Consider the following 72,089-nt stretch of genomic DNA (forward strand, 5'->3'; position numbering starts at 1 on the left):
GTTTCTACTATAGTGTTGTATTTTGTTGTTATCCCATGTGACGGCAAGAGGCAGGTAGTAATGCGTTACATGTACTGTAACATTTACTTGAGTAACTTTTTGAGAAAAATGTACTTCTAGTAGCTTTACTAAGCCATACTTTTTGCTTTTACTTGAGTAGATTTGTGAAGAAAAAAACGCACTCTTACTCCACAACTATTTACCCGACCGTAAATAATCACACATAAGTCGCTCCAGAGTACTGTATAAGACACACCCTCTGCCAAACTATGAAAAAAAATTGCAACTTACAGTCCGAAAAAGACGGTAGTTGCAACTTTAGAATAATGTCCCATTAACATGAATAAACCAACAGCTTATGCTTAATAAGTACAGTGCCTTGCAAAAGTATTCGGCCCCCTTGAACCTTGCAACCTTTCGCCACATTTCAGGCTTCAAACATAAAGATATAAAATTTTAATTTTTTGTCAAGAATCAACAACAAGTGGGACACAATCGTGAAGTGGAACAACATTTATTGGATAATTTAAACTTTTTTAACAAATAAAAAACTGAAAAGTGGGGCGTGCAATATTATTCGGCCCCCTTGCGTTAATACTTTGTAGCGCCACCTTTTGCTCCAATTACAGCTGCAAGTCGCTTGGGGTATGTTTCTATCAGTTTTGCACATCGAGAGACTGACATTCTTGCCCATTCTTCCTTGTAAAACAGCTCGAGCTCAGTGAGATTGGATGGAGAGTGTTTGTGAACAGCAGTCTTCAGCTCTTTCCGCAGATTCTCGATTGGATTCAGGTCTGGACTTTGACTTGGCCATTCTAACACCTGGATACGTTTATTTTTTAACCATTCCATTGTAGATTTGGCTTTGTTTTGGATCATTGTCCTGTTGGAAGATAAATCTCCGTCCCAGTCTCAGGTCTTGTGCAGATACCAACAGGTTTTCTTCCAAAATGTTCCTGTATTTGGCTGCATCCATCTTCCCGTCAATTTTAACCATCTTCCCTGTCCCTGCTGAAGAAAAGCAGGCCCAAACCATGATGCTGCCACCACCATGTTAGACAGTGGGGATGGTGTGTTCAGGGTGATGAGCTGTGTTGCTTTTACGCCAAACATATCGTTTTGCATTGTGGCCAAAAAGTTCAATTTTGGTTTCATTTGACCAGAGCACCTTCTTCCACATGTTTGGTGTGTCTCCCAGGTGGCTTGTGGCAAACTTTAAACGAGACTTTTTATGGGTATCTTTGAGAAATGGCTTTCTTCTTGCCACTCTTCCATAAAGGCCAGATTTGTGCAGTGTTCGACTGATTGTTGTCCTATGGACAGACTCTCCCACCTCAGCTGTAGATCTCTGCAGTTCATCCAGAGTGATCATGGGCCTCTTGGCTGCATCTCTGATCAGTTTTCTCCTTGTTTGAGAAGAAAGTTTGGAAGGACTGCCGGGTCTTGGTAGATTTGCAGTGGTCTGATGCTCCTTCCATTTCAATATGATGGCTTGCACAGTGCTCCTTGAGATGTTTAAAGCTTGGGAAATCTTTTTGTATCCAAATCCGGCTTTAAACTTCTCCACAACAGTATCTCGGACCTGCCTGGTGTGTTCCTTGGTTTTCATAATGCTCTCTGCACTTTAAACAGAACCCTGAGACTATCACAGAGCAGGTGCATTTATACGGAGACTTGATTACACACAGGTGGATTCTATTTATCATCATCGGTCATTTAGGACAACATTGGATCATTCAGAGATCCTCACTGAACTTCTGGAGTGAGTTTGCTGCACTGAAAGTAAAGGGGCCGAATAATATTGCACGCCCCACTTTTCAGTTTTTTATTTGTTAAAAAAGTTTAAATTATCCAATAAATGTTGTTCCACTTCACGATTGTGTCCCACTTGTTGTTGATTCTTGACAAAAAAATTTAATTTCATATCTTTATGTTTGAAGCCTGAAATGTGACGAAAGGTTGCAACATTCAAGGGGGCCGAATACTTTTGCAAGGCACTGTACTTAGTTAGTAAGTTACTTATACCTTGTTAGTTTTATATTATTCATTTATAAGGTGTAGATATAAATATTGACATGCAGTTTACAGGTCATTTCTCATTGACCATCTATAAAGCATCATGATAAATGCTTAACAATTGTTAACAAAACACATAAAAAATCAACAATAAATGATTTATTAAAAGTTTACTGATGAGGTATTAACTAGTTATAATAGATAATTATTATAAAGTGTTACCAGACTGTTTTCTATCTGTCAAACTGCTCTGTGTTGTGAAATGAGTAGAGTTAGATGCCAGCGTGCAATGCTCACATTTGAGATTTCTGCCCACAAGTGAAGCAAAATGTGGGCCAAATATGTTTCATACTCGACAAAAAAAATTGCCCGTTGAGTCACTTGTATCTCAAGGCACCACAGTACAATAAAAGTGACCCAATGTCATAAAATGGACTTTCCACTTTATAGGCTCCACTATAAATTAAACAACAGCCCTAAGTTCTGTCACAAAAGAGGCACTTTATCTACTAATGTGCTAACGCTTGCACAGAGATGGCATTAAAAAAAAAACAGCCGTTTCTGTACAATAATGTGACATATACATTAATCTGCTGTGGATTAACCACATTGACAAGTGCACTATAGCTGTGTGTGGGCTGGGCATTAAGTGCCTTTATTTTGAAGATTTCAATGACACTTGCATGAGCTCATAGCAGCACGCAAAGATATATCATTTTCATTACTACACATGCAGTACACGAATGTTGAAAAGATTGAAGGAAATGGGTATAGTTTTACAGTCACTTCAAAATGTGTGGCCAAGTAAAGTGTCAGCTATGCGTGGGTCGTGCATCAGCTAAGATACAAAGCTTCTTCTTTTTTCCATTTTTTTTTTTTTTTTTTTTGTCCGGAAAGAAAAGCTGACAACAGCAAGCCTGTTAGGACTCATTGCTTTACTCAGGGGATAGCTGACAATAACATCACTGAACGTGTGGGTGGGCAATATGAGTGTGTAGGGGGAGTAACACTGTGTCATTTGTTATAGCTGTGTGTGAATGCCACTGTGGCACAAATGCAGTTTAAGCCTTCATTGGCTCTTGTAAAAAGACACTCAACATGTAAACTCAATTTTAAATGTATTTTTCCTTTATTAAACAATCTATTTTTGGAGGTATAGAGTCATCAGTTGCATATTTTAGGAATCCAGATGAAAGCATTCCATTCATAGTTGAGTTCTTGAAAAAAAAATCAATAAAATAGAATAAAATAACACATTTGATCATAAAAAGTTTGTTTTCCATCTGCTGTTTATGGAACATCTCCAAAATGTCTCTCTACAGTTGGCATCCACAAAATTGTAACTCTGGCTCCGCGGATTGCCAATGCTGAGAGATATTTGCTTTTGTAAACATTGGATAAATGCTCAATGTCAAGTAGAAACTTATAGCATTAAGAACATTTCCTTCTTTTTTTCCTTTTTTAATTAAGCAGCTCCAGATGTTGTTCTTCTTTTTGGGGGAGCGAGCATTTTTTTAGCTGGTATTCCAGTGCATACACATCATTAGATGTATGTTGCCTGATCCACTAATATAATGGCGGACCTATGTAGAGGTATCAAAATTTTCAAAATTAAATTTTAAAAAAACTGACAGGATGGTTTCAGGTTTCAGCACTCACCATTAAATATTCTACAATTTCTGTAGTCTAAGTAGACTTATGTTTTATGTTTAATCAAAATCAGAGATTTGCAAACATCTACTTTCATAGAAAAAGAATGATCTACATTCTCCCATTTTCTGACGTTACAATACAGACCAGTTATTGGATCATGAGCAATTTATTGGATAAATAGAGACACCTGAATCTTTTATGAGTATAATAATAACTCACATCCGCAGTATAAGGAATTTGTAATTGACATGTGGTTGAACATGAATAAGCCTCAGAAGTGTACAGTGTGTCAAATTTGTAGACCTTTGCATTGATTAATAAGTTTAAAATAGGTTGATAAGTACAACCCTCTCGTGTGATTTGGCTTTTATTTAATCATTAACCCAACCCATACCAAACAATAATTCAGGCATGAAAATGGGTCAAGGGTTAAGCACGTGAGGGTGTGGAGGAGATATGTTCCGGTCCACTGTACAACTAGGGCTGACCCAAATGAGATTTTTTTTGTCATTTTTTTGTCATTTTTTTGAATACAATTAGTCGACTAATCTAATAATTCCACCCCCCCCCCCTTTTTTTTTTTTTTTTTTTTTTTTTACTACTTTAGCAATGAAAATTTTGATGACACTCATTAATTCACAAAAACATTTTGGAACACTTAAATTCTTTTATTAAAGTACACATAAACATTTAAATAACAACCATAAATCACAAATAAACAATGAGATCAAATGCTGATAGCATTAACTAATAGAAAAGAATGGAACGTAAACAGATTCAGAACACTGACTTCGCCTTTCCAACATGATTCAAAACAATTCCTAAAAAAATATCTAGCATTAATATTATAGTATACTACTATATATAATAGTAGTATAATTATTATTCATTGCCAATCAGATTTTTCATAAAAGGTGTCATTTTAATGCTATTCTTAGTGCAGAATCTGAATTCTCAAGTATGTGGGATTAACTCCAGAAATAGTTATTCATATGACGAACATGACTTGAACATGCTTTTATTTTGATAGGTTCACCGGAAGTACGTTCGCTAAGCCGCTAACCGTAAGCTTTACACTCCACAAAATAAGGCTCTTTTTGTCATTGCATGTAGTGTCAGTAATCTTTTTTTTTTTTTTTTTTTCGTTTGCAAATGCTGTTAACCAGCAATTTTTCATGTTTGAAGTGTCACCTTTTAACTGCAAATTTGCGTTTTACAGAAGACTGCCAATGTTTTATAGCAGGCTAAAGTAGGTTGTCTTTTTTCCCCATTAGCCTTAATGTAGCAATGCTAACTTTTACAGTGTTTAATATAGATGTGTTTCCTCATTTTATATGTCTGAACTTTAATTCTACGGCGTGTTGACGACCAATAAACATCTGTTAAAGAAACGGGAGTCTGATGTGCCATTAGCACGCAAGCACAAATGTAGCTATGCACGCACGCGTGTGCGGCGATAAAACTCAGCCGTGAAAATTACAGCCCTCATTTTTATTTACCTTGCGATAAATGGACTCATTGCATATCGCGACAGGCTTAGCAACGTCAATAAAACATGTCGTTAGTTAGTTAGATGGACTTACGATCTGCCAGCTTGTAATTGTCTCCTTTCGTCTTCCAAAATTACAACTGGGTGACGGTGCTTTAGGTGTTCATTCACGGCCGACGTGCAGCCAAGCTTGGCATTGAAGAGACAGGAACAACAGTGTACCCTCCTTTATTTCGTTGAAATAAGTAAATGTTTTGGCCACTCTGGTGCGCTTTTTTGGCTTTATGCGGCCTTACCGCTTGCATACCAAGCGTCCAACATTAAAAAAATCTCCCAAACACCCACCCTTAAAAAAATTCTCCTCAGATCTCCACAATTCACGTAGGTTGCTCTTTTTTAATTCAAAACGGCGAATTTCGCCGAAAGGTGAAAGATTTTAATGCCTGATAATTATCAGTTGATGACCGGTCTTCAGAAAAATAACAATAAACTTTAATGCAAAATTATATTTGTATCTGGTTATTCAATTAATCAAACGATGGCATCATACTAGTAATAACAGATATGATGTTCTCCTTATTAAACCCAAGTGCACCTTCAACTTTAATCCAGCTAAACTATTAATCCAAGTTGTACTATACAAGTTATATAGATAGGATACTGCTTTTGCTGTTGCAGACAAACAAATACTAGGTTGTGGCCATATTCACTTGAGTTACATATCTCATCGTTTAGATATAAAGAGCATACACAAGCATGCATGCACGACAAGGTGCAATATAACACACAAAAGTACTCACTAATGTTCACACTGCAAAGTAATCGATGATGCTTCAGTCACAGCTCAGTCCTCCGCTTTAGTTCCTCACAGTAGGCTTTTCCATTACTCTCTTTCAGCATCCATTTTCCACCTGTCCCTTCTCTCTAAAATACCTACTTTTCTCTTCTTTTATGACCTCTTGTCTCATTATCTCTGACCAAACTCCCCCATCAGCGCATCAACTCTAATTCTGTATGTTCAACTCGCCTCCTCCACACCAAAATGTTTTATTCCTTCTTTGTCACCTCCACCTGTCCCTGGACTTCTTTGCTCTGCCTGTCCTTTATTCCCTGTCCTCATCACAGCACAGCACTGCACCACATTTGCATTTAAAACATGGACATGGGGGCACGGTAACATTTACCTTCCTCCTGATCTAGTCTGAGAACAACAGCAAACAACAGGAATGGCCTATGAGGCCACAATTTTAGGTACACCTGCACATTTCAATACGACTCAATACAACTTAATTAAAAGGTTTTCTATATGTTCTCGCTCCTCTTATATTTATATTCACATATCAATGTAGTCATTGTCATTTCAACTGAAAATCCAGTTTAAATTGGTGTTTATGATGGTAGTGGCTATGTACACGTCAAAATATTAGAAACACTTCCCTTACAATGACGTTCCAAACTTTCACCGAATTTCGTTCTACCAATTAATCCAGCCAACTCGGATTATAGGTTTTTAGAATCATTTTGCAATGATCTAACAGTCATTGAATGCTCCGGATGCTGTTTATTGTGAGCCAAACAATTTCCAAAACAGGGTCACGATTCAGGCGGCACGGTGGCTGAGTGGTTAGCACGTCTGCCTCACAGTTCTGAGATCAAGGGTTCAATCCTGGGCTTCGGCCTTCCTGTGTGGAGTTTGCATGTTCTCCCCGTGCCTGCGTGGGGTTCCCACATCCCAAAAACATGCATGGTAGGCTGATTGAACACTCTAAATTGTCCGTAGGTGTGAGTGTGTGCGTGAATGGTTGTGTGTCTCCTTGTGCCCTGCGATTGGCTGGCAACCATTTCAGGGTGTCCCATGCCTACTGCCCGAAGTTAGCTGGGATAGGCTCCAGCACCTCCGCGACCCTCGTGAGGAATAAGCGGCATGGAAAATGAATGAATGAGGTTCACGATTCCCAAGCATGATGTAAGATTGAAGTATGTGACATGATTTCTTATGTTATTAGTTGGGCAAAGGGGTTGGGAAAAGTGTATGATGATGTAACTCTTACAGTGGGGCAAATAAGTTTTTAGTCAACCACTAATTGTGCAAGTTCTCCCACTTGAAAATATTAGAGTGGCCTGTAATTGTCAACATGGGTGAACCTCAACCATGAGGGACAGAATGTGGAAAAAGAAAATCCCATTGTTTGATTTTTAAAGAATTTATTTGCTAATCATGGTGGAAAATAAGTATTTGGTCGATATCAAAAGTTCATCTCAATACTTTGTTATGTACCCTTTGTTCGCAATAACGGAGGCCAAAAGTCTTCTGTAACTCTTCACAAGCTTTTCACACACTGTTGCTGGTATTTTGGCCCATTCCTCCATGCAGATCTCCTCTAGAGCAGTGATGTTTTGGGGCTGTCGTTGGGCATTACGGACTTTCAACTCCCTCCACAGATTTTCTATGGGGTTGAGATCTGGAGACTGGCTAGGCCAGTCCAGGACCTTGAAATGCTTCTTACGAAGCCACTCCTTTGTTGCCCTGGCTGTGTGTTTGGGATCATTGTCATGCTGAAAGACCCAACCATGTCTCCTCTTCAATGCTCTTGCTGATGGAAGGAGATTTTCACTCAAAATTTCTCGATATATGGCCCCATTCATTCTTTCCTTTACACAGATCAGTCGGCTTGGGCCTTTGCAGAAAAACACCCTCAAAGTATGATGTTTCCACCCCCATGCGTCACAGTGGGTATGGTGTTCTTCGGATGCAATTCAGTATTCTTTCTCCTCCAAACACGAGAACCTGTGTTCCTACCAAAAGTTCTATTTTGGTTTCATCTGACCATGACACATTCTCCCAGTCCTCTTCTGGATCATCCAAATGCTCTCTAGCGAACCACAGATGGGCCTGGACGTGTACTTTCTTCAGCAGGGGGACACGTCTGGCAGTGCAGGATTTGCGTCCCTGGCGGCACATGTGTTACTGATTGTAGCCTTTGGTACTGTGGTCCCAGCTCTCTGTAGGTCATTCACTAGGTCCCCCCGTGTGGTTCTGGGATTTTTGCTCACCAATCTTGTTATCATTTTGACGCCACAGGGTGAGATCTTGCATGGAGCCCCAGATCGAGGGAGATTATCAGTGGTCTTGTATGTCTTCCATTTTCTAATAATTGCTCCCACAGTTGATTTCTTTAGACCAAGCGTTTTACCTATTGCTGATTCAGTCTTCCCAGCCTGGTGCAGGTCTACAATTTTGACTCTGGTGTCCTTTGACAGCTCTTTGGTCTTGGTCATTGTGGAGTTTGGCGTGTGACTGACTGAGGTTGTGGACAGGTGTCTTTTATACCGATAATGAGTTTAAACAGGTGCTATTAATACAGGTAACGAGTGGAGCCTCATTAAACCTCGATAGACCTCGTTAGAAGTTACACCTCTTTGACAGCCAAAAATCTTGCTTGTTTGTAGGTGACCAAATACTTATTTTCCATTCTAATTTGGAAATAAATTCTTTAAAAATCAAACAATGTGATTTTCTGTTTTTTTCACACACATTCTGTCTCCCGTGGTTGAGGTTTACCCTTGTTGACAATTACAGGCCTCTCTAATCTTTTCAAGGAGGTGAACTTGCATAATTGGTGGTTGACTAAATACTTATTTGCCCCACTGTAGGTGTGTGAAATGACTCCTTATGTTATTAGTCGGCCAAAGTGGTGCCTCAACTGTATGACTACCACCAATCCTCAGGGAGCAAAAACATTTGCCTTAAACACTTAACATCCATTTAAACACACCTGCTGTGTTAGTCAATCAGTGCATCCAATGAGCCTACCACACCACTGATAGTACAAAATGGGCATAATCATTCCAAATGTTCCAACTAGCCAAAATATATATAATAGGTTAACAATAATAAGGTATTAAATTTCACTTAACTATAAACACATGATTGTCAAACCTAAAACATCTCAAATCAAGCAAAGATATCATTACAAAATGCAACCACAACAATAAACGTATGAAATTGAAGTTACATTCATAAGCGTTGTTTTTCAATGTTTTTTTTTTTGTTTGTTTTGTTATGTAATTTGGCGTTTTGTTTTTTAATCTGTATTTTTGTTGTGTTATTTGCCATTATGTTTTTTAATTTTTTTTTTTTTTTTTTATGTCATTTGGCGTTTTGTTTTTTTAAATTTTTTTTTAATTTGCCGTTGTGTTTTTTAATTTGCTGTTGTGTTTTGCACTTCAGGGCCAACGTAGTTTTGTGTGAATAAACATGTCAATTGTTCTTCCAAATTTCGCCGCATCAACCTTTACAATGTTTTCTCTGCTCTCTGCACCTCTAATTCATTTCCGTCTCAGTCATCCGGGGACGGGGTGAACGAAGCACTGAGATATTTCATTGGACTAAAAAAAAATGGACCAACAAATGGGCCGCGTGCCACGGCTGAGTAACGTTATTTATTTATTTTTTATTTTTTTCAAATTTAAATAGCATCACCAGCACAAAAATGTGTGTTGGCCCAACGCGAAGTGCCCGGTACACCCGATGGCCATTCCACTTCTGTTTAGCGCATCCTCCACTCAGTTCTGTGATCAAGGGTACAATCAAGGGTTCAGACCTTCCTGTGTGGAGTTTGCATGTTTTCGTGGGTTTTCTCTGGGTGGTCCGGTTTCCTCCTACGTCTCAAAAACATGCGTTGTAGGCTCCACTCCAAATTGTCCCTAGGTATGAGTGTGTGAGTAAATTGTTGTTTGTCTCCTTGTGCCCTGCAATTGGCTGGCAACCAATTCAGGATGTACCCCACCTAGTGCCTCTAGTTAGTTGGAATAGGCTCCAGCACGCCCGTGGCTCTCGTGCAGATAATCGAAATAGAAAATGAATGAATGAATGCTTCCGCTGTGTTACTGTTAGCGATGGGAATTGATACGATTTTTACGATTCCGATTCCATAATCGATATTGCTTAACGATTCGATTCTTTATCTATTCTCTTATCGATTCTAATTTGGAGAAAAAGAAGTACAAACGTTTTAATTGGCATCGAGTTTGTTTAATCAGAAGTCACAACCTTACAAACTCACAATGAGGTCAAAAGAGGCCCAAAGGCCCAAAGCCTCAATGTTAACTGTGGCAATAAGTGGCAAATACACAAAAATGTGTAACATTTTACTGAAACGTTTTTCTAATATAAATAACAAATATGGGTATATATTGGCATATAGGTCGTTGTTCTGCCTTTGGCAATATGTGTTAAAGTGTAATATTCACCATTATATTGAAACGCATACCTTTTAGTTTTTATGGTGCTTTCACGCTCAAGTGGGGGCGCCCTTGCGCTTCCTCACGCGAAGAAGAACACGCTCACGTGAAGAAGAGCGCGCCTGCACGCGAAGAAGAAGTGCAGCTGCAAAGCATCCAAGCGAGTGAGCGAGTTAGTGAGAGAGGGAAACACTGCTACGAGCCTACGTTCTTTGTTAATGTTTGTAAAATATCTACAGAGGCAACGTCTGTATGAATAATCTTTTGTGTTGTTGTTATGTGTTTCCACTCGCGATCAGACACTTAAATCCAGTTGTGTAGTGGTTTGAACTTTGTGCTAATGCTAGCAAATTATACCAACGTCTTCTGCATCGTCATTTGGGAGTTTAGCTAGCTGTAGAGCCAGGACTGAGCCTTAGCATCTCGGTGAGGACAGTACAGTCGTGTTCCCTCCCGATGCAGTTATCTCCACCTTGCAATGACTGCAAGTCGCTTTGTTGTAATTTTTCCTCGTGAAGTGAAGACACACTTTCGAGCGTTATGTTATGTTTACGGCTGCAATGCTCGTGCTAAACCATTGTAACCTTTCATTTTCACCCTCTTTCCTGGTGAAGTGTAGCCAAACTTTGGAGCGTGCGGTTCTTGGCACCATGCTAGTTTAATGCGTCTGGACAACAAGACACGTCACGTCACGTGATGACGCAATACGCGTCGTTCGGACTCGTTAAAGGGATCGTTAAGGCTTTTTCATTGTGATGTCGAGGCCTCGAAACACTAGGAACCGGTTCGGAATTGGAATCGGATTTCGATTCCCATCCCTAGTGTTTCGCCCTAGTGTGCCATATTTCGTATTTAAACTAGAAATCAGCAGGAATGTGTGTTTATCTATTGAGGTAAGTTGTTAATTGGGAGGCAGCTACTGTATGTTTGCAAATGTACAGCATGTTTTTAATGTGAAATGAATACCTGTGGCAGAAAAATAGTAATATATTTTGATGTTCTTCATAATTTTTTAAACTATGCCAACTTTGAGAACTAGCAATGTGAAAATGCTTCTCCTCTATGTCACCTCTACCTGTCTCTGTTCGATCCAGCCCTGCCAGTCCCCTATTCCCATTCGCCATCCCAGCACTGTGGTGTATTTGCATTTTAACACCGTCCATGCATTGGGCAACACTAACATTGCTTTTCCCCTGATCTAGTCTGAGAACAACAGCAAACAACCATCATCAAGTGACACCAGAGACGCACTGTGCACAGAGCTTATGCACCCGCTCACAAACACAAAGGGCCAGAAACACAGCTTGGCTCAGATTAAATGTGCAAACACCGATTCAAAAGTGAAACAAGGAAAGCATAGTGGCGATGTCGTCCAAATGTCCTAAAAGCATATGCTTGCAGAAGTCCAGAATATTTGTTGAAAACTGGCCTTATACTCAAAGCGGTTGACAAACAGTCAAGCGCGTCCAAAAAGGATAAGGCGTCGGGGAGGTGTCAACGCAACACGGTCAACGCATCAATCAAACCAACAATGGCCCTGAGCAGTTTCACTGAGCGCATGAGTGGGTGTATAAGGGTGTGTATGTACATGAGTTGTCCCCTTAGGAGGGGACGTCAGTCATGGTCTTAACAAGTCCTCCAACAAAACATAATATAGGTCATATAAAAGTCCACGGAACTCGAGCTTTTCTTGTGCCTTGTGAAAATAAAGATGTGAGGTAGGGCATTAAGTATAACAAAATAATAAATTGCTTTTTATATTTCGGGGATTTGAGCAACAATCTTAAATGGTAGTTATCAATACCTATATCACGGATTTCCTACTTTTGCTCTAGCAATGCAGTGCTTTTAACGTGTGAGGCACAGTTGGCTACTTAAGGAATAACGGAAAGAGAAAAAACAAAAGATGTTTAAACCCACAAACAAACTCGCAGCTGTGTTTAAATGCATTAATTTGCGCTCAATGTTATATTTGAAATTATTAATAGACAAGTTTTCGAGGTACTTGCGCTTTACGTCCGCATTTCTGCTCGCGACTTCCGTTTTACACTTTCTCTAACCAAAACAACAGTTGAACTGGTGTGGCATCATTAATCAAAATCCCTCAAAAAAGACAATTTGGAAATACCGCATCCATCTGCCACCATCACGACATGGGAGAACAAAATGTTCATGAAGGCAGATGTGGAACCAAGCCAGTGCCACCAGTGCTCAAAAAATACTAAAGCTAAAAACGACATATTGTCTTTGATATTATGCCTATGATGATGAGTGTGATTATGATGTTTATTATTATTTACCACAAGTACTGTACTGCTGTGGCTACAACACATGCTATCTGCTGCTAGCATGTTGCTAATCAATTAGTGTAGGATGGCACATTATCTAAACGCATAAATGCAAGTGTTACAAGTTTTTTGTTTGGTTGTTTAAATGTGGAAAACACTGTTAGGTAAGGGAAGACAACTTGATATGCCTCACAACAACACTTAATGTACGTTGATGGACAAATATCGATACATTCAACTTTGATGATGGAAGGCTAGACTTATTTTATAAATTGGTATTTATTGACCTGTTTTGCACATGCAGCAGTCATTTTAAATAAAAGAAGAAATTGAATCATGTTGTCCAAATGTTTTATTGCGATCAATATCTGCAATTATAAAGAATGACATTCTATTTGTGTTTATATGAACATACCTTGTAATATTTCCAACAAAACACAAAAATCCGCGTCAGCCTTTCTGCATTCGGCAACTGTGATATTATTTGTAATTTCGCCTCATTTTGGTCACTTAAGTGGCTGGCGGTATCAATCTACACCACACGTTAACACAGGCTTCACAGGTTGTTATAATTTTGTCCACGAATGATCAACAAACATACAATCTTTTAGGTGGATCCTTAGGTTTAAAGCATATCCTTATTATTATCCTTATCCTTATTGTCTAATGCTGGTTTCGATTTAAGGCGTATGGCGAGGTAGATCTACACTGGTGCATTGTAGCTACCGGTCGCTGATTAAAACTTTCCACTTCCAACTATACAGTATTACAGTGTATCACAAAAGTGAATACACCCCTCGCATTTCTGCAGATATTTAAGTACCTCTTTTCATGGGACGATACTGACAAAATAACACTTTGACACAATGAAAAGTAGTCTGTGTGCAGCTTAAAAAATAGAGTTAATTTATTCCCCCCTCAAAATAACTCAAAATATATCCACTAAACCCCTGGCAACAAAAGTGAGCACACCCCTTAGAAACTACGTACATCCCTAAATGTCCAAATTGAGTACTGCTCTTCATTTTCCCTCCAAAATGTCATGAGACTCGTTAGGCTGGTGCAATATCGCAAATATACGCGCCATTTTATCCTCTAGTGCAGGGGTCGGCAACCTATGACACGCGTGTCAGCACTGGCACACGAAGGGTTAACCAGTGACACGCGAGGGCATGGCAAAAAAAAAAAATTGCGTGTTATGTTTATTGTCGGTTGTATCTTTCTCAGTTGCTGAAGCGCCCCATCTTGTGGCCGTTTTATTTATTGGTTCTAAAACAGTAGAAGAAAAATGCAAATAGGAAGTTCTTCAAATGGGATTCAATGTGTTACATGGCAGCTCCACTCTCACAACTTCAGTGGCATTTGTGTTCTTTAGAGCAACGTCTGTGAGTATTTTGTTGTCAAATCGAGAATTACACTCTTTATATTGTCTTTAGGTTGCATGTTTGAGGGGAAATGTGTTTGATATTTCTAATGAAGAACTACTGAATACAGGCTAATTGTGTTTGCATATATGGATGGCATTTTTGTTATTTGCAGCATTGTTGCTGATTGCATGCATTTTTTCATTGTTTTAGTTTCATAAAAAAGAAATGAGACACATAAAGGATTACAGAAAACATCCGGAGTGTGAACCTTTTCATGTTTAGCTGTTTGGATAGCGGAAGCGAGTCATTTACAATGCGCCTTTTTACCGGAAATTAAGTTTTTTTCAGTTGCGCGCCCTGTTATTTAGGGGCTTTACGGGACCGCCCCTCTCACCCACTCTGCCTGTGGCGTTATATGCGAGCAATAATGGATTTTGAGCACACCTCCACCTCTTCTCCAATTTCTCGACTCCTGCTCTTGTCGGATTTTTGTCTCTGCGCGTTTAATTCAGCCCACGCTACTAATATGTCACGAAGCCGACCAATCAGAGAGCTGGCGGAAGTACACTCTGTTACCAATTGCACTTTTTGGTAATTGCAACTCTGCACCGTAGTGTATAGTGGACAGGCGATTAACGTGGCTTGTTGTCGTCGATTCGCCCGGTGCTTACTTCAGAGAGGTGGTTATGTGTATAAAAACACAGTGACACGTTGGATGGTATTTTGCTGGAGACTTTTATTAACAAAACTAAAACCAGCATGGGACACAGCCACTTTTCATGGCGCTCTTCGCACAACTCTCTCTCAACACCTTGCTCCCTGCCTCTCTTTTTCTTACGCTTAACTAGTAAGCTGGTCATACTGTAGGGGACAGCGGCCCCTTGGGGGTGCCGGTAACAACTGATTGGCTGGTTACTTCCGCTTGCTCTGTGCATTATGCCCCGAAAGCGTTGTGTGTGTGTCGCACAACAAGTGTCAAACGCCACTACGAGACAAAACATGAAATTCATGGAAAACAGGGCCAGGGATCACATTAAGGTAGGCATCTTTTGTATTTGTCATATAAAATCTAAAATTGTGCATAGAATTCACTGTTAGTGAAAAAGACAAAGTAGTCGTCTGTTCTGACTTTGAAGGTTAAAACAGCCCGCTCTGTACTGTGAGAGACCTGGACTGAGAATCACGCTTGTTCCCCTTTTCTTGCTGGGTTGTGTGTGTGTGATATGTTTACATAAGATGATGCTCAAGTTTTGATATTTTCTACGATATACTTTTATTTTTTAGTTATTTGATAAAGAAGAATGGTAGTTGTTAGATTTCAACGTATGTTCATGTTGTTTTCTTTGGAGTAAAATTACAGCTCTGTTGGATACAAAAATTCGGATGTGCGTCATTAATCTTGGTGTGACACACTGATTGACAAGAAAATTTGAAAGTGGCACGCCACACCAAAAAGGTTGCTGACCCCTGCTCTAGTGACACAGAGACCACATATAACACTGTATGGGTCACGTTGTTGTACTATAGGTGGCACGATTTAACTTGATCAAAGTTGCCCTCCCAGCATCCAATATAACAGGTGTGTCCAAGCAGATCCTCATGGCCCGCTGTGGGTCCTGGTTTTTATTCCAACTGATCCAACACAGACAGTTGAACCAATGAGGTTTCTGCTAAAACATGCAGCATATGACTGTTATCAACTGATTGCACTTGTAAAATACCAAATTGATGAAAAGGTTTCATTTTGTTTGGTTGGAATGAAATCCTGCATCCACAGTGGGCCTTTGTGCAGTAGGTTGGACAACCCTGCACTATCACATGATCATTTTGAAAGGGGGACCCCCCCCCATCTGTTTTCAGTTTTCAATGTTTACAGTGTATCACAAAAGTGAGTACACCCCTCACATTTCTGCAGATATTTAAGTATATCTTTTCATGGGACAACACTGACAAAATGACACTTTGACACAATGAAAAGTAGTCTGTGTGCAGTTTATATAATAGAGTTAATTTATTTTCCCCTCAAAATAACTCAAAATATAGTTATTAATATATAAACCCCTGGCAACAAAAGTGAGTACACCCTTTAGAAACTACGTACATGTCCAATTGAGTACTGCCTGTCATTTTCCCTCGAAAATGTCATGTGACTCGTTACAGGAGTGTGGTCAGCATTGCTGCAGAGATTGAAGAGTTGGGTGGGGGTCAGCCTGTTAGTGCTCATACCATACACCACACTCTACATCAATTTGGTGTGCATGGCTGTCACCCCAGGAGGAAGCCTCTTCTGAAGATGGTACACAAGAAAGCCCGCCCGTCTCATCAGACCATATGACATGGTTCCAGTAATCCATGTGTTTTGTTGACATGTCTTCCGCACACTGTTTGCGGGCTTTCTTATGACATTTGACAGCGGCCAAATATTATTTTTTAGGGTTTTCGACACATTTCATTGGTGTTCAGGATGAAAGTTACTCATATTTCTGCCTGCATGGGAATTAACCATGTTGAAATGTTAAAAAGTTAATTGAGTTACAGTAATGCATTTAAATCTATTATGTCAAATTCCTTTTTCAACACTTATGTTATTCTAAATGTCCATTCACTTCACCCATTAACTCTTTCATGCACAATTTATGATTTTTTATTTATTCATTGAACTCATTGGCTGCCATTGATGGCGATGAATGCCCAATCCATTTTGACTGGGAGGGGCAAATGAACATTTGTTAATGGCGTACCGCAAGCAACACGTCACTTCTGTTCATTAATATTCATGACGTTAGCTACTGTTGCTAAGGTGGGATACGCGACCGTTTGTCCCCGATAGGAAATGAATGGATATTGTGTACGAAGGAGATGTTTACAGAGCTAAACCTACCAATTCTCTCCGAAAATGATGTCCCCTGGTGCGGAATTCACTGGGAAAGATGTGGAAGAACGTAAAAATGTTCAGTTAAAGAGATGGCTTGAGTGTCGAGGGCTGAAAAAGACGAGAAAAAAAAACGAGCCGACCGAAGCATAGCCTTAGCTTTTTTGTAGACACCTTTTTCTTTCGCAACTGACAATGACATTCTCCTGTTTCAACAAGATATCCTTTACCACCAGCCCTGTCTGTCTTATATATTATATCCTCTGGTTGTCCTACGTCATTGACCGTTCTTGGGGGTAATTTATATTGTTTGTTTTGTGTAGTGATCGCAAATGCTACTCAGTGACAGCCAATGAACACTTTTAATTTTTTCATTGATAACAAATCTTAATTATATAATTTATGTACACTTCCCCCTTACTAAAGTTGTTTTTTGGGGTTTTTTTACATAAGAAAATGTAACAGTGGCAGTCAGATACCATTTTGAATTCTTTTCAGGTCATTCATTGTCAGACAGAAGCAGCACGGCACAGCGTCACGCTAAAAATTGAGCTAAAAATATCAAAATAGCTTACCTCTTTGTCCTCTGAAAGACAATGCCAACCCCCAAAAAATGTTTACTGCATAAATGTTTACTGCTGAGCTGGCGTTAAAAGTCCTCGCAAGTTGATTCAGTCTCCACATTTATTCGTCCGAGTTTTTGGTTTCGGGAAACATATGAAGAAAACAGCCATCATATGTTGTAATGTCTAGAGTCGTTTCTACAAGTTCCAAAAAAGCCATGTGTGATCGGCATGTTCGTATTTGAAAGACTACCAGAGAAATGTAGCACAATTGACATGGTTTCTATGCGAGGGCGGGTCTATAATGTCCCACTCCTGCTTTACTTCCGCTTTACGATGCAACGTCACGGTCTAAAAATAGCATGCATGCGGTACGTCATTCGCCAAAAGGATTGGACATCTAGTACCATCAATGACACTGAAACATGAACATTCATGGCCAATCCCCCCAGTTTCAAAGAATTGGATGCCTATCACTGACGGTGCCATGCAATTAGTTAATGCTATAGGGAAAAACATCTACTTTGGAGTATTACATGGCGCCATGACCAGACTGTCTGTCTATTTTTACTCATTTTAATTTAATTAATTTAAACCATTTAAAAAAAATAATCTTAAGTGTCAACTTTTGAATAGCGGTCCCTGAAGAGTTAAACCCAAAATATGATGGGTTGAAAATTCATATGTCATGATGGTACGATTTTCCCTTACTCAGATTAAATAATTTGCAATTCACTTATCTCATATGCTGAGGTTTTTCACCAGGGACATCTTCATTTTTCATGATAAATCCCTGAGTGTTTAATACTTGTGTTGTAACAGTGCTGCTTTGTAATAGTAAACTGCAATTTCACATTGGCCGGCTTCTTTGGTGCTTTTGCGTCTACTATTCATTTGAACATAAGGCAGCACTCATGTATAAGGCACGCTTGTCATCTTTGAATCTGATCTGGACAATGTAAAACAGAATACTTTGTCATTGAACAACAACAGTAATATGAAGAAGATCTAGAAAATAACCCTCTGAGTATTTGTAAACACATTTAAAAAGAGCATTTGCGCAATCATGCAAGTAATGGACTAGTTTACACACCAAGTAGCTGTTTCAATATAAAAAAAGGCCTCTACACTCACTTCCCTCATAATTCTTAACAGGTTAAAATCAGCATGTGTCACTTTGTATGCATGAGAGTATGAACATCACTGGTGCAACACTCGAGTAGCTCATGACTGCTAAAGCTTTTTGTGATTGTTTGCATATGTTGCATGCAATTCACCTCTGCTTTGTATTCACATCCTTTGCTGATTGTGCTCCTGAATGGCACCTCATCCTGCTGGGGAGAGCGAGGGTAACAGCACGGATGAAAGCAGGGAGCAGAGGGAGGATTAGGAGTTTGGAAACGTGCATGTGTGGGGATTTTACCCCCTCCCCGGTGATCAGGTGCAATGCGGAGAAAGTGTAAAGATCTGCTGAATTTGCGTAGCCATAAGCCATAGTGGGTTGCCACAAATAAGTCACTGCACAAAGCGGAAAGGGGGCTCAATTACAAATGATGTTGGATGAAGGAATAATGCTGCATTGAAAAAATAAAAGCCGAGAAGTTAGGATTTCAGATCTTTGAATTGGAAAAGTAAAATGCAAAGCCATACAAGTTCTCACACACGGGCAAGCTAAGTCTAATGATGTGACTCACATACTGTAGAAATGGATGATCAAAATTAGACGATAGAACACTTTTATGGTAAATACAGTGGTAGCTCGACATACGATCGGTTCGAAACACGATCTTTTCAACATCTGACGTAAAATTTGACTCGCTATTTGTTTTTACATCAGACGACATGCTCAAAATTCGACGATTTATGACAGTGCTGGAGTTTCTTTCTTTTCCCGCAAAATGGACACACGGCGGATTTTCTTGTGAGCGAAGTCAAAATGGGTTCCTGGAAAGTTAGTGCAGGTGGTGAAAAAAAGGAAAAAAGTGACTCTTATCATTGAAATGAGAATAGAAATGATAGAAAATTATGAGCGTGGTGTGCGCGTCCGTGAACTGGTTCGAGAATACGGCCGTAGAATTTCTACGATCTCGATGGTCCTCTTTCGACCTCCGTTCGCCAATATTTATACGTTAAGTTGACAATTATGATTGTGGTAACATCGCCAAAAAAAAATGGCCATCTTCGTCAGGTTTTTAATCATACAGTATATTTAAGCACTTGTGTAACATGCCTACTGTCCGCCGCAATTGACGCCAACAACAAGAGAACATTAAAAGGGAAAGTAAAATCTCTACCACACCTCTCTTACTCTCACGCCTTAGTGAGCTTACTCTGTCACATCAGCCATGCGGTGCGTTCAGGTACAGCACGCAAAACTCAGCCGCCACTGTAGAACCCGATTCGTTACATTATTACAGGGATTATTACCATTATTATTATACTGTATTATTTTTCTGATTTTAATTTATGATATAGTCGTTTTACTATGTGTTATTGCCATTTGTAATAGTACCTGCAGTACTTATTAAGGAATTAGTGTAGCTTTTCGGGCTGTGGAACGAATTAATGGAATTATAATGTCTTCTTTTGGGAAAATCCTGCTCGACATACGACCATTTCGATTTACAAACAAGATCCTGGAACGAATTAACTTCGTATGTAGAGGTACCACTGTAATATCATTGAATAAACATATCACGGCTATTAAAAAGATTAACCCAGGGGTTTTCAACCCAGTCCTCAAGGCACACTGTGGGTCCTGGTTTTTGTTCCAGCCGATCCAGCAGAGACAGTTGAACCAATGAGGCTTCTGCTAAAACAAGCCACACCTGACTGCAATCAACTGATTGCACTTGTAAAACACCAGATTGGGGAAAAAGTGTTGTCATCTTGTTTGGTAAGAATGAAATCCTGCACCCACAGTGTGCCTTAGTGGAATAGGTTGGGGACCCCTGGATTAACCTACATACAACATTCAAATTGTCTTGAGAATACTTTCATCATGGCTGCCCTTTTTTCTCGAGTTCACTATAGGATAGTGGAAAAGTATTTCTGACTTCCGACTAGTCTATAACTGAGCATGAAATACCATTTTCCAAAATATGGTAATCAGATGACAACCTTTGAGGTGTTCGGAGCAATAGCACATAAAAAGCTCATCAAGCTCATGATTTTACCAATTACACACATGAAATCACTAGCAGTCATTGCAAATGTTCCCTGCAAGCACAATTCTTTTTTTGAACTTCAAAACAGAGGAGTTAACAATTATAGTCAAGTGAGAAATTACAAGAAAAGCCTGACTAAATGATTTGAGTAAAAGCATGAACAAGGCCTTATCCTCAATGTGCAAGATTTCACTTAAGAATTGGATATTATATCAAATGTCATGTACTTGATATCCAAAATCAGTAACTTCCAAAGTCGATCACTCTCTTTGGATAAAAATATCCCTCCAAAGCCACACTTTCTCATGGAGTTCAAACAAGAGACATTTATATGTTTAACAGGATTTTTGTGAATACAGGTAGTTCCCGGGTTACAACGTACCCGACTTACATGATTTTGACTGGATGACGCCTGTCTCATTGTTTTTATTTTAATTTAATTTTTATTTTTTGTTTTGTCATGCAGGCTTTTATTTTGGCACAAGAACCATAGAGCATTTAAACAGCGCCCAGCCCACACACCTAGTGTCACGGACATATGAGGAAGTGCGCAGGTGAGTGAAGAGGTGACAGCCTGCGCGCACATTTGTTGCTTGTGAAGCATCTAGAGGCAACGTCTGTATGTAACCCCTTTTGTACTGTTTGTTGTGCGTTTTCAATTGTGGTCGAATGCTTCGGGCGAGGTTATTTGATTGTTTTTTATGATGTGTGAATGCTAACTGATACATGCTAATCGTTTATTATTGCTGTATCAGCAGCTATTAAACGAAAATTTGAATTGCTGTTATTGAAGATTAGACTAATTTAATTTCATTTTATATCAATTAAATTCAGCAAGTGTTGATGTCATGAGCAGATTAATAAAGTCAGCAAACCACATGGACGTCTGATATTGTCATTTCGGGGGCTTAGCTCGCTGCCTAGCAAGGACTTAGCTCCAGCGTCTTGGCGAAGACAGTACAATGACGTGTGATACATGTTTTTGGATAGTTTTATATATATGTATATATATATATATATATATATATATATATATATATATATATATATATATATATATATATATATATGAGGGCTGTCAAAATTATCGCGTTAACGGGCGTTAATTAATTTTTTAAATTAATCACGTTAAAATATTTGACGCAATTAACGCAGACGTCCCGCTCAGAAAGATTTAAAGGACAGTACACTGAAAGGCTCACTTGTTGTTATGGAGTTTTGCCGCCCTCTGCTGGCGCTTGAGTGAATGACCATCTCGCATATTGCCTCAAAAAGGCTGTTTATGGACATTAAGAGTGAAGAGAATGCCACCGGACGCTTGGGGGCAGCGCCGTTCCATACTCATGTTATTTCTTCTAAACGTGGGAGAATTAGTAGTTTTGAGACGTTTATGCTGTATTCACAATGCAATGCAAATTGCTATTTGTGCTCCACACATATTTCGGTACGTTTTCTCTCTTTTAGTGGCAATTATGTGTCTCTTGTTGTATTTTAGGTAAGATATGTACAGATATATGTTATACAGTAGAGGCGAGTGGACACAAGCGTTCTTTGGACCGCGCCGTTTATTGGCAACCCCTTCACAAGAAACTTACAGTGGGGACCCATTGGCAGTGTATCAAATACTTGTTCTCCCCACTGTAAGTATCGTTTAGTGAAAGCACAACAAAAATAATATTCCTATCTCTCCCCAAAAAAGATAATGTTCACAAAAAGAAAAGCACTTCAGTCTATAGTAATGAGGCCCTATTCTGACACACAGTTAAACAACAATGCAAAATGAACTGGCATTCCATATCAAAATAGCTATGCAAAATACACGTAAAACTTAGACTTTGGTCACTCTATTTTTATTATTGTTATTTTTATTCTTATTATTATTATATTAACTCTACTTTTGATTGAAAATTTTACAAATGTTTTTAAAACAAAAACAGGAAGAGGGGTTTTAATATAAAATTACTATAATTTGTAACTATAACATTTATCGTTCAAGAACTACAAGTCTTTCTATCCATGGATCACTTTAACAGAAAGAATGTTAATGCCATTTGTGGATTTATTGTTACAATAAACAAATACAGTACTTATGTACAGTATGTTGTATGTATATATCCGTCGTTTGTCTTATCTTTTCATTCCAACAGTAATTTACAGAAAAATATGGCATATTTTAGAGATGCTTTGAATTGCGATTAATTGCGATTAATTACGATTAATTAATTTTTAAGCTGTAATTAACTCGATTAAAAAAATGTAATCGTTTAACACCCCTAACATATATATATATATATATATATATATATATATATATATATATATATATATATATATATATATATATATATATATATAGTGCCCTCCATAATTATTGGCAACCCTGGTTAAGATGTGTTTTTTTTAGCTTCTAATATTTTTTTTTAATTCAAATAATATGGGACCTTAATGGAAAAAAAGAGAAAAATCCAACCTTCAATACAAGTGCATTTATTCAGTGGGGAAAAAAATCCCACATAAAGAAATAATTATTTGACATCAAATAATGTGTGTCACAATTATTAGCACCCCTGGTGTTAATACTTTGTACAACCCCCTCTTGCCAACAAAACAAGGTCTGGGGACTGAAATGGCCATGGGAGGAGCTTGATTTTGTGTCTGGTGAACCATTTCTGTGTAGATTTGGCCATATGTTTAGGGTCATTGTCTTGCTGAAAGACCCAGTGACGACCCATCTTCAGCTTTTGGGCAGAGCGCAACAGATTTTGATTCAAAATGTCCTGGTATTTCAAAGCATTCATGATGCCATGCACCCTAACAAGGTTCCCAGGGCCTTTGGGAGCGAAACAGCCCCACAGCATCACTGACCCACCCCCATACTTCACAGTGGGTATGAGGTGCTTTTCAGCATGCGCATCTTTCGTGGCATGCCAGACCCACTTAGAGTGTTTGGTTCCAAAAAGCTCAATCTTGGTCTCATCTGACCAAAGCACACGGTTCCAGTTGAAGCCCGCGCAGAGACCCCCAATTTAGCCAACTTTCAAAATTGTCCGATATGCACGTCTGATACATCATTGGAAAGCTTAAAATCTCAGTTTTCTGGGGGAAGAAAAATTTTGAACAGGAGGGCATTTATTTACTTTTATTTTTTTAAACAGAAAAACCCTATTTGGAGGTGAGAGCACGCGAGAGCAGAATTACAGACGCCATGACTTTAACGAGATATTATCACGTATTTACCTTGTTTCGATCCAAAAACTCCATGTAGCATGCATCACTGAGTGTCAAGACACAGCTGTGAATGGCCACAGGGGGGATTTTATGGGTGAAACATGATCATATAACAAGGGTCATGATGCAGAAATCGCAGACATCAAGGAATGGTTGAGATTCTCTTTTTCATATATTTACCTTTTTAAACGCTATTTTCTTTGTTTGGATCGATTATTTATCATGTAACATATCGTAAAAATTTGACAGAAACAAAAAAATACAATTAAGCTATAGTTATGAGGTAAATATCCGTGACTTTTCTACAGACACCATTTTTTTCATTGTGATGTAATTTGTTTAAAAATTTAAATAGGTGAGAAGAATTTTTTAAAGTTTTTTTTTTTAAACGAAATATTAGACATCAATTAATGATTCTAAGCTAAAAATGTTATACATTTTGAAAAATAAGTATAATTAATTACCTTCGTTTAATGGCTGGCTTGAAACAAAAGCGGTTGCGTGACATCTGTAAACCAAATTAATAATAGTTCGGGGGCTTAATGCGCCATGAATCTGCTATGGCAGCATATAGACATATTGTTGTGTCAAACACAACAGTTGTTTTGGCTTAAAATACAGCAGATTCTTTTATAGAGGAGTGCAAGTGCAGAAACTGCTTTTTCAGTCTTGTCTGTGTTTTCTGCCATATATTTATATATAAATATATATATATGCATGTATGTATATTATTATTATTATTATTTAAAGGATGTTTAGAAGAATTTTAAGGGCTAATTCCGATTTACACGGAAATCCGGGTTACATCATCAGCGCAGGAACAGAACCCGATTTCTGTCCCCTATCTCCCTAGGAATCAATTTTTCATAAACTGCTTTTGGAACCCTGGCTTCTGTGCCCAGGCATCAAGAGTTTCATAATTAGTATGTACTGTATGATTACCACCACAGCAAAAAAATATGACTTTCCCAGAACCAGTATTTTAATTTTGCTTATGCATGGAAGCAGCCACAAAGGGAGGTAGGATACATTTATTCAAACGGGAAATTAAATGATGATGAACTAGCCAAACAAAATTGATATATCAGTGGGGGAAACCGCTAGGTGAGCGGTTAAACAACTGATGACAATTAGTGAGATGAAGAAAAGAAATTTGACCGAAACTGCGGAAAGAAATGGCAACACATTTTAATGCAAATGAAACAGCATAATTCAAGCAGGGTGTCAAACACGAAAGTACAAGAAGTGAGAAATAACAACTGCTTGTTGATGTGATAAGGGCCAAGGACAATCTGTTTCCGCTGATGGAATATTACAGAAAAAAAAGTGTGGAGAGGTGGGGTGGATATTTAAAATTGTGTCGAGTAGAGTGCTAACAAAGAATATCAAAGTACCACATTTAAAGCTGATGTTTAAAACCTGAGGTGATATTGCCAGAAAAAAGATTGCCAAGATATCAATGCTAACCCACACCTTCTCTTAAGGACTTGGTTGCTGCTAGAACTAAGGGTTGGGGAAGAAAAAAAAATCGGGGTCTTTCTCTCAAGGAGGCATGAACAATTCATGCACACTAAAACTAGCAAGCAGCAATAAACTGTTAAAACAGATGACTTATAGTAGTACAGTGTAAGTCCGCTCGTCTCATCAGACATGGTCATGGTTCCAGTAATCCATGTGCTTTGTTGACATGTCTTCAGCAAACTGTTTGCGGGCTTTCTTGTGTAACTTCTTCAGAAGAGGCTTCCTCCTATGGTGACAGCCATGCGCACCAATTGATGTAGAGTACGGCGTATGGTCTGAGCACTAACAGGCTGAGCGCCCAACCCCTTCAATCTCTGCAGAAATGCTGACAGCACTCCTGTAACGAGTCACATGACATTTTGGAGGGAAAATAACAAGCAGTACTCAATTTGGACATTTAGGCATGTACGTAACAGGCCCGGATCTAGGTTTAACCACCAGAGTGGGATCTAAGAAATCTTGAGGGGGCACCCTCAATGCAGGCATTTTTTTTACCCTCTGCATTTCTCCGGGCTTGGGACCGGCGCAAGTAGGACACTTTCCCGTTGAGGCTGCATTAATTTTTGGGGGGTTTATTAGGTTTTGTTTTTTTGTTTTTTTTCATTCATCTAACTACTTATTCTCGCAGTCAGCGTGATGTCATGATGACGTCATCTCGCATAGCAACGTGTCGCCGTTTTGAGATGGGGGCACACACAGGTAAACATCCATAGACAAATGTCTGAAATTCATATATTTCAGCTGTGTTTTGCGTCTTTTTTGCATAAAAACGTCTTAAACATGACTTATTATTATCACGAGTCACTGCCGACAGACGCGAGGAGGCGATACAACTTAAAATTAGCGTGTATTGGCCTGCAAATCTGCCCATACAAAGTCACAGCTGATAGCTGGATAAACAATCCAAAGGAATTGCCTGCAGTGGAGTTCAGAAACATCTACAACTACCTCATAAAGTCACCCAGTAAGTTGACCTTTATCATATACGTGGAATATGTACTGTGTGGAACTAAGAAAACTATTAGTATATACCGAGCGATTATTTCTGCCATAACCGGTAATTCGCCTCCAAGCGTTATTTAGCCGTGAGCACGTCACGACAAAATAACCAATTCCCACCAGGCCAATAATATACCGATTGACCGATCAGAGCAGTTCATGGCAAAAGAAAAATAACGCTTTGCGAGTTGTCGGTTACGGTAATAATAACCACAGCCTAGTCTATTGAATCCTAGCAGCTAACTGAGGCAAAAAAAAAAAAAATCGATTAAAGTTTACTCACCAGTAATTAAATGTCGGCTGCAAACGTAAATGTGCCTGGATTTAGGTTCCCACTGGCAAGAACCGTCTTCTTTTACTGTTCCTCGATTGATTGCTTTCAGCCATTTGCTTGTCCTTTTTTCTCACGAGAAAGAATCAAGAACCTCAAATTCGGCTCCGAACTCTTCCTTGTGTTACAACCCACAACACAGCAACTTTTAGTCATTCCAACGGGAAAAAAGACCGCAAATAAGACAAAAGTTTAACGCGTTTGTACTACAATGCACGACAGAGCAACTGCTTGTGACTCGTCTTTTGCCCCCCCTTTCAATATGGCGACGCTTTGTTGTGGCTGGTGACGTTATTAATGCCCGGATGTCCGACTGCGAGAATGTGTCCAGAGGAGAGAGAGGAAGCGCGCGGATAACAAACGAGGTTGGAAAAACAGCTTGTTTTGTTGATTGCTTGTTCAGCGTGGTTGCGGCCAACAGTAATCGTTAATCCTGCAATAAAAAAGTAGGTGAGACCAACTCTCCGTGCGTTCTCTATATCCAGTGCGACGCTAATATAGATATTCCCGACATTTTGATTGGGTGGGCACGACTCACGTCTGGGTGGGCCCACCCCAGCCCCCCCCATACATCCGGCCCCGGTACGTAGTTTCTAAGGGGTGTACTCACTTTTGTTCCCAGGGGTTTAGCCATTAATGGCTATATTTTGAGAGGAAAATAAATTAACTGTATTATATAAGCTGCACACAGACTACTTTTCATTGTGTCAAGGTATCATTTTGTCAGTGTTGTCCCATGAAAAGATATACGTAAATATCTGCAGAAATGCGAGGGGTGTACTCACTTTTATGATACACTATATATCCTCATGAATGTATATACACAATAGCTGTTGATCAGAAATTCAGACTATTATTACTCATTACACACCCTTTTCACTGCTAGATGCTGAGACTCATGCACACAGTGACCTCTTTTGTCCTGAAGTCTCTCTGTAGGAAAGAAATGAAGAAAATATGCATGCAGTCTAGACATGGCAATATATGCCAGGCAAGTTAGAATTGCCAGCCGGGTTCAGTGCTCTTGCCACTTGCCCACAGGCACACCCACTGTGAAATCCCACACTAGGTCTGTATACTGTAACATAAAAAACACTTGCCACCAACAATGCAGCGGCCAATCGAAGTGAAAATTTTAAATTTAAATACTACTCAATAAATTTGATCTAGTCAGCCACAAACTGAATTAATGAGAATCCGACATATGCAGGCATGAAGCACCAGTTAAATAGATTGAAAAAAATACATTCTTAACATTTTCAAGTCAAATGTTCCTGTAAACTAGGAAAAAAGATAACAAAGTTTACAAAAATGTTACGAAAATAATCATAAATGGTCAAATTTAAATGAGCTTAATGTAAAAGTCCAATATTAAGTTCAGAGAATGTATTTGTTGACAAAGAACCTTCATTTCTGTAAATCCTGAGCTAATTAGGTTTTCTTGCAGGCTGAGATTTGTACGTGGGCAAAGTCAATCCTGCTGCTTCTTTATACTTGCCGACTATGAGTGAAATACAACTTTAATAACTGACAAAGGTGCAAAAGGTTAATAACCAACTTTAATAATTTGGGATTAAATACACTGTAATGAATTCAAGGAGCTTTGCTCAATCGTGTGCCACAAAATAATACTTCAATATAGATGATAAAGATTTATATCTTAACTTTCATTTAATATATTAATTAATTTTGGGAGGAATTTAAGCTAATTAGAATTGTGCCCCAACAGAATCTGTTAATAAAGTTACCTAATTTGTGTTTAATAAACTTTAGCTCACTAGAACTAAAGGGTAAAAAAAAAAAACAGGCAGGCATAGGGAAATGTAAAAACTCCACACCGGAAAGCCCAGTTACCTTCTCTCCTGCCTGAAATTTGATTTGTCTCATTAGAAAGGCAAAGCACAAAAAGGTATAGTTTAATTTAGACATACCAACCCTGCTAGATATTGCCTGCACATCATCATTTCCTGAGCCATGTAAGTGGAAATAAAAAGGTTCCATGTTGATTAAATGCAGCCCAAATGAGTGCTTCTACTCTTGAGATATTGAATGACTGTTATGGTATAAGAGCATTTGCTTGGCAATTCATTAAAATGTTCAGCGTTTTCTAGATGAGCCTTTGACGTTTATGATGCAACCCTATGGTTACGTGTTTACTCTTCGCTTTAATCCAAAATGTGGATCAATTCCCTATTCTTGCAAACAAATAAGAATAACTGGAACCAGAAACTCTTTCAGGTATTTATTAGGGCTGTCAAACGATTAACATTTTCAATCGAGTTAATCACAGCTTAAAAATTAATCGTAATTAATCGCAATTCAAACCATCTATAAAATATGCCATATTTTTCTGTAAATCATTGTTGGAATGGAAAGATAAGACACAAGACGGATCTATACATTCAACATAGTGTACATAAGTATTGTATTTGTTTATTATAACAATAAATCAACAAGATGGCATTAACATTATTAACATTCTGTTAAAGTGATCCTCGATCTTTAAGAGAAGTAATTCTTAAAAGATAAATATTAGTATGAGTTATAGTAATTTGATATTAAAACCCCACTTAATAGTTTCGTTTTAATAAAATTTGTAAAATTATTTTAAGTGATAGGTCGCTATTCTTGTTATGTCGCAGTGCGTGACATCACCGGGCCGAACTTCCAGCGTGTCACTCTTAGCTACGCCAACATGTCGTCAGTTCTGCCCTTCCAATTTGAACCAGATCGGAAAAGTGAAGAGCAGGACAGCACTGTCAGTCGTTCACAAGACGAGCAGCAAAGGCAAAATGAGAACAGGAAATACAGTACCTTATAAGAGAAGAATTGGGCAAAACTGGTGATGTACTCGCTGCAAGTGCATCTCAATGATAATGGAGCAGAGAGTGTATGCTGTTGAGAACTCCGGTTTTTGTTGGCAGATCTTCAAGGCAAGATATTGCGTTTTCAAACTTATCCCATTATAATTATGTAGATTGTTAGTGTCCAGAGCTGTCATATTCTTTACATTCAGTACAAGCCAACAGTTTGACAGGAACAAATCCTGGAATCAAGTGTAATCCATGTCTTGTACATTGTAACGCGTGCTAGGTAGGATATGTGCATAAAAGTACCAAAAAGGGAGAAGCTTCCACTTATGTACATTTATTCACACAAAAAATAATATTTTCACCTTGACCACTCGTCACTCGGGAGTTCAGCGGCACGCACACACGCGTTCCCAGACGAACTCCAACATAAAAGTAAGGTCCATGTCAGAGTCACTGTAATCACTGTAGGGTGCCATAGTGGTTTAATTATTTGGTATGATTTGGGGAACACTCCCACGAAGAATAGTCAACAAAAAAGATAGCATTAGTAATCCAAATCCGCATTTTTTCACTCACTCGAAGATCCAGGAAATAGACCGATCTCATGGCAATGTCGCAACCGCGATCAGGCCGTCGAATCCGCAATACAGACTGATCCCAAAAGCCGCTGTGGGACCGACGAATCCAGAAACTAGACAGATCCGAAACCAATATTACAGCTGCAGTGGTACCGTCGGATCCAGAAATTAGACGGATCCCTTACTTGACTGAGGATCCAGGAAAAATGTTCGGGCGCCAGTTGTAAGGCGCGGTAGGTAGGATACGAGCATACAGGGACCAAAAAGGGGAGAAGCTTCTACTTATGCACATTTATTAACAAAAAAAATAATAATTCCACCTTGACCACTCACGTCACTCCACTTGTTACCATTTCACTGGAAATTGCATCCAAAAGCAGCACATCGTGGCATTTTACTAAGTGAGTTTAGGCAGCAATACGCAATTGTTGTACACGCTACACATTTGGAAACATCCCATTTACGTCATCACTGCGAGCCCGAAAAACATGGCGCCAACTATCGGTCAAAATATGTACTAAATATGATAAAATATTTGCATTGATTCAACATTTTATGTGTTTCTAACAACATATTTTAGTACAAGAGAACAATTGTGGTTTATTAGAGCCTACATGTATTTAAGGTAGAGGATCACTTTAAAGCGATCCTTGGATAGAAAGCTTGTAGTTCTTAAAAGATAAATGTTAGTACAAGTTATAGAAATTTTATATTAAAACCCCTCTTAATGTTTTCGTTTTAATAATATTTGTAAAATTTTCAATCAAAAAAATAAACTAGTAGCTCGCCATTGTTGATGTTGCTGAGCGGTGACGTCACATGGGCTCCCTGCCGTTCTTCCACAGTGTCTTTAACTACGTAAGGTAGTGATTGAAATCCACCACAAGGTGTCAATGGCGAGTTTTAAATTACTTAGAAATCAAGCCAATGAGTGTGTTTTGTCCCTCGACCGACGCCGTAGTTCCCTGTTTACTTGTCCATCCATTTTACATCATTTGAATGCTGGCTTCACAACGTACGAGACCTCTGATCGTTAGTATATTGTGACTGAATATAGCCATCCAGTGTATTTGTCGAGCTAAACGACAGCTAAACGAAATGTTTGAATCGTTTGTCCAAAGTCTGCGCATCATTAATACAGATAGAAGCGCTTTTCTTTTTGTGAACATTCTTTTTTTGAGAGATAAGAATATTATTTTTGCTCTTTATTCTGTCCTCAATGTGTGTGAGTACACAAATTGACAGATAGCGAACAACAGAAGCTCCAAAGAGGAATCAGACGTTGAGGCAAAGTTGAATGGGCTTTACTGTAGTCATCAATTCTCTTGACAGGGGCACATTTCGGATTATTGTAAAACTGAAAATAATAAACATTGTGCCAATAACTTGCACAAGTCACAAAATAACACAAAGTATACACACACGATTCCATTTGAGCAGTAGGACTAGCCAATTAGCTCACAAGCAACAAATAATGTAACTACATTGCACCATATAAGTAAAGAAAATGAAATGTATATCACCAATAATTACACAATGCTCATGAATATATACAAAGAAAGAATGCAACTCATAAGCGATGAGACAAATAGTGTGATGAGACAACGAGGACTGCCACTGAATAATGGATGCAGACATTAGCTGGTCTGTAGAGGACTGTATTGGTATGATTTCGCGTTGAAACCCATAAAATCAGTCGCACCCAAGCGCCAGAAGAGGGCAACAAAACACCAAAAAACACAATTAACAAGTGGACATGACACTGTGCTGTCATTTTAATCTGTTTGAGCGGGGCATGTGCGTTAAATGCGTCAAATATTTTAACGTGATTAATTAAGAAAATTAATTACCGCCCGTTAACGCGATACTTTTGACATCCCTAGTGTTTATCTAAAATTACTTAGTTATTTACTTATCTATGGTAAAGCAGAGCTTTTTAATTGAATAAATAAAAATAAAAGTATTTAAAGATGTTTTTCTGATTTGATTTCAAATTTATTTATCTGTTTACAGGTAGTACCCAGCTTACGACGTACCCGACTTAAGTGATTTCGACTTTTCGACGCCGGAGTCTTGTCCGCCATTTTGTTTCCAGTAGTTTTATTTATCTATTTTTTTTTTTGTCATGTATCGGTGTAGAGTGTGTGTTTGAGCTCTGTATTTTTCTCAGTGTAACAGCGGTCAAGTTTTCCTGCAAATATTTGTTCTGCCAATATGAGAAGCTGTTGTCTCACAAAGGTTAACCGAATATTACCATGTTACACAACTTATTTTTTTTTTGTGTGTGCAGGCTTTTTTTTCCTGTTGTGATTGTACAATTCTCGGCATTAAGCAGTGATCTCTCGTTTTCGTGGTTAATGGGGACCAGAATTCGCCGGGGTAAGTGATAAACTGCGAAGTAACGCACCCCCTCACCAAAAAAACTATATATTTTTTTTGTGTGTGTTCAGTGTATTCAGATTTAGCATTGGAAAGAGATCCATATAAGACATTTTTTAAACGTTATTTTTTTTTGTCAAATTATAATTTTTTTTTTTTTTAATGTATATTTATATTAATAAATGGTACCAATTGGCTCGGTACAGCTCATCTGTATTATTATTATTATTTTTTTTTAATTGAAAAAAAAAAAAAAAAAAAAAAACGCAATGACATGAGCGCGCGAAGTTTGAAGCGCGAAGTAGCGAGAGATCACTGTATTGTTAATAATTGTTTACAAGTTAAATTGTCAAATTCATAAGTTTCATAAGTGTCAAATTTCATAAGTGAGCGCATACCCAATCAGGTCGCTTTCTGGTTTCTACGAAGGAAGTTGAGTCCGATCAAGCAAGCAACTGCGTAGTAGAAGCAGCTCGACCTCATCTAAATTACTGAAATTAAGCTTTTAATAAGCTTAATAAGTCACATCGACTTACCTGTTCGCTAGCAGGCCAAAGTGTTCTACAGTGTGTGTGTGTGGTTTAAAAATAAAACTACAGTAAACATCAGTGAAACAAGAACTCTTGTATCTCCAATTGTGATCAAGGCGGGATGCTCAGTGTACCTTTTTTACCATCCACCAGCATTGATGGTAAGTACAGTATCTTATTTTTTATTTTTTTTAATATGACGTATAATACATGTTTTTGGATAGTTATTTTGAGACTTAGCTGGTATTTTGGGGTATTTAAGGGGTTAATTCCAATTTATGCGGACATTTGGGTTACATCGCCGGCGTAGCAAGGGAACTCGTTCGTAAACGGGGGGACTACCTGTATTTGGTTGTGTTACGCCCCGGTCTAGGGGTTTCAGGACGCGATACTTGTCCCGAAAGATCTGAATCGCACATTTACACTGGGGGGGTAAATGTCCGATTTTTAGGTGGTGGGGTGTTATGACCCTGTGGGTCAATTGTTCTTTTTACTGCTTTTTCCACTGTGTGTGTGCATAAGTTTGGTGGCTAATTGAATGAATTAGGTGCAGGTGCTGCTGATTCAACCACTCCTGATTAGTGACCCCTCATTGGCCAAGGTGTGGACTTCCTGGCCTATTTAAGAAGCCTGCCACCAGCACTCGTCCTCCTCGCCAGCCAGACCAGCATTCAGAAACGCCAGTTCGCGTGTGTTCGGTTTTCGGTGATTCCTGCTTCGTTTACTCTGTGCTGTTCTGTGTTTGCTGGCCTTTCTGGGTGAGGGTTGGTCGGGAGGAGCTCGCCCCAGTCTTAGTGATTTGGGGGCTCGTCCGTTGCTTTTTTATCGTCGTTCGTCGCCTTTCCTGGTGAGTCTCTTTGGTTGTTTTCTGCCTCGTTGGCTGCTTTTTTTGTTGGCAGTTTTTTCTTTTTGGTGGTGGCGACTATGGAATTTAATGTAGATGATTTTGTTATCAATCGACTGTACAGGTACTTGGTAAGTGTAGAAAGGACGATCTTATTCTAATTGCACACGCTTTTGAGGTGGTTGTGCCTCCTAACATCAGGAAACCTGAACTACGTGTGCTCCTGTTCAATGTGTTAAATGACAGGGGTTTGTTTGGTGAGCCAGCCCCGACAGAGGGGCCAGGTGCTGTGCCTGGTGTTCCCCCACTCCGTACCTCCCCAAGTCAGGCTGCTATGTCGGCCGAGGAGCTGAGGATAACGCTTCGTATAAAAGAGGTTGAGGTGAGACACAAGGAGTTGGAGGTGGAAGCCATGCATCTTCAGGTGAAAGCTCTGGAGCTAGAGTGGGGTGCGGCTCCTACAGCCAGCCCCTCAACCCCACAGTCACCGCTCACAGGTATGCCTCATGAAGGGTTTGATGTTAGCCGGCACATCGCATTAGTTCCACCTTTCAGAGAGTCTGAAGTGGACTCGTACTTTAATGTGTTCGAACGTGTTGCAGCTACATTGAATTGGCCCAAAAATGTGTGGCCCTTATTGCTTCAATGTAGATTAGTTGGTAAAGCCCAGGAAGTGTGCACCTCGCTGTCTTTAGAAGACGGCCTAAATTACGATATTGTGAAAGCCACCGTCCTTCGCGCGTATGAGTTGGTGCCAGAGGCATATAGGCAAAAATTTAGGAAATGTGGAAAAACTGCCACCCAAACTTATGTAGAGTTCACGAGGGAGAAAACTGCTTTATTTGACAGATGGTGCCAAGCCAGTAAGATACACAATTTTGATAATTTGCGTGAATTAATATTGATGGAGGAATTTAAGAACTGTCTTCCCGAGAGAATCGTCGTTTATTTAAATGAGCAGAAAACCACCTGCCTGACTGAAGCCGCAGTATTGGCGGATGAATTCGCATTGACACACAAACATGTGTCCTCACCAATAACCCGTCGTGATTCAGCTACCATTGACAAACCTCGATCCCCTAAAACCTATCGCCGTAACCCTGTCACTGTTTCTTCAGTTACAGAAACCTGTGAATGTTTTTACTGCCATGAGCGAGGACACCTGATTGGTTCCTGCCCCATCTTGAAAAGAAAATCTAAAACTGCCAAACCACCATCCTCAATAGCATCAGTCCAGACCAGAAAATCTGCTGCTAGCATGAATCTAGCAACACCAAAACACCAGGTTGACGCAGATTTTCAACCATTCGTCTCAAAAGGTTCAGTAACATTGGAAAACACAAAGCCGGTCGCTATCACTATTCTGCGGGATACTGGGGCAAAGCAATCGATTATTCGTGGGGATGTTCTCCCTTTTTCACCTGAGTCTTATTCTGGCTCACATTTTAATGTTGGGTGTAAAACTGAGTGAGGTGCGTGCACCTTTGCATTTTCTGTATTTGACATCTTGTTTTGTAACAGGCAAAGTAAAAATTGCAGTTAGACCCCAGCTCCCGATCGATGGAGTTGATTTAATACTCGGGAATGATTTGGCCGGTGGGAAAGTCTACCCTTCTCCCGAGGTAATCGAAAATCCGTGTTCTGAAATGCATGTTCCTGATCAGGTGGGGGCAGATCTACCTTTATTTCCTGTGTGTGCTGTGACTCGTGCTCAGGCATGAAAAATGGGTGACTTGGTGGATCTTAGTGACACATTTTTGTGCTCTAACAATCCAACAAAGACACCCCCAACCTGTAAAAAAGTAGTTCCTATTAAGTCTCATTCTGTTAATGATGATCTGACACTATCAGTAGACAAAGATCAGCTAATCGCAGCCCAAAATGGCGACAGTAGTTTGTCTCATTGTTTTGCCTTGATCAAGAATCCCAAAAGCCTAAAATCAGTTTCTTACCACCTTGAAAATGGGGTCCTAATGCGCCTCTGGTCGCCTAGTTCAGGTTTTACGCATGACTCTGTGTGCCAAATTGTAGTCCCAAAACCTTTTCGTACCCAAGTTCTGTGTTTGGCCCATGATCATTGTATGTCTGGCCATTTAGGTGTTAGAAAAACCTATAATTGCGTCCTCAGTTTTTTTTTCTGGCCAGGACTAAAGTCTGATGTTGTGAAATATTGTCAATCCTGTCATACTTGTCAAGTGTCTGGTAAACCTAATCAAGTAATTTCTGCTGCACCCCTTAGGCCAATTCCTGTTGTTGGTGAACCCTTCTCGCATGTTATTGTAGACTGTGTTGGTCCCCTTCCACGAACCAAATCCGGTAACATTTATGTTTTAACTATCATGTGTGCTTCTACTCGCTTCCCTGAGGCTATCCCCTTGCGCTCTCTGAAAACCCGCGCCATTGTAAAAGCACTGGTAAAGTTCTTTTCTACATTTGGCCTTCCGAAAAGCATTCAAAGTGACCAAGGGTCAAATTTCATGTCTAAAGTCTTTGCTCAAGTCATGTCAGAGCTCAATATTAAACATCATGCTTCCAGTGCCTACCATCCCGAGAGTCGGGGTGCAATAGAAAGGTTTCATCAAACACTTAAAAGTATGCTTTGTAAATTCTGTACTGAGTCAAACCGAGAATGGGATGAGGGTCTACCTTTGCTGCTATTTGCCATTCGAGAAACTCCTCAAGAATCCCTTGGCTTTAGTCCAGCCGATTTGGTTTTTGGCCACACTGTACGTGGACCATTGCGCTTACTTAGTGAAAAATGGCTTTCTGATAACTCAAACCCTGAACAAAATGTGTTAGACTATGTTAGCTCTTTCTGGGAACGACTGAATCATGCATGCGATTTGGCCCGTAATTCAATGAAGGTTGCCCAAAGCAACATGAAAATCCGTTATGACAAAAAGGCCGTAGTGCGAACTTTTCAGCCTGGTGACCAGGTTCTTGTGTTGTTGCCCATCGTGGGTGCTGCGTTGCGCTCAAAATTCTCTGGCCCGTATGTTATAGACCGAAAACTTAGCGAAACCGATTATGTACTTCAGACCCCCGATCGCAGGAAAAAGACTCGTGTATGTCACATCAACGTTAAAACCATATATCGACCGTGATAAGAGTACCGCTGCCCCTATTACTGCTTTGTCTGCTGCACAGCCATTGTACCATCCTAGTGTTGATGGGCTGAATGAAAAAAAACAGCTCCACATCCTGTGCACGCCTTCAAAACTCTGAGGTCTTGATGAATCTGGAGGTATACTTAGCGCACCTTTCAAACCCTGCTCGCTCTGACATATGTAATCTCATCCACAGATATTCGAGCTTGTTTCAAGACATCCCCTCCCAGACAAAGGTCTTGGAACATGACATTGATGTGGAAGATCATAAGCCAATCAAACAGCATGCCTATCGTGTGAATCCGACAAAACGTGCCATGATGGAGAAAGAAGTAGGGTATCTTCTTGATCATGGTTTCGCCGTCCCAAGCTGTAGCGCTTGGAGCTCCCCTTCGCTGCTCGTACCAAAACCTGATCAGACATCACGTTTCTGTACCGATTACCGCAAAGTTAATGCCATCACTAAACCTGACTCGTTCCCATTACCTCGAATGGATGACTGTGTTGATAGGCTAGGTTCTGCTAAATTTGTGACCAAATTAGACCTTCTTAAAGGCTATTGGCAGGTACCATAACAAAACGTGCTTCGGAAATAAGTGCCTTCGTCACCCCTGATCACTTTTTACAGTACACAGTCATGCCATTCGGACTTCGAAATGCACCAGCTACTTTCCAACGGCTGATGAATATTGTTTTAGGTGGCGTTCGTAATTGCGAGAGGTCCTGGGTCCAACTCCCGGACGAGCCCCCGAATCATGTTACGCCCCGGTCTAGGGGTTTCAGGACGCAACATGGGGTGTGCTCCTCCCGTCAAACCCTCACCCAGAAAAGCCAGTGAAAACGAAAAAAAGTCAAGAGCAGTTTCTTTATTTGGCTCAGAGGGAGACAGTCGCCAAAATAACAAACAAAACGATCTATGAAAACCCTGTCTTCCCTAACAAAACTAAAAAGGTCAAATTAAAGACATTTCCTTTACCTACCTCCTAGCAACAAAAACAGGAGAAAACTGTGCAAAACAAAAAGGCATCTCCCTCCTACATTACTGCTCAACTATTTACAATATGTACAAAGATTATTCGAAACAGGAATCACTGCTGAACCGAACACAAGAACTGGCGTTTCTGAATGCTGGTCTGGCTGGCGAGGAGGACGAGTGCTGGTGGCAGGCTTCTTAAATAGGCCAGGAAGTCCACACCTTGGCCAATGAGGGGTCACCAATCAGGAGTGGTTGAATCAGCAGCACCTGCACCTAATTCATTCAATTAGCCACCAAACTCATGCACACACACAGTGGAAAAAGCAGTAAAAAGAACAATTGACCCACAGGGTCATAACAGGTTGGTAGATTTTTGCAATGCTATAGTTTCGATTCTTATATCAAAATACTTCATACAGGTATTGCACCGAAGTCAAAATTAAGATATTGTGACAACACTAGTTTCTTGTACTTGATCCTGTCAAATTAGAAGGACAACATGGCACAAAATTCTATGGCACAGGATTCTATTCGCAGAGGCGTAGCAAGGGTCCCCGGGGGCCCCAGGCAAAAAGCAACATGGGGCCCTTCGAGCGTGTGCAGGTAAGGGGGACAGTTGGACTTACGCCAGTTAAAAAAAGCCAAATCGCCGCTCGCTGTCACTCCGAGTCAAGTGGGGGGGGGGTGTAGAGCAAATGAAGGGGCCACTTCAGGGAACTCAGACACAAGGCTTTCACTGGTACTGTCGCACTTGTCGCTGCGACAGTGCAGTGAAGCTGCGTGTGCTTAATCTGTTTGGGGGGCCCCTGCTGGCTGGGGGCCCAAGACAATTGCCTGGTTTGCCTAATGGGACGCGACGCCTCTGTCTATTCGTTATGCACTACTGCCATGTCCCTAATTTTGACAAATATAACAAAAAGTTATTTTAATTTTATTGTATAGGGTAGGGTGGTGGTGCTGCTTTACTGCAAATTCCAAGCTTTGAAACAATTTTTGCTGACGCATAACCAACAGCTAAAGAGAACTATGCACTATTTTCGGGCAACTTTCCCCTGAGACACTGCGACAGCAATCCGCAACAATTGTGTTGCACTTGCTCCATGGGTGTACTCGTTGAATTTTCATGGCTTCTTTTAACTAGCTGGCAAGCCAGCCTGACTTTTGCCATGTACAAGCTACATGGCAAGTCAGTCTGGCCGTCTGTGGTGTCAATTGGATTATCACAAATCAGAGCACACGATTTGTGATGCGTCATGAAAGTGAGCGAAGCAAATCTTTTTTCACACCTGGTGGATTTGGAAGGTGTTGTGTGTTCTCGTTCTTTTTCCTGTATATCTGACGATAAGGCTGCTGTAAGGGACTCGATGATGCTTTTTTGGCATTTGCTATTGGTTGTACAATGTAAAATCTCGTTTGAAGCACGAAGAACACCAAAACAAACTTTTTACTTTCAGATCAAGTCAAAGGAAGACCTAAGTGCAGATTTTTTAACAGACTTTAAGTGTTTGTCTCCTTTCAGAGTCAAGTATTGTACACATGACAATACACAATGTACTCTGCAATGTAACTCTGCAGTTATCTGACATTTCAGACAGATTGCCGGAATTACGCCAGCCGAACAGCCCGAACCGCGCAAGCACAAATTCCAATTACTCGAGTTGGCGGAAATCCGACAACCAGGTAAAAAGGCCAAACTCTGCGTGTTCACCTTAGTCTTAAACCCTTATACTGACTCCATTGTGAAAGCTGGAAAAAGGCTTCGAAACACAAGTTGACAATTTATTCTGAGTCTACAGCAATCATACAGCACATAGGGACCCAGGCAAGGATCCAGGGGCACCATATCACAAGTCAACAAAAGATTTCTGTGAAAAATTACTACAATTAGTTAAACATTCAGTCTTTTAACCCTTTAACACCGAACGTGTCGGCAGCGACGCATTTACCCATGTCGTCTTTGAAGCTTCGTCACGCTGTAATTACGTCACCCACGTGCCGCTGGTTGGTCTCATTTGAAAGTACGGAAGTTGATGTCCACACCAGTTTTTATTTGAAGTCAATCGACCTAGAAAAACGGCAGATATTGTATTTGAGTTTTATAGTTTTATTGCACTCATAAATATGCATTAAAACGCTGCATGGACCATGTATCTATCTCCATATTTCCATCATTTGTTGTCCTTTTTCAAAACCGAAAGAAGCACAAAAGACTACATATCCCAAGAGTCGTTGTGATGTCAAGAAGGACGAACCGAATGTGGACATTTGTTGAAAAAAAAAAATTAAATGCATTTCCGAGCGAGGCGCCAACTAAGGAAAAGGAGGCATGCTGAAGCAAACAACGGCCAGTTTGAGCGAGCGACTTTGAAACGTGCAGAATGAATCTAAAACTAAATTTAGCACAAGCTAATGCATTATTTCATTAACTCAAGGAAGAAGATGAGCCGTATTTGCCGTTGTTTTCCTGGGATGAGTCGGCGTTTCTACGAGTAGAAGTGACAGGCTGACAGCAGCGCGCAAACGGGACGGAGTAGGCTGTGTGACGTTGTATGTGACGCAGCTCCGTGACCTGTTCATGCAGAAGCTTTATTGAGTTCGCAAAAAAAAAAAAAAAAAAAAAAAAAAAAAACTTTATTTGGTCGTATGCCAGAAAATTTTGAATTGAACTGAACTACTTGTCAATATTTTTTTAAATACTTTTTTTCAATGTTATATACATTTTTCTTCAAAAAATTTTATAAAGATGAGTGTTCGAGAAGCTTGGTTGCATGTACGTAAATAACTTTAGATAAGGTGATGGGTATAATACCTAACTTCACAAAGAGATATCCTCCAAACCCTTTTTGTGTTAGATGATATATATATATTTTTTTCTCACTATTTTGCACTGTATATAACCCGTTTTGACCATAGAATGTGTAAAGGCCAAAAGCGCCTATGACCATACTTGCTGTTTGTGTTGAATTGTCAGACATAAAACTATTCAATCTTATTTTTTTCTATTGAATGTTTATCCTAACAAGTAGAAGAAATATTATCAAGCTTCAAAACGTTTGGTCGAGCATGTTTGGTTGTCAATGGGACATCAACATTACAAATTTTGAAAAAATATTTTGGGATTTTTTTGTCTTTTTGGGTCCAAAATGTGGATTATAATTGGTCAGTGAAGAAAACAACAGTTTGGACATGAAGTTCAAGGTGTCCTTAAAAAAGGGACCCAACTTGGCCATTGTGAACAATTTTTTCTTTGAAATATAAAGGCAACATCAAATGCATGCAAATTCGGCCAAAATAGGCTTAGGTGTTAAAGGGTTAAAGGCTCTGGTGAGGCAGACTGTGGTCCGGAAGAGGGCTGTGTTTGGGCGTTGTTTAGGGTAATCATCTATTGCAGTTTGGGCTGTATAGTTCGTGTGTCACAGTTACTGAGGCAACCGGCATGGGAGGTGTGCCCACCTCAGCGTCAAAGGGGCACTTGGAATCTTATCAGTCATGTTATCAGTTTGATATCGGGCATTATCCGGAGTTCCTTGTGGTAAGACAGGATGTCCCACTATTTGTTGTGGACTGTCCTGAGGAGCTGATTGCGGGATTTGGTGTTGCAGACGTGGGCTTGTAGATATCTTGCCTATTAACTGGTTGTCAGCATCAGTCTTGCTCATTCAGCTGCATGACGGCGCGTTGGGCTTCCGTGGTCAGAAGGCATCCTGTATCTTTCTGTCCTTATCTGCACTTTGTCTTGGTGCTGCAAGTTCTAATCATTTCAACTCTAACTGTTCATAATATCAAATATATTTTGCTTGTTTTTCTTAAACTATGATATGAATGCTTTTTATTTTATATTGGGTGTGTTAGACGAATACAAACAGTCAAACAGTAAGTATGAGAGAAGATACCATTCCCTTCAAATCTCTGACCTTTACCACACAAATGGCAATTATCGTTCATTGGCATGATTTTTTCATGAAATTTAAAGTGACTGCCACAAACTGCATTAATCGCATTGCATTTAAGTTACATCTGGCATCTATGATTCGTGCTTTCAGATACAGTTTCTGCTGATTAGCCCCACTTCTAGCATCGTTTTTTTATATATAGTCCAAACCATATAACAACAGATTGACGTGCCATTTATTTTGTACATGATGAAAGTCTTTTTAACGCTTTTTGGCCTAATGGCAGGCGGGGAGAATGTCCCAGCGGGGACTAATCTTGAATGAATAAATGAATTAAACATGACAAGGTATCGTCCTTTTACACACAAACACAAACTCTAAAATACAACGTCAAAACAAAGGTAGCATTGTATTTATAACTCATGCAAAAATAAACAAAAACTCCAGTGACCTCCACTGATATTTTTGCACTTAGATTAGCGTGGCTCCCAGGTGGCATTACATTTTGATTTCAATGTTTTTTTTGTCCAATATAACACAAGGAAGTAATTCTATTTTCCATCTGTCCAAAAGAACCATTAAAAGCAAAAACGAAGTAATGGAAAAACAATTTTGGTTGTCTGCACCATCAATCTGGACTAAGGAGGACGTTGTCGAAGTAGTGTGTGTATTGGCTGTCGCGTTGTAGAACTGCACTGCCCCCTACTGCATGGCATAAATACTGCATTGTATTCACGCAGATTTGCAGCGTCATTTGAACGTTGATGAACTACTACCTTAGATACGAGATCAGCAGAGCTCTTAAAGTGATCCTCTAACTTAAATACATGTAGGCTCTAATAAACCACAATTGTTCTCTTGTACTAAAATATGTTGTTAGAAACACATAAAATGTTAAATCAATGGCAATATTTTATCATATTTACTACATATACATATATTTCCAAATGTGTAGCGTGTTTAACAATTGCTTATTGCTGCCTAAACTCGCGAAATAAAATGCCACGATGTGCTGCTTTTGGATGCAATTTCCAGTCAAATGGAAACAAGGGGAGTGAAGTGAGTGGTCAAGGTGGAATTATTATTTTTAGTGAATAAATGTGCAAAAGTGGAAGCCTCTCCCCCTTTTTGGTCCCTGTATGCACGTATCCTACCCAGCACGCGTTACAACTGCCGCCCGAACATTTTTCCTGGATCCTCAGTCAAGTAAGGGATCTGTCTATTCTCTGGATCCGACAGTCGCACCGCGTCTGCAATATTGGTTTCAGATCTGTCCATTTTTTTGATTCGTTGGTCCCACAGCGGCTTTTCGGATCAGTCTATTTTGTGGAATCGACGGCCTGATCGCGGCTGCGACATTGCCATGGGATCTGTCTAATTCCTGGATCGTCGAGTGAGTAAAAAACGCAGATTTGGATTACTATCGCTATCTTTTTTGTTGACTATTCTTCATGGGAGGTTTCCCCAAATCATACTAAATAATTCAAGCACTATGGCACGCTACAGTGACGACAGTGACTCTGACGTGGACCTTACAACATTGTTGGGAGTTCATCAGGGAACGCGTGTTTGCGTACTGCTGAGCTCCCGAGTGAAGAATGGTCAAGGTGGAAATATTATTTTTTGTGAATAAATGTGCATAAGTGGAAGCTTCTCCCCTATTTGGTACTTTTATACACATATCCTAGCTACCATGCGTTACAATGTACAAGACATGGATTACACAAGGTGTGCTCTTTGGCCTGTACTGTATGTAAAGCACACGACAGCTCTGGATGCTAACAATCTACATAATTATATTGGGTTAAGTTTGAAAACGCAATATGCTTACCTTGAATATCTGCTAATAAAACCGGACAGCATACACTCTCGCTCCCAACCGGACTTCCCAACAGGACTCTCTCGCATCACCAGTTTTGCCCAACTTTTGTCTTATCAGGTATTTGCTGCATGCATTTTTCCCTGAAGCTCGTCTTGCGAACGACCGACAGTGCTGTCCGGCTCTTCACTTTTCAGATCTGGTTCAAATAGGAAGGGTAGAACTGACGACATGTTGGGAAAGCTAACGAGTGACACGCTGGAATTTCGGCAACGAGACCAGTGACGTCACGCACTGCGACGTAAAAAGAATGGCGACCTATCACTTAAAATAATTTTACAAACTTTATTAAAACAAAAACATTAAAAGGGGGTTTTAATATCAAATTATTATAACTCATTCTAACATTTATCTTTTAAGAATTACTTGTCTTAAAAATAGAGGATCCCTTTAAGTCCATATGAGAGGTCACTGATTACTAAAAAAAATAAAATAAATAAACAGAAATGATCGAATTTTACTACATTACAATTTCTATCAAGAATCTTCCCCGGTTTACTTGTCAAAAAAGGCAAAGTGTTGTGTGCCCTCTTGCCTGTTCATACAACTGTGGAGTCAATATATTTGGGCTTGTTTTGTTTTGAAAGAAGGCAAAAGTAATTAAATTCATACTATCATAGACTCGAAAATTGCTTTGGTTTGGTAATCCATCTCAATAAACAACAAAGTTAATTAGATTTCATAGTGCTGCTGTGTCATTGCTGTCTAATTGGCAGCTGAATTTATTCATAGCATTTCACACCTCTACTGTGCTGACTGTCGATCACCTGACATCCACAAAGGAGAAAACTTATCTCCACCAGAAATTAATCCTTTAAAAATGTCACATTTTAAACTGTGTGTCACTCATGTCACGATATTCAGGGCATTTGGATAATGGATATTTGTTTAGAGTATGTATTGTTTTTTACACTTTATGCTTGCTATATATGATTTTTCATTTTGTAACTTTTTTTTTTTGATTCATCCGGCTTTTATTTGGTAAGTGGCAGAAATAATGTTACATAAATCGCAGGTAATTTGCCGGCTCATTCACACAGAGAGAAAGGTTTTGTCTGATATAAACACAAGGTACAGTAACACAAGGGCAAGGAAGGGGCTGATTGGCAGTTTAATTAATAGAAACTGACAAAAAGTGTATATAAAAAGGCAAAGAAGATGGTGGTTAACGTGAATAAAGAGAACTGACTAACAACACAGTGGTGTCAGAGCTGACTTAAGAACCTTTAGTCAGATGTTATGACATTTTAATTCACTGAGATACTTGCTGGTATAATAGTTGTTGAATCGCAAAATTAAAATAAATAAATAAATTAACAAATTTAATTTAATTTAAATTTTCATAGAATGAACAAAATGTGGATCACGTTGGTTAACATGGAAAGGACAGGACTGTCTGGTGGCACAAGTGTAACCCCAAGGGAGTCATAAAGTATATTAGTATATTCAAATAAAAGACCATCAAGGTACCACATTGAGCTTGGGGTGACTCTATTTTGGCACTAAGTAACTTTATGGAATTTCTAATGCCTTCATAATGTAATGTGATGGCGATGAAAAAAATATACATACAGTGGTACCTCTACATACGAAGTTAATTCGTTCCAGGACTTTGCTTGTAAGTCGAAATGGTCGTATGTCGAGCAGGATTTTCCCATAAGAATACATTATAATCCCATTAATTCGTTCCACAGCCTGAAAACCTACACTAAATCCTTAATAAATGCTGATGGTACTACTACAAATAATAAATTACACAGAGCAAAACAAATAAATTATGAATAAAAATACCGTATTGGCCCGAATATAAGACGGCCCTGATTATAAGACGACCCCCTCTTTTTCAAGACTCAAGTTTGAAAAAAGACTTTTTGAACAACAAATTAATTTTTATACAGAAAATAATTACAGTACATCTGAAACAAATGATTATAACAATATGTTTGAGGGAAAAAGCATGTTATTTTGCCTCATTCAAATCTTCATATCTGAACATTTAAAAATGTAAACTAAAGTGCAATCACATTCGTAAATGAATGGCTTCTGGTTTTTGATATGTAAATAAACCAATCTATTGTGATAAAACAACAAAATTGCAATAACTGCATTAACCATCAAAGTGAAGTCTAACTGTAACTATAGTCTTGAAACAAATCTGAATAAGGAAAAACATTGCGATAAAATAATGCAAACTGGTAAAACTTGAGAGTAGCTGAGATCTGTCATGACAGAACATCGCTTCAATGATATCTGGGGCCCTCTAGCGTCGTGAATGGGTATAACGTCTAGACCGCGAATATAAGACGACCCCCACTTTTTCAGTCTTATTTCAATGCAAAAAACTGTCTGTCTAAGTAATTATGATAATAATAATAATACCTATAATAAAGTAACGAATGGGATTCTAATGTGGCTGATGTGTTTTGCATGGTGTACCTGAACGCACCGCGTGGCTGACTTGACAGAGTGAGGGAGGGAGAACCTTTATTACTTTTACTTTGTCTAGCTGTGGCATACAATAGGCATGTTTTGCTGCATAAGTTCTTGAATAAATGATTAAAAACCAGATGAAGCTGGGGACGTTTTAGCGAAGTTACCACAATAATAATTGTAACCTTCACTAATGAAGACTGGCGAATGGAGGTCGGAGGAGGACCGTTGAGATTCTAGACATTCTAATATGGTATTGTCAAGTCAGTTCACGGATGCGCCCACCATGCTCATATTTTTGTATAATTTCCATGGTAAGCCTCACCTTTTTCCTTTTTTTGCCACCTGCACTAACATTCTTGGTACCCATGTTGATTTCTCTCACAAGAAAATCCGGTGTGCGTCAGTCTTACGGGAATACAAAGTAACTGCGGCGCTGTCATAAACCATCATATTTCGAACATGTTGTCAAATGTAGAAAAAAAAAGCGAGTCAAATTTTACGTCGGATGTCGAAAAGATCGTTTGTCGAAGCGATCGTATGTCAATGTACCACTGTACCTCGAAGTATATTCTTTGTACAGCTTATCCTCACTTTCAAGTAGGCCTTTAACCCTCACTAAATACTTTAACAATACATTTGCTCCCTCAACACAAAAGGTTGCCAACATGGCGGCTGACTCAGCCGAATGGCAAAGAATATCTCCGTTGTACTAATTGGATCTTTTTGCTGTCTGTTAAAGACTTATCTCCCCGCATCTTCATTCTCATCTTATCGGCCCATATCTTCAGACTCCATCTCAAGGTGATTGCTGTCTGTCACACACTTAAAAGGGGCACAATTGTATTGGAGTGTGCTTAAAGATTGTCTCATTTAACATCAGGTGAACTTGTCCAAAAACAGGCTTGATTTAAAACATTAGTGAGCAGAAGTTGGCAGACAGCATATTTTGATGGTGTGTGTCTGTCTGACTTATCTGAATGGATCAAAAACAAATTTGGTAACTGCATGCTATCTTGCAGAGGAAAAAAGCAAAGAAAATGATCTCAAACTAATATGTAGACGCACAGCTGGCTTGTTGAGAAAATCAGACAATTGGTTTTGTTTGACAATAAATATTTTGATCTAATGCTACCAGCTGTGAGCAGGTCTTTTTCATCACGTTTATGTTCATTTGCAGTTCTTATCGTGATCTTACTTTTGGACTGCCTCTGGGATTTCTGCTTTCAGATCTGTGACAGAGTTTCCAAGCGCTCATTTGAAATAGGTGTTTTGACAGCATGTTGAACCTTGAGTGAGCATGCATTTAGTCCAGCTGTACACCAGACAAATGAAAAGCTGTGGCCAGTTGGTACCACAGTGTTTGTAAGGGAGGAAATGGCATCCTCTGACTAATGCGACATCTGAAATGACATTTTAAATGGCCACTTTATCATCAATAAATGACTGTAGGCAAGTTCTGCAAAGTAGTTTATTATGATTTGAATATATTCAACTTGACCCTTATTTCCCCTGGTAGGATAAACACCTCCTTTGCTATGATGAAATATATATGTATATGGTGTTATATTATATTATACATATATATATATATATATATATATATATATATATATATATATATATATATATGTTTATACACACAGTGTTGTTAATCTTACTTTAAAAAAGTAATTAATTACAGTTACAAATTACTTCTCCCATAATTGCGTTAGTAACTCAGTTACCTAAAGCTAAGAGTAATTAGTTACTTGGCAAAGTAACTGATGATAATTTTCATGTTTTTTTTTTCTCAAAAAAAAAAAAAAAAAAAAAACAGGTCACACAATGTGAAGTTTAAAGGGTTTTTGGGACAATTGACCCGAGTCCAATTCTTTACCCTAAACTTAACTAGACACAGGGGTATTGCGGATATTGCGATAACTAGATAGTAACCTTTGCTATGTGTGGAAGTCATTTAATGTTGTGAATCAACCGTTAAAGTTGTTAAAAATGCTCCCCTTATTGTATTAGTTCCCTTCTGTCTATTCTCGACATGTGTAAGTTTTAAAACTGTTTCATCATTTAAAGATAGATTTAAGTTAAGTTTTGCCGATTTAGGAGCATTTTAGATAAAAAGTTACTTAGGTTCGCTAGGAAGGTTCTCTACAAACAGAGCCTTCCTGAGAAGTCTACTGCTTTAAGATAGCGACTATTTACTAACGCATCTAGTTCTTTATTATAGATGTTGCTAATGCCGCCGTGTCTGTCATTTGCATCTACTTCTGTATATATGTGATATCTACCGAAGCATCACGTGGGCGTAGTTTGTAGGCTATCGGCTACAGTCAGGTATTATTGGAGCCACCTACTGTAGTAGCAGTGCATCTGCAACGGCGTCAAACTCCCTTGCCTCCTCCCCACTCCTGCTCTGCTCTCTCGTCTCCTTGAGTCCGTCTTTTTCAGAGTTTTCTCGCGTCAGTCAACCAACATCGTAACGCATAGTAATGCACGCCTTTCCCGCCTCAGTAACGGTAACGGCATTGCCAAGGTGAGAAAAGTAATTCATTAGCTTACTCGCTACTAAAGAAAATAACGCCGTTAGTAACGCCGTTATATTGTAACGCCGTTATTAACAACACTGTATATACACAGTATATACAGTAATATATATATATATATATATATATATATATATATATTTTTTTTTTTTTTTTTTTTTTTTTTTAATTCGGAACAAAACACAGACTTCAAGGTATTTTTTTCCTTTAAACATTTTGATTATTCAATCCTGGTACCAGCAACAAAAATGACACCAAATGACTTCCAATTTCATATTTTTTAATCACAGCTCTTGCCTTCCTGTGTGTAGGGTGCATCTTCTTAATTTTTGAAACGTCACCAAAGAGTGATAATATATTGACCTACTAAAGTATACGTTCTTCAAGTAATGTGATTAAAAAAAAAAAAAAAAATTTAAAAGATTTACTTTAATTTTAATTTGTGAGGTTGAACTGAAAATCATGTTCATCGCAAGTTTTTTTTAAAACATTTTTTGTATTTCTTCCTTGGTTGCCATTATTGTTGACGTCTCAATGCACTGTGGGTGGTGACGTCAACGGGTTGCGCTGCTGGGCTTTCAGAGTATGACTCCAGCAACATAAACATGTCATCTGTTCTGCCCTTTAAATTTTAACCCGAGAGGAACATTAATGAGAAGGATAGCACTGTTGATATTTCAAAAAACGATCAGCAAAATTAAAATGAACGGGAAAAACATGATGACATGAGAGTAAAATGAAACCGGTAGTGTTCATGTGCCAAGTTCGTCTCGTGACAGTAACAGCAAACACTCTCCTACTCTAGTGACATAGTAGGCGAGCGTTTGTTGTCAAGAACTTAGTTTTTGCTTGCAGTTCTTCACCGTAAACTATTATGTGATCAAGCTTATTCCAATATAATTATGCAGATTGTTATCAAGAGCTGTTGTGTGTTTTGCATATGATTAGGATTTACATTAAAAACATAGCAATTTGATTATTTTTGCAGATAGCCCATGCATCACAGCACATGAAAACTTTGATGCAGTTTGCCAAAACCGAGTCGTCTCATGGGCTCCGTCTCTGAGACCCAGAGAGTGCTGCCTTACCCAATCGGAATTGGGTCACCAACTATCATATTTTTGGTACGTAAAAACGCTGTCCAGATTAATGATCGTCCTGCTGGTGTTCTCAGATTTTGCGCCCTTATCAGATGTTGCTCCCGAAGCTTTTGTGGCGGTGATTGAATAAGTACTCTTTTACATTCAAACTCTAACTGTCCAAAGGTGCTAAGTAAAGAAGTTACATAATAAACATACATATGCAACATGAATACGACATAAATAAATTATAAGACAAATAAGCGACACCCAAAACAAATGAAAGAATGTATTAAAATTAGTTTGATTGCAGGCTATTTGTATCATTTTCTGCCCAACAGATTATAATGATGCCTTATTTTGCACATTCAGATATAAGCGGACTGTCATATACGTTATTCGTACTTAAAGCATGTTCGCTGTATGCAGGTAGCGTTCAAGACCACACTGTTTAGTAACATTAACTGACACCACAAGGACTATTGTATTTTTTCTTCATCGATCGTATGTCTGTTGTTTATCAATCTATTAGCTGCAATCAGTAACTCAAGTCCTCAGATAAAACCCATCAAATCTGTTACGGTCCGCGAATGCGGAAGCAAGGTTGGACCCCAAAGTAGACAACAATAACAGGGATTCCGTACAAGGGCTTATTGAACACACAAAAACACACACAATCGCAAAAAGGGAGACAAAAAAAGGGTCCATGGCTGTAGGTCAGGATCAATAAAAATAAAACCTGAGGGTCCACGGCTGTAGGTCAGGATCAATAAAAATAAAACCCGAGGGAAAACCGCAGTGAGAGGAAGACGAACAAAAAAACAAGGAAAGGATGCAGCTAGCAACGAAGGGATCAAGAATACAAATTGTCAAATGGCAGCAAGTCAGTATCTTGGCAACCCACCTAGGATCGGTTTAAAGACACTTCTGAAGAGCTAGAATTGGATGCAGGTACAACGTCGGGATCACATCACACAGCTCTGTAAACAATCTGACCAGTAGCAGAATGTGATAAAATCATGCCGGTCGTCATACTAGCTTCGCTAGTATAGAGCACATCTATTCTCCCAGGACAACCCAACCATGTCATTACCCTCAGTGTGCATTGTGCACATAAAACATGGCACCCTCCGTAGGTTAAAACATGTACTATATATTCTTGATTTTTAAATCACTGGCAGTATTTTATGTGTTTCTAATAACATTTTAAAAAAAGAGAACAATCGTGGAAAATTAGGGCCTACAAGTCCTTATACTCGTGGATCCCTTTCAAGTATTACACAAAATTTTCTCTAGAATTTTGGATAGATTTAAGTCTGTCTTGCAGTTACAATGGACTACCACGCACCAGCTGTAGAGTCCCACTCAAACCGCCAAAGTGGCCATCTGCAGGCATGTTGCATTAGTCTTCTCTTTGAGCAACACAGCTGCCCACATATTGCCACAGTCAATGGGAGGAATGCATCACTCTGGAAATGATTAAAAAATTAAGTTTATGGTGGGGAACAAATGATTCGAGTGGTTGTGCTAGGCTGCCTTGATTGTGACAGGGAATGTAGTCAGATGATCAGCATCTGATTGCCCTGTCCATTACTTGACTAGACCATGTGTTTCCGCATTCTTACCCAAGAGGGATGGCTGAATGCTAGCGGGAGTAATTGCTACAGTAGGTATATATTGTGCATGTGGATGTGAACACATTTATCATACATTTTATAAAAATACATACATATACACATAGATCTCATAATGATATTGACGGGACACATTCCCCAGACACTGCGCCACTCCTTCAAGTAGGGGCCTTCCTACACTCTGCTTCAGTCAGTCAAGTCGGCCGCAGTTATTCTCAAACACATGCAGCGATACAACGCCGTATTTAGGTTGAAAAAGTACGAAAGCTGTACCGCATACAAACAGGAAGGATTGTCTCAGGAGTGATTTGTTCGAGAATTCAAGGTAATGATTATATATTTTTCATACCATGCATGCATTTTGAAACGTTGTGAAAAAAAAAAATCAATGGGAGAAATTAACCGCTATGGCATTGGCGTCATAATTCGCCATATTTACGTGAATTAAATGCTAACTGACCGTTTTTTTTTTTTTTTTGCTTTTAACCAAGAATCGAGACCATTTACGTAGATAGCTGTAAAGAATTAGGGATTTAAACATTTATTAACAAGAATTTTCAATGTAAAAAGCTCTTTGTGATGATAAGGCGGCGCCACAGTGGCTTACAGACTAGCAGCACATTCAACATATTTACGTAAAATAAATGCTAACTGCCCAGTTTTTTTTTTTTTTTTTTGCTTTTGACCAAAGTCGAGACTGTTTTACTTCCATATCTATAAGGAATTCGGGGATTTAAGCATTTATTCACAAGAATTTTCAACGCAAAAATCTCTTTGTTGTACTAAGGGGCCCACCACAGTGACTTAACTAGCCGCACATTCAACATATTTACGTAAAATAAATCCTAACTGCTCTTTTTTTTTTTTTTTTTCCTTATAACCAAGAATCGAGATCTAAAGAATTCAGGGATTTAAGCATTTATTCACAGCTCTTTGTCTGTTTCCACTCGGTCAGCTTTGACAGAGATATGCCCCCTATTAATTTGCCCAGTAAAGATATTATGAAGTCTATGATATTCACATGTATATATTATACAAAAAGGGTTGTCACTCCTGCACTTTGGTTTTAAAACAATTTGATTGTATTGAATGGAGAAATACTGTAGCACCATGGCCAGAAATTCTCAGCACACTGTGGTTCATAATAAAGTGCAGTGCCGTTTTATTAACTGGCTGGAGATGTGGGTACACTACATACTGAATGGGAAATATTATAGAAAAGAATGTCAATATAATAAAAAAGTATGAGTTTGGACTTTGCTGGGGGAAGTTTTAATCCAAGCGTGCCATATTTCATCCATGATGAACAAGAACAGCTGTGATGTACAGTACACTTGAACACACATTACTGACACTACAGCAGAGTCTTTAACATCCCTCAGGGAGCAATGCCTTCTGGGAAAGTGATTGATAGATCTAAAGAGAGATATATAAATAAATTGAAACATTCATATCAAATGATCTTTCCATAAGCTTTGTAAACAAGACACACATGCCAACATAGAGTTGATTCGCAGCCTTTGAAACATGCTGGATTTGTTTTGAAGAAATATGCATTCAAGACGCAGGCATTTCGCAATATCAAATAAGCATTTTCCTTTGACATTACTCCTGGAGAGTTAACAGAAGTAAACAGGAGATTGATAACAAGGTTTTCAGGTTAGGTGGGTTGCTTTCTTTAGGTTTCTTTCTTTCTCTTTAGGGTGATTAATATAAGACAAAAAATGTTAGGTTAATGATTTGATTTATCTACAAGAAGCATGTTGTATCAATCACGAGATACAGTGGGGCAAATAAGTATTTAGTCAACCACTAATTGTGCAAGTTCTCCCACTTGAAAATATTAGAGAGGCCTGTAATTATCAACATGGGTAAACCTCAACCATGAGAGACAGAATGTGGAAAAAAACTGAAAATCACATTGTTTGATTTTTAAAGAATTTATTTGCAAATCATGGTGGAAAATAAGTATTTGGTCGGTATTCTTTCACCTCCAAACAATAGAACCTGTGTTTCTACCAATAAGTTCTATTTCGGTTTCATCTGACCATAACACATTCTCACGGTCTTCTTCTGGATCATCCAAATGCTCTCTAGCGAACCACAGATGGGCCTGGACGTGTACTGGGGGGACACGTCTGGCATTGCAGGATTTGAGTCCCTGGCGGCGCATTGTGTTATTGATAGTAGCCTTTGTTACTGTGGTCCAAGCTCTCTGTAGGTCATTCACTAGGTCCCCCCGTGTGGTTCTGGGATTTTTGCTCACCGTTCTTGTTATCATTTTGACGCCACGGGGTGAGATCTTGCATGCAGCCCCAGATCGAGGGAAATTATCATTGGTCTTGTATGTCTTGCATTTTCTAATAATTACTCCCACAGTTAATTTCTTTACACCAAGCGTTTTACCTATTGCAGATTCAGTCTTCCCAGCCTGGTGCAGGTCAACAATTTTGTCTCTGGTGTCCATTGACAGCTTTTTGGTCTTGGCCATAGTGGCGTTTGGAGTGTGACTGACTGAGGTTATGGAGAGGTGTCTTTTATACCGATAATGACTTAAAACAGGCGCCACTGATGCAGGTAATGAGTGGAGCCTAGTTAGACCTCGTTAGAAGAAGTTAGACCTCTTTGACAGCCAGAAATCTTGCTTGTTTGTAGGTGACCAAATACTTATTTTCCACTCTAATTTGGAAATAAATTCTTTAAAAATCAAACAATGTGATATTCTGTTTTTTTTTTTTCTCCACATTCTCTCTCTCATCTTTTCAAGTAGGAGAACTTGCACAATTGGTGGTTGACTCAATACTTGTTTGCCCCACTGTATATAGTATATTTCGCAAATTTTTACAAACATTCCTTTGTCATTTAATTATTTGATTGACTCAGTCGAAACTTAGTACTAATGGACAAATCCTACATTTATTAATTTGTTTCGTTTTAACATTTATTAGTTAAAAGCTGTTCTTTTAGCAAAATCACACAAACAGGTACGGTTTAGTCAATATTATTGAACAAAACACCAGCACTTTAAATGTGAAGCACGTCTACAATCATGCGATGTGCCTTACACATTAACTCACATTTTCAAAAGAAAACCAACGAACCCCAGGTGAGCAAGCTCTATGCCCGTCAGTGAAGCTCCAAAAACAGACATTTACTATTGAACGTGGAGCCCTGTTGGTTCTACAACCAGAAAACCCAATAACACCAAACAAAATGCCAAGGAATCCAGATGCACATTTATTCATGAAAGTCAACCAAAGCATATTTTAATATATACATGTCTGGCCTAAGGTATTGGCACCCCTGCATTTCAGTCAGATAATGCTCAATTTCTCCCAGAAAATTATTGCCACTACAAATGCTTTGGTAGTAATATCTTCATTTATTTTGCTTGCAATGAAAAAACACAAAAGAGAAAACTCTGAAAAATGGGCTGGACAAAAGTATTGGCACCCTTTGAAAAATCATGTGATGCTTCTCTAATTTGTGTAGTTAACAGCACCTGTTACCTACCTGTGGCACATAACAAGTGGTGGCAATAACTACATTAAATTTGCACCCAGTTAAAATGGATTAAAGTTGACTCAACCTCTGTCCTTTGTCCTTGTCTGTACCGCATGGAGAAAAGAAAGAAGACCAAAGGACTATCTGAGAACTTGAGAAGCAAAATTGTGAGTAAGCATGGGAAATCTCAAGGCCACAACTCCATCTTCAAAGACCTGAATGTTCCTGTGTCTACCGTGTACAGTGTCATCAATAAGTGTAAAGCCCATGGCACTGTGACTATCCTCCAAAGATGTGGACTAAAAAGAAAAATTGATGTGAGATTTCAACAAAAGCTTGTGTGGTTGTTGGATAAAGAACCTCGACTAACATCCAAACAAGTTCAAACTGTCCTGCAGTCCGAGGGTACAACAGTGTCAACCCGTACTATCCATCAGCGTCTGAATGAGAATTGACTATGGTAGGATACCCAGGAAGACCCCACTTCTGACCGAGAGACATAAAAAAAGCCAGGCTGGAGTTTGCCAAAACTTACCTGAGAAGGCCAAAAACGTTTTGGAAGAATGTTCTCTGGTCAAATGAGACAAAAGTAGAGTTTTTGAGGAAAACGCATCAACAGAGTTTATAGGGGGGAAAAAACGAGGCCTTCAAAGAAAATACGGTCCCCACAGTCAAGCATGGAGGAGGTTCCCTGATGTTTTGGGGTTGCTTTGCTTCCTCTGCCCCTGGACTGCTTGACCGTGTGCATGGCATTATGAAGACTACCAACAAATTTTGCAGCATAATGTAGGGCCCAGTGTGAGAAAGCTGGGTTTCCCTCAGAGCTCATAGGTCTTCCAGCAGGACAATGACCCAAAACTCCCAAAAGCACACCAAAATGTTTTGAGAGAAAGCACTGGAGACTTCTAAAGTGGCCAGCAATGAGTCCAGACCTAAATCCCATTGAACACCAGTGGAGAGATCTGAAATGGCAGTTTGGAGTAGGCACCCTTCAAATCTCAGAGACCTGGAGCAGTTGGCCAAAGAAGAATGGTCAAAAATTCCAGCTGAGCATTGTAAGAAACTTAATGATGGATACCGGAAGCGGTTGTTCGCAGTTATTTTGTCTAGAGGTTGTGCTACCAAGTATTAGGCTGAGGATGCCAATACTTTTGTCTGGCCCATTTTGGGAGTTTTGTGTAAAATGATAATGATTTAATTTTTATTTTTCATTCTCTTTAGTGTTTTTTTCATTGCAAGCAAAATAAATGAAGATATTACTACCAAAGCATTTATCATTGTAATAATTTTCTGGGAGAAATTGATCATTATCTGACAGAATTGCAGGGCTGTAAATGCTCTTGGCCAGCAGTGTACTTATCATGTCATTCATATTTGTAAGTTTTTTAGCAGTGCAAAACCCCCATTTCCAAATCATTGTTAGGGGTTGTAACCTTCCAGACAACTAAGCCTACAATTGAATTGTGTGCATCCAATGACATGACATTGAAACTCATTTAAATGAATTTTCAAAACTATTTTAAACTTTCCACTGATCTGATGAAAAAGTACAACTTTCCACTGATCCCTCTTCGGTTAATATTTCCGCCATCAAGTTTATGTGCATGTATTAATGATCTTGTCACGCAACACAAAATTGCGAAACACTGTCCTGGCCAAGAAAATTGATGAATGCTGAGCCTAATTTATTCCTACAGGCATTGATTATGTAAAAACTCTGCATAATATTCTGAAATCTTAGCTTCATATTTCCAGTTTGACTTGGCTGACTCATTGTTGTTGTTCTGTTTTTATTTGATTCCCTTCAGAAATGCGCTGCTTTCTTTTCTTGCACAGACACATAGCAGAAACACACACATATACAGACAGACACAAGGGAGATAGAACATTAGCTTACAATTCGAGTGTAAGTGCATCTTTGCCAAGAACAGAGGCAATCAAACAAAGCTGTTCCAAAAAGAAACATTCAAAAACAAGCATTGTGGGAATGTCTTTGGCAGTCGGAGTTAAAATCACAATAGAAATCTCAGTTGTTGTAAATTTAATTGTTCGGCTATAGTGGAGTACCTTTTTATTCCTAATATCAAAATCAATGTTTAATTGCAATGAAAAAGATACTGAAGTGCGAACAAACACACAACAAAACAAGTGGGCTCAAGTGTATTAATCTGCAGGACTCATTATCAATAACATGCATAAAATGATACTTGTAGAGAGAAATTATAGATGAATAAAAGCCTTGCCACTTTATTGATTATACAGTGCTTCAGCCTGGAGCTGAAGGAGTCTGCATGCATGCTAATGGCTTTCAGGGATTGGGACAGAATCCAGCAATTTTTTGTTTACTTTAGCATGTAGTCACCATTGGAAGATGATCTGTCCTTTATAATTGGTCCACACAGCAGTGAAAGTGGGCACCTATCCACATCTCTGTGACTCTCCATTTCAACGTTTAAAAAAATAAAAATAAAAAGTGTGGGCTGCGGTAACACAGCCCCACTGTCATCATCAAAAGTCGCATAGCGCAATACATTCTTTTGATTAAACTATTTATCCATCCATCCATTTTCGATCCTGCTTACCCTCATTAGTGTGCTGGAGACTGTCCCAGCTCTCTGGGGGCGAGAGGCAAGATATAGTTGACTGGTCAGCAGCCAATCACTGCACTGCAAAAACACACCTCCTTAAAACCAGTTAAATTCCCTTGTTTTCATGTATATCAACTAGAAATAAGTGAAATTATCTGCAAGTGCTTTAGGTAAGATTTACTCACTTAGCATTTTTTTTATTTAAAAAAAACTATCTGAAAATAATCTTAACAGATTTATTTTAAGCAATAAACTTGTATATGTAATCTTTAAAATAAAAAAAACTTGTCAGAAATGTTCTTAATCCAAGAATAGATATTATTCAAAACATTATTTGAACATTTTTTTTTCTTGATTTATCTGAAAAATTACCAACTTTTAGATGTATGGTGTTAATATGAACAAATACTTTAAGTGGAATAATCTGACATTTTAATCTGTTAACTAGTCTTTAATACTCAAAACAAAATGGAGAAAATGATTTGACTAGATTTAAGAAAAAAAATCCTATATAGCCAAAAGTATCACATTTCATACTTAGAATTCATGATTTTGAGACTTCCGTATTTTTCGGACTATAGGTCGCACCTGAGTATAGGTCGCACCAGCCCAAAAATGCGCGATGAAAGGAAAAAAAACATATAAATCGCACCGGAATATAAGTCGCATTTTGGGGGGAAATTTACCTGATAAAATCCAACTCATAGAACGCATATGTCCTTTTGAAAGGCAATTTGAAATAGAATAAGTATACAGTGCAGAATAGGTGTACAGTATGATAATGTTACATGATACATGAACAACGAAATGCGAACGTGGCCGGTATGTTAATATAACATAGCTATTAAGAGTTATTCAGATAACTATAGCATAAAGAACATGCTAACAAGTTGACCATACCATCAGTGTCACTCCAAAACATCAAAATAACATATATACCGTATTGGCCCGAATATAAGATGGCCCTGATTATAAGACGACCCTCTCTTTTTCAAGACTCAAGTTTGAAAAAAGTCTTTTTGAACACCAAATTAATTTTTATACAGAAAATAATTACAGTACATCCGAAACAAATGATTATAACAATATATTTGAGAGAAAAAGCCTGTTATTTTGCCTCATTCATATCTTAATATTAGGGCTGTCAAAATTATTGCGTTAACGGGCGGTAATTATTTTTTTAAATTAATCACATTAAAATATTTGACGCAATTAACGCACATGCCCCGCTCAAACAGATTAAAATGACAGCAGTGTAATGTCCGCTTGTTACTTGTTTTTTGGTGTTTGGCGCCCTCTGCTGGCGTTTGGGCCCAAATGATTTTATGGATTTCAGCACAATGAGTGAGCATGGTGTCATTATTGACATCAACAATGGCAAGCTACTAGTTTATTTTTGATTGAAAATTTTACAAACTTTAATAAAACGAAAACATTAAGAGGGGTTTTAATTTAATATTTCTATAACTTGGACTAACATTTATCTTTTATAAATACAAGTCTTTCTATCCATGGATCGCTTTAAGAGAATGTTAATAATGTTAATGCCATCTTGTTGATTTATTGTTATAATATACAGTACTTATGTACTGTATGTTGAATGTATATATCCGTCTTGTGTCTAATCTTTCCATTCCAACAATAATTTACAGAAAAATATGGCATATTTTATAGATTGTGATTAATTACGATTAATTCATTTTTAAGCTGTAATTAAGTCGATTAAAATTTTTAATCGTTTGACAGCCCTACTTAATATCTGAACATTTAAATATGTAAACTAAAGAGCAATCACATTCGTAAATGAATGGCTTCTGGTTTTTGAAATGTAAATAAACCAATTTATTGTGAAAAAAAAAACAAAATTGGAATAACTGCATTAACTATCAAAGTGAAGTCTAACTGTAACTGTAGTCTTGAAACAAATCTGAATAAGGAAAAATATTGTAATAAAATAATGCAAACTGGTTGAACTAAAAAGAGTAGCTGAGATCTGTCATGACAGAACATCGCTTCAATGATATCTGGCGCCATCTAGCGTCTTGAATGGGTATAATATCTAGACCGCGAATATAAGAGGACCCCCTCTTTTTCAGTGTTATTTCAATGCAAAAAACACTGTCTTATATTCGGGCCAATATGGTAATAATATGTTAATAATTTCAAACATAAGTCGCTCCAGAGTATAAATCGCACCCCAGCCAAACTATGAAAACAACTGCGACTTACAGTACTTATAATACGGTAATTCTAAATTTGGAAATTTCTTTCTCAAACCCATGCATCTGCAGCTTCCACGAGAAAAACAAATCAGGATTTAGCAAGGGTAAAAGATAATTAGATTAGATGTAAGATTTTTTTTTTTTTTTTTTTTTTTTTTTACAAATTTGAAAAAAAAAAGTTAAAACCTTATTTTTCAAATTTTGGGATTCTCTGATAATTGCTTCATGTTGCAGGCCTTTAAGGATTAAGACCTTATAAATTTGCAGTGTGGGCTTGAATAGAATAACAATCACTCACATGCATACAGTACTAACAACAAAGGACAGTTTAGTCTTCAGATAACTCAAATTATATTCCTGGAGATAAGGCACCATCTCTTAAATGTGAAGAGGTCACTTGTAAATACGTATTTCCAGTGTGGCAGTGTATAATTTGCCACAGCCTTTTTCTAATAGATTTATTTGAAAAACTAAATTGAAAATGAAAAGTGCCAGCAGGTAATGTTTTTTCAAGTAGCCTCAGCAGTAAATGACATGCAGCAAAGTCCATAGATGTTGAGGCACGGTGTCTGATTTACAACATTTTTTTAACCAAACAGACAACATGGTTCTTTGTGAGACAAGAAATAGTTTTGGTTGGTGGTGGGTAGTAACACTTAACATTTACTCCGTTACATTGACTTGAGTAACTTTTACAGAAAAATGTACTTCTAGTTTTATTTTTAGTTAGCAATACTTTTTACTTGAGTAGATTTGTGAAGAAGAAACGTGACTCTTACTCCGCTACTTTGGGCTACAATTGTCGTGAAAATTTTCCTCTTTATTCTACATATTAGACTTTACTTTTTTTTTTTTTTTTTTAACCAGCGATAATGCCAACAATCGCTCTACCAGTTTCACCAATGAGAAGTCGAAACAATAATCACATGACACCATTATACCAATCAGACCTGCTATTTGGAGGAGCGGTGCTTCATTTATTTATTTTTCATCTCTTGGCGGAATTCTTTAATGTCGTTATGTAATAGGTTATAGTACAGTACAATAACAGTTCATATAGATAACTTTGTCCCAAGAAAAAAATTATGGTTTAAAAAAAAAAAAAAATCTCTCATCGTAAGCAGTTGCAATGTTGCTCATTACTTGAGTATTCTTTTCACCAAATACTTTTTTACCTGTACTTCAGTACATTTTTTGGATGACTACCTTTACTTTTGTAATAAGTATCGCTACTTTTGAGTAAATTTTTTGTATACTCTACCCACCTCTGCCTGTAAGTGAGTGAATAGTAGGCTCCGGATCCCAGTGTCCCTGTTCAGGGGGAAACCATGATCAATCTACAGCACAGTTACAATGAAAAGAACTTCAGTTAATTTATTTGATTTTTTTTTTTCTCCTTGTGATTCTGCCTCCATGTGCCTGTAGTTCACTGTTGTGAATTTTAATGTAGGCGCGTAGCATGATTAGTGTGGGTAGTGTCATAGAAGCCATTTTATCAGAAACAAATGCATCAATAACTCACTAATAAAACCAAAAGCCCAATGTTTATTGTTCATTACAAATATGGATTTGACTTTATTATTAATACATACCTGTCAAGTTGTACGGTTTCGGCGTAATTTGTACAAGTGAGCACTGATTTTTAAAAGTGTATGCCGAAGGTTCAAAGTCTTTACATTTTTCGTGCATTACGTTTTTTTCTCTGTTCCGATTTTGTCACCGTTTCGGCAACGAGCCAATGCACCGAAAAGGTGTGCGTTAGTATGCGTTATCACGTTGGTTGAATGGCGCGGGAAACGTCGGAGACACGGAGAGAAAAGAGCAGGAGTGGGAAGAAGGGACGAGTGTTGTAACACTGTTGCAAACGCGATGCTAAGCTAGGTGGCGCCAATATTTCCTGACTGTAGCAGACAACCTACAATCTACGCCCACTTGATGCTAAACTGGATATCACATCCATATAGAACTAGATGCGAAATGACTCGGCAGCGTTAGTAAGCAGCAGCCATCTTAAAGCAATAGACTTCTTAGAAAGGCACAGTTGTAGTGAACCTTCCTAGCGAATCTATCTTTAAATGATGAAACAGTTTTAAAACTTTCACATGTCGAAAGTAGACAGAAGGGAATTAATGTAAAAACTGGAGCAATTTTAACAACTTTAACATTTGATCCACAACATTAAATGGCTTCCAAAAATAGCAAAAGTTACTATGATTTTTTTTTTTTTCTTCGAATGAAAATAAAATGTGAAAGGTAACACCAGTTACTTTGCCAAGTAACTAATTACTCTTAAATTCAGGTAACTGAGTTACTAACTCAATTACTTTTTGGGAGAAGTAATGTGACCGACTATATGTAACTGTAATTAATACTTTTTTTTTAAAGTAAGATTAACAACACTGGTCATAAAGATGCAGTATGCATGAAAAGCTATGCTGTGACGAAAGCGGAGATTTTATTTTGCCAATTTGTTGCCGAACACAATTTGCCTGCAACTATTGATCACTTCTCAGAATTAGCACAAGAAATGTTCCCTGACTCAAAGATTGCATCGGTAAGTTAATTTTATCAATTGACCTTTTTAATTTATAATTGGATGCACTAACGGACTACCTTTTAAATCCAACTGAATTGCGAGCTGACATGCAATGAATTGCAGCCATCAAAAGACATGATAGAAATTGCCAAAAGTGCTACATACAATTATAACAGAAGTCACTGTTAAATTTTAGTAATCATGATGTAGCTCAAGATATTGTTCTTTGATTGTACCAGGTAATATGTGACAATATTACCAATAAATTCATATCATTTTAAAAATTGAGTTTTATTTTTGTTTCATATTGCAATATAAAATAATATATCTATTTATAGTGGGGCAAATAATTATTTAGTCAACCACCAATTGTGCAAGTTCTCCTACTTGAAAAGATTAGAGGCCTGTAATTGTCAACATGGGTAAACCTCAACCATGAGAGACAGAATGTGGGGAAAAAAAAAAATCACATTGTTTGACTTTTAAAGAATTTATTTCCAAATTAGAGTGGAAAATAAGTGTTTGGTCACCTACAAACAAGCAAGATTTCTGGCTGTCAAAGAGTTCTAACTTCTTCTAACGAGGTCTAACGAGGCTCCACTCGTTACCTGTATTAATTGCACCTGTTTTAACTCATTGTCGGTATAAAAGACACCTGTCCACAAGTCAGTCACACTCCAAACTCCACTGTGGCTAAGACCAAAGAGCTGTCAAAGGACACCAGAGACAAAATTGTAGACCTGCACCAGGCTGGGAAGACTGAATCTGCAATAGGTAAAACGCTTGGTGTAAAGAAATCAACTGTGGGAGCAATTATTAGAAAATGCGAGACATACAAGACCACTGATAATCTCCCTTGATCTGGGGCTCCATGTAAGATCTCACCCCGTGGCGTCAAAATGATAACAAGAACGGTGAGCAAAAATCCCAGAACCACACGGGGGGACCTAGTGAATGACCTAGAGAGAGCTGGGACCACAGTAGCAAAGGCTACTATCAGTAACACAATGCACTGCGAGGGACTCAAATCCTGCACTGCTAGACGTGTCCCCCTGCTGAAGCCAGTACACGTCCAGGTCCGTCTGCTGTTCGCTAGAATCCAGAAGAGAACTGGGAGAATGTGTTATGGTCGGATGAAACCAGATAGAACTTTTTGGTAGAAACACAGGTTCTCGTGTTTGGAGGAGAAAGAATACTGAATTGCATCCGAAGAACACCATACCCACGGTGAAGCATGGGGGTGGAAACATCATGCTTTGGGGCTGTTTTCTGCAAAGGGACCAGGACGACTGATCTGTGTAAAGGAAAGAATGAATGGGGCCAATCTTCTTCCATCAGCAAGGGCATTGAAGATGAGACGTGGCTGGGTCTTTCAGCATGACAATGATCCCAAACACACAGCCAGGGCAACAAAGGAGTGGCTTCGTAAGAAGCATTTTAAGGTCCTGGAGTAGCCAAGCCTGTCTCCAGATCTCAACCCCATAGAAAATCTGTGGAGGGAGTTGAAAGTCTGTGTTGCCCAATGACAGCACCAAAACCTCACTGCTCTAGAGGAGATCTGCATGGAGGAATGGGCCAAAATACCAGCAACAGTGTGTGAAAAGCTTGTGAAGAGTTACAGAAAACATTTGGCCTCATAGCAAAGTACATAACAAAGTAATGAGACGAACTTTTGGTATTGACCAAATACTTATTTTCCACCATGATTTGCAAATAACTTGTTTAAAAATCAAACAATGTGATTTTCTGTTTTTTTTTTTTTCCATATTATGTCTCTCATGGTTGAGGTTTACCCATGTTGACAATTACAGGCCTCTCTAATATTTTCAAGTGGCAGAACTTGCACAATTAATGGTTGACTAAATACTTATTTGCCCTCACTGTATAACGCTATAGCGCTAACGCTATATAAAACGTTGTAAGATTAGTCACCAATTTGTAAGGGCACCTATCACTATTTGTAAGATTGCCAAGTATGTTAATATTCAAATTAGATTCCATTACCAACAAAGTTAAGTGTGAGCAACCCATACAGTTCAGTATATTTGAAACTAAATTAGGATACGTTGAAATTTAGCCATCTGAAACAGCAAATACCAACGAAGATAACTGAACAAATAAACTCACCACTAACACTGTCAATAGCTTTTTGCTATTTGTCCTTACATTTTGCTACTTAACTATCCTGTTGAAGTGGTAGGACCTATAAGATAAGACAGTAGGCCTATAACAAGCCCTTACAGCTGAAAAAGGTTACTTCGGCATTCAATCAATGTGGTAAGCACCATCCTAGAAAAACACTTAAACATTTATAAGGTCTTGAATGATTTATGATGTTGCCTTTGCCCAAAATAAAAATAAAAAATCCTAGTCTGGTGGAAATGGCATCACCAACATATGCATAAAGTATGATGCACAAAATAGTTGAACGTGCTACAGTGCTCCATCTTCTGTAAAGTATCATTTGTCTCAAAGCCAGTAAGGTAATTTGAATCTGATTTGAAGCTGGTCAAATGACTACAAATTGATGCTTCTATCAGATTTTTAAATGCCCATTAAAACCAAATCAGCCCGACAAAGAAACCAGGATAAAATGAAGATAGAATTGACTGTTGAAAATTCCTCAACAAGGCCCTCTGAAGTATGTGAGATAACCCATAATGCGTTACAAGTCATCATTATTCAAATGGTAACGATTATCCACTAAGGAGATTCATTTTCATATATACTTATAAGCAAAAAGAGCCGTGATTCACATAATTTATAACCACAGAGGATGAGACAATGAAATCTCTATTAAGTAGGGTTTCCACAGATGAAATTAGTTTCCTTGCAATTATGTCTCGCCGCTAATTCCGGACGCAGAGGTCTTGCGCAGGAACAAAGAGGGAAACACACACTTGTGATGCTTCACACAAACAAGCATGAGTAAACACTCATCCATGATTGAGTGTCATTGTTTTTTTATGGTACCTTGCCATCCTAGCTAGTTAATTAAAAGCACGAGATGTTTATCAAGACTGCCAGCGAGACATCCACCCACATGTGTGGAGAGGGGAGGGGCAGTGCAAGCTCTGTAACCGCCACATAATTGTGTTCCTTTAGGCACGCGTGCCATGGAATACATTAAACTGATCCTATATTTAAGAAATTGGGCATCTTGTTTTAGAGCTGTACACGGATGCACAGGTTTGTTTGACAGTTAAAGGTGACATCCCACGCAGCAATTAGAGGTGATAGGAGGGAATAAATGAATGTGTGGAGGAGATGTAATTGAGATATCGCTGAAAGAGTTCTTAATAGAGGTACAGATGTCATACATTCATTACACTCAGCCTATCACATTTGGCAACTCTCCTTTTCTTATCAGACGCCTCTTTATCAATCTTCTAAGCGCTTTTCTTCTTCATTTAGCAAATCCTTTGTTCATCGGAATGTTGATAAGCACATTTTTGATGTGGATGTTTTTTTTTTCCTAGGCTACATTTAAAGGGAGATGTAATAAATAACACCAATTTCTTTTTGGGCTTTTAATCAAAATGACTTTAAAATACATTTTAAATAGTTGCTGTATAAACAAGTTACCGAGGTACTTGCGCTTTACCTCAGCATGTCTGCTCGCAACTTTTTAGAATTTCTCCATCCAAAACAACAGTGGAGCTGGAGTAACATTACTCATCAACATCCCTTTAAAAAAAGACAATTTGGAAATACCGCATCTAACTGCCATTATCACGAAAGGATAACATGTTCATGAAGACCGATGTGGAACTAAGCCTGCGCCACCACATAGACCAGGTGCTTTTGTAGCCATGTTGCCGCTGTGTTAGGGAAGGTAAGTTCTTCCTATCACTGCATTTTCATGTGTCAGGTGCTCAAAAAATACTAAAGCTAAAATCTTGCGCTTAAACGACTTGCTGCCTTATGTTATGATGATCTTAAATATTGTTTACTACAACAACTGTACTGCTGTGGCCGCAACACGTACCGGCTGCTAGCCTGTTGCTAATGCATATATGCAAGTTTTTTGTTCATTTGTTTACAGGTGGAAAACGCTTTTAGGCAAGGGAAGACAAGTTGATGTGCATCACAACCAGTGTTGTTAATCTTACTTTAAAAGAGTAATTAATTACAGTTACAAATTATTTCTCCCAAAAAGTAATTGCGTTAGTAACTCAGTTGCCTGAATGTATGAGTGATTAGTTACTTGGCAAAGTACCGTAATTTCCCGAATATAAGGCGCACCCGTGTATAATGCCCACCCCAAATATACTTATAAAATCTAGAGGAAATTATTGTACCCGTATATAACACGCACCCTAATTTTAGCACCAATAAATAGAAGAATACAAGAAAACAGAGCTCGTGTACGGATACAGAAATGTCATTTTACTGACTGGTGAAACACAGCACAAGCATAGCACATTGGTAGTTCAAAATATTACCGTAAACTGACAATATGTACGGTAATAATATGATCTGATAACTTCTTGAACTTACCAGAATCCCGGAGAAAACAAAACAGATGTGACTTTTCTTTTAAAGGCTGCTGTATAACTTGCTAGTTTCATCATGATGAATAAATGTTTCCTCCATGGATTGGTACGGTAAAATGAAAGTGAGAGCTTAAGTCGGAAATCCGAGAAAGCTCATCGCTGTCGACACAACAGTAACAATAGGAACTATTATTATTTGGGTTTCAGTTTCCCGAGAGACAGAAATAGTTGACGGACACAGGAAGTCTATGTTGTTACGTTTGTTATGGTCCGAGTTGCGGAGCTGCAATAAACGTTGACTCAAATGAGTTCAAGAAACTAAATTCTGTGCTTTATGAAGAGTGAAAAAAAGCAGAATTTAACACAAAATCATTCGGCCAATCAGAGTGAAGTATTACCGAACCAAAATGGTAACGTCACGTACTGTAATGGTCGGCAACAGATCGCCGCATACGTTTCTTCAACACAACATGGCCGTGTCAATAAAAAAAAAAAAAAAACATCGTTTTTATATATATATATAATATATATATATATATATATATATATATATATATATATATATATATATATATATATATTTCTGTCTCCATCCATGTACCCGTGTATAATGCGCACCATGATTTTGGGGGAAAAAGTGTGCGTTATATTCTGGAAATTACGGTAATTGGTGATATATTTTTTTTTTTTTTCCCTCCGCAAAAAAAAAAAAAAAAAAACAGGTCACACAATGTGACGTTTAAAGGATTTTTTGGGACAGTTGGCCATAGCCCAATTCTTTACCCTAAACTTAACTAGACACAGGGGTATTGCGGATATTGCGCTAACTAGATAGTAACCTTTGCTATGTGTGGAAGTCATTTAATAATGCAAATCAACCATTAAAGTTGTTAAAATTGCTCCCATTATTGCATTAGTTCCCTTCTCTCTACTTTTGACATGTGTAAGTTTTAAAACTATTTCATCACTTAAAGATAGATTTAAGTCAAGATTTTGCCGATTTAAGAGCATTTTAGATAAAAAGTTCTTAAGATTCGCTAGGAAGGTTCTCTACAAGAGACCCTTCCTGAGAAGTCTGCTGCTTTAAGATGGCGGCTGTTTACTAACGCATCTAGTTCTTTATTATACATGTTGCTAATGCAGCCGTGTCTGTCATTTGCATCTACTGTAGTTCTGTATATATGTGATATCTACCGAAGCATCATGTGGGCGTAGTTTGTAAGCTATCGGCTACAGTCAGGTATCAGGCATGAAAATGGGTCAGGGGTTAAAAAGGTGAGAAAGGTGTGGAGGAAATATGTTCCGGCGTTCTGCCAAAATGTCCTCTGTCGGCGAAACGTCCTACATGTGGCGAATTTGACCATTTTAATTTTTCACATAAGGCTTAATATTCGAGCGGGGGTTTAATTAGTTGAAGGAGTTGATTTCAACCACCATTGACTCGCACTAGCTTAGCCACTCCGGACCCCTGAAACTAACAAATAACTGGCAAACTGCACAGAATTTGTTCAAATCAACTCCAACGACTAATTAAACTCAAAGATTAAGCCTAATGTAAAAAATTCTGCTTCCCCTTTAAAATAAAGACCATTGAATATGGCCATTAAAATGTTGTCTATAAAAGTTTTAGAGCAATAAAATAAACAACAAAAATGAATGAAATGAACAAGAATCCTTCAAACTATTTCATAATGGGTCCAAAATATTTTTCGAACAGATCATGTGACGATAGCACCTTAGAGACAGCCGTTTGCATTGCTTAGCCAAAACTACAGCTGAGGAGGCAAGATGGATATTTAGAATTTCTTTAAACCTAAGCTTTCAAAACCTTCAACAACAACTGAGCTTGAACCGAGGATTGAGCACGAGCAGTATCAAAAAGTCCTGGCTTTCGTGTTACCTGTTGTGCTGTAATTCCAAGTGGTGCTTGAATTGGATGCTTATAGCGGTCGACAGTCTTTTTGAGCCAGCGCAAAGTTCGCAGCGCACGGAGATATTTTTGTCATCTTTACTGGACAAAAATGTGACGTAATTGCTGTGTTTCCAGTGTGCAAATGCAGACGTTTGTTGTATATCTCCTGCCTATTTCATTGCATCCTGGAGGGGAAGCAAGGCTGTGTTGTTTTGGCCGCAAACTCCCAGCGCTCACGGCTCACGCATCATGGTAATACACGTGACCCTTTTTTTTCCACCCTTGATTAGAAAATGTGACATGTGATGTCACTCCCATGACTACAGTATTCTTCATTCTACATACATTATGGGGTAATAACAAAATAGTAACGCACAGGCATCAAGGAAAGTAATTTTACTCAGATTACTGATTTAGAAAAATGAACGTGTTAGATTGTTCTTTACTGAAAGAAAGTAATCAGATTACAGTTACGCATTACTCACATAACGCGTTACTGACAACACTGCTTTTATATTACCGTTAAATACACAAGCTTGACGCTACCTTAACGGGAGCTATTTTTTCACCGGACGCTCTGGCAGTGTTCAACGCAAGCTGCGACAAACGGCAGTAACTTTGTCATACCGCAAAATATGAAAACGATTCAAACCATTACTCACCAAATTCAATATGCTGGCGAATGCATTCATCTAAAAAAAAAAAAAATGGGAGTGAGACCTCACCTCGTCCAGCGAACGTGAATTTGTTCTTAGGACAAGATCATCTGTCGCAATTAGCGATCTTTGACGGTCTTTTTCTCCTCCCCATATACAAACTTGATTCTCTCTCAGCGGCTGTGATTAACCTCAATGAAGTTGCTCTCCTAACTAAGCCTTGCCTGTCATTCGTCTTTGTAAGTTTTTAGTAACTTTGTGTATTGAATTTGAAAGGAAAATGTGTGTTTTGTTTTTGGCGAACTTTTTCATGAAGCTAAACTGTTGAAGCGACTCACACGTGGAAAAATACGATTGTACAACGTTTTAAATGTATTCATTTGGTATATTTCAGTTACCACGATTTGAGAGATCAATAAATTGAAGAATTTACGCCTTGCGTTTGGAGTGTTTCTTTTTGGGTTTGCTGGAATAGCGTCACTTACACTCGCACCATCAAACAGAGGAAGGGGTAAGTGCTGCCGTGCCAAGCCACTTCTGGCTGCATTTTCGACACATGAAAAATAACGAATACGTACTACTGTATGACGGAAAATTTTAGTGGTTTTGTAACCGCCACGTTTTCATAGCATGGTAAACCGTGAAGGTAACCGGCACATGCCTACACCCGAACCCCCCCACCCCCCTTAAAAGTTTTCTCCTCCGATCTACACGATTCACGTAGGTCATCCTTTCTGACTTCAAAACGGCGAATTTCGCCAAAAGGTGAGAGATTTTCATGCCTGAGGTATTATCGGAGCCACCTAGCATAATAGCATCGCGTTTGCAACTGCGTCACCCTCCCTTGCCTCCTCCCCACTCCTGCTCTGCTCTCTCGTCTCCGTGAGTCCGTCTTCCTCACTTTTCTCGCATCATTCAACCAACATAGTAACGCACGCCTTTTCCACCTCAGTAACAGTAACGGCGTTGCCAAGATGAGAAAAGTAATTAATTAGATTACTCACTACTGAAGAAAATAACGCCGTTAGTAACGCCGTTATATTCTAACGCCGTTATTAACAACACTGATCACAACAACACTTACTGTACGTTGATGGACATATATCGAGACTAAGTGCATTCCACTTTGTTGACGGAAGGCTCGACCTTCCGCTCCACCTTCGTGAATATTTTTCTAATAGTTGTGATTTATTGACCTGTTTTGCACATGCACCAATCATTTTCAATAAAACAAGAAATGGAATAATGTTGTCCAAATGTTTTATTGTTATCAATAGCTGCAATAAAAAAAAAAAAAAATTTATTAAAAACACATATTTTTGGGGTTTATATGTATATGACGGAAAACACTTAGGTGACTTGAAGTTCCGCTCAGAGACCCCCAATATGTCCAAATTTCTAAAATGTCCGATTTGCATGTGTGATACATCATTGGAAAGCATAAAATCTTTAAAAAAAAAAATTCTTTTTTTTAAACAGCAAAACCCTAACTGGAGGCGAGAGCATGCGAGAGCAGAATTAAAGACGCCACGATTTTAACGAGATATTATCGCGTACTTACCTTGTTTCGATCCAAAAACTCTGTGTAGCATGTATCAACGAGTGTCAAGACACAGCTGTGAACGACCACAGTCGGATTTTGGGGGGATTTTATGGGTGAAACATGGTAATATAACAAGGGTGGTGATGCAGAAATCGCAGACAACAAGGAGTGGTTGAGATTTTCTTTTTCATAAAGTTACCCTTTTAAACATTATTTTTCAATGTTTCTTTGTTTAGAGCGATTATTTATCATCTAACATATCGGGGAAAATGAGACAGTAACAGAAAAAAATACAATTAAGCGATAGTTATGAGGTAGATATCCGTGACTTTTTTACAGACGCCAAATTTTTCATTGTGACATAATTTGTTTAAAAGTTTAAAATATGCGAGTGAATAATTTTTATAGTCATTCTCTTTTTTTAAACTAAGTATTAGACATCAAATAATGATTCTAAGCTAAAAATGACAGACATTTTGAATAATAAATATAAATACTTACCTTCTATTTATGGTTAGGTTGAAACAAAAGCGGTTGCGCGACGTCTGTAAACGAATGTTTTCAGGGTAAAACGGACAAATTAAAACTAGTTCGGGGGCTTCATGCGCCATGAATCTGCTATGGCTGCATATAGACATATTGTTCTATCAAACACAACAGTTGTTTTGGCTTAAAATACTGCAGTTTCTTTTAAAGAGGAGTGCAAAAGCAGAAACTGCTTTTTCAGTCTTGTCTGTTTTCCGCCATGTACATTTGTAGTATTTCCTTGTAACAACAAAATTCATGTCAGCCCTTATGCATTTGGTAATGTAATAAATGTAATATTATTTGTAATTTCCCCTCATTTTGGCCACTCAAATCAATCTACACCTAATGTGAACACAGGGTGACAGGTTGTTATAATTTTGTCCACGAATGATCAACGAAGTGATAAGAACAATCATAAAATCTCTTAGATATATCCTTAGGTTTAAATCACATTCTTAACTTCTTGTCTGCAGCTGGTTTCGATTTAAGGCATATTGCGAGGTAGATCCTCACTGGCGCTTTGAAGCTAGTCGCTGATCATACATTCCACTTATATATGGCACTTCCAGGAGTTGATGCACAGCACACAGAGTCTCGGAGTGTCATCTACATCATGCTGAATCCATTTTTGGAGATTCCATGGGTTCCTCTGGTTTGATTTTGCAGTTTTAACTTTGTCAACAC

General features: G+C 38.6%; 1 long non-coding RNA gene across 2 annotated transcripts; it reads left to right on the forward strand.

The window, feature by feature from the left end:
* Positions 1 to 14,005: 14,005 nt before the first annotated feature.
* On the forward strand, positions 14,006 to 33,072 carry LOC130920794 (uncharacterized). Of its 2 annotated transcripts, none has more exons than XR_009064219.1 (3): positions 14,006 to 14,075; positions 21,126 to 21,213; positions 32,143 to 33,072. It is a non-coding gene; the product is annotated as an uncharacterized LOC130920794 (long non-coding RNA). The 2 variants fall into 2 exon arrangements; XR_009064218.1 differs by lacking the exon at positions 14,006 to 14,075 and adding an exon at positions 14,470 to 15,095.
* The last annotated feature ends 39,017 nt before the right edge of the window (positions 33,073 to 72,089 follow it).

The sequence above is a fragment of the Corythoichthys intestinalis genome, chromosome 8 (assembly GCF_030265065.1).
Source record: "Corythoichthys intestinalis isolate RoL2023-P3 chromosome 8, ASM3026506v1, whole genome shotgun sequence".
NCBI lineage: Eukaryota > Metazoa > Chordata > Actinopteri > Syngnathiformes > Syngnathidae > Corythoichthys > Corythoichthys intestinalis.